A 72,089-nucleotide genomic window follows, 5' to 3' on the forward strand; every position below is an offset into this window, starting at 1 on the left:
AACGGAGATATTAACTGTTAAACTGCCGTCGGAAGTGATATTTATATATAAAAATGGCACCTGATATTCTCACTTTAAACCTGAATATCTCTGGATCCATAGCACCTAGAAACAAAATTCAAGATTCATTTGAAAGAAGAGATTCTCCCCTTTCTCCCTGGGGGCCCTGGGCAATTGCCACCTTTGCCTACCCATAGCGCCGGCCCTGGCTGTCTGCCATTAAAATGGAGAAAGCAGATAAGCACTTCAAATCTGCTTCTGAGTATTACTGCTACAAAAACTGGTGTCACGTGTGTAGTGTTTGTTGCCCAGTACGATCTTATTGAGGCCTTTTTTTACAAAATCCATATTTAGTATGAGCCCCAATAATTTTTTACATTTCCTCACTCCTTGTGGAGGTCCATCTTTGTGCATAAGAGGATGTCGGGTTTTGGGACAGGGGCTGACAAGCATGTAAATCAGAATGAATTACCAGGCATAGCTGGTAGGGTGCCAAAAAGATCAAGGTCCTGGTCCTGCTGCCCCCCCCCCTTCCTTTCTTAAGAGGAGGTGGTGGAGGTGGCATTAGTAAAATGCTAGTGATATTGATTTTGCTCTTTAGTGTGGATGTGAGAGCTCATTTGTGACTATTTTGACCTCATGGAAGTAGAGCATTCAAAGGTATTTTATGGAGACATCACCTGAGCTGTCTAGTCTACAGAGTTTACCAAGGTTAAGTGAACATGGTGCTGAACTTACTGCAGCACAAACATCAGAAACCAGATAAAAATCCCCACTACTGTGCATTGCAAATGTTAATTATGCATCACAAATATTTGGACAGGGCTGAGACTCAATCTTCTGAAGAAGAGCTGTATACAGGAGTGGGGCGAAATCCCCGCTGCAATGGGTGCAAACTTAGGAACCAACTCACTTCTCTAATTGCAAATAAAGGTTTCTATATGAAATATTAAGTTCTGGTTTTATTTTTATAATTTGTAGATCACATCACTGAGGGTCTGACCACCAAGAGCCCTAGAGATCATGAGAATAGGGGTTTCTTCTACCAATGACTGAAAGGAACAAAGGTTTCACCGGCATGATGTCCTTCACTCATTTCTAGAGACAGCTGGAGATCGCCGAGTGCTTCTCTGTACATAGGATGTAAGTTGTTTTTGTGGGCAAACCCATTTAACCTTTTTTCATCCAAAGGTCAAGTCACTATCACGATTAAGTAGGAAATATCCTTCAATGCAATTCACAGACTAAGACCCCTTTTAATAGTCTATTAGTGGGTGTCTGTTACATGTTCTCATTCATACGCTGACAACGCTATTGAGCATGCTCAATGGTCACCTTTATTCACCATATTTTACATTTTTTGAGTTATAACAGAATGTTTTTTACACTATTTTTTAAATGATTTCTTCTACATTGAATTGCACTTATTACCTTTGTAAGTTCTGATAAAGCTACCTGCAGTTCAGAAAGAGCAACCTATAACAATATCACTTCTAGTATTAAGTCTAGATAGAAAGGCATCTTGGTGACACCAAGACACACGCATGATCCGTCTATACAACATGCATCCCCCCAGTAAGGCTCATCCCCAAGAGCAGCAGATGATCGGGACGAAAGAAACAAAGGACAACATAAGAACAAATAAAGAGAAAAAAGCAACCCGGCTTTTACAAAACAATCACTTGCATGGTCTGAAAGGAACCTAAGAGCACTTTGCTGTATGGATAAATTGATGCTCAGTCCTATCTCGCTTCCTGTTTTTCGGCTGTATAGAGGTACTGAAGTGGTGGTGGTCAGAGAAAGGAAAAATGAAAACGTCGGGAGGGGGGCAAAGACGGAGCGAGCTTGGAGAAGTATTCTGCTAAGCAAGTCCTTGTTCCTCTGCAGCCAGCTATTAGTCAGTTCAATAGAAAAGACAGCAAGCGAGCCTTGCAGTCATTGAGTGCCAATTAATGTCTAAAATGCAGAATGGAATGGAGAGTATTATGCAAGCAGAAGGGAAAAAACAATGTGAGTGCCCTTTACCTTGTTGTGACCTTTTAGGTCGTGCGTAAGTAATTTGGATATGTCTGTATCAAAAACAAAGAAAGCAAGGTCATGTAGCCAGGATTCAGATGTACCTACACAATGCTCGACAGTAACCCTTGTAACCATCAGAAACGGAACATTCATTGTTTCACATGCATATGCATGTATATTCTGGGTGTGGGGTGTGAAAATATGTTTTGTGCCTCTTTATTCAAGTATAAGAAAAACAGAATTTCTCTACATATCCTTTTCTGATTCATAGGAAGAGGTCAGGTAATGAAAATGAAATCCGGCATCTGGGGGACATTCGTGTGACTCTATTTTACTGTTAAATATTTATCTATATGTTTTGAGGCTCTCCCTCAGGGTACATTTACACTAATTAGTGCTTTTTGTGGCAACAGCTCAGTTTGGTGATATGCTCACTGTACCGCACCCAGCGCCATAGGCACTACGGGGACAAATATCTGGCTGAATATACGTCCCCACACGGGCCGTGTGAATAGAGCCTTAGGAAGAATATCTGAAGAGGATCCCACTATAACAATATCAGATAAACCACATTAACTCCTTCACGACTGCCATACGGCTATATAAGTCCTCTTTGCAGATGCCCCATGCAGGATGGCCGAAAAATGATAAAAAAATAGCTTATTTATTCACATTTGGAGTCAATTGATGGCACATTTTATAAAGAAAAAAAAAATATAATTAATAAAAATCAAGTTAAAGTTACATTTCATGAGTAAAAATTGTTACTATATGTAAAGCTTTTCCAAAGATATCTTCATTTAACCCATTACCATAGCCATAGCCGCATAGTGCAGCAAAGACTTAGCGGTAACACCCTCGATCAGTACTAGAACCGTTCGCGGGTGTTATCCCCGCGATCACCGCCGGCAAAGCTGATGTCATCGGGGAATGGCGATCCGTTGCTATGACAGCCTCGGGCATTCAGGCACCAATGACCATCAGTCACGAAGGGGAAATTAGAACAACATGTGGTAATACATCTACAATAGTTATCAGCCAACAGCTATGCCTTGCTACCACACATTATTCATGAATGTTTATCTGAGCCTTCATGTGCTTTCAAAAGGGAGCAGGGAATGAGTCGCTGTCTCACAGTTCAAGTGCCAATTTATCTCAAGCATTTTTCATGTGCTATCCTTTTTTGATGTAAGGGTCTCGGGACCAAAGTTGTCGGTTGTGTTAGGAGTTACACTGTGTCTAGCCATTATCAGACATGTAATCCTATTTTTTGCAATCACTGAATCAGGTTATTTGTGCTAGATCGCATATATCAAGGGTTAGAGACAGTTTCTTCTACAACTGGAACAACAAGTCTATGATTTATAGAATATTGCATATTTACAACACCACAAACTCATTAAATAGAGAAGCCAAGAAGACTGCTCACCCTTGTAGGAGGTGTCAGGATAATGTAGAGAATCTCCATAGGTAATCACTTCAACAATGTAGCCGGGATTGCTCTCCAGTTCAGTACTGACTAGGGTAAAGATCTGTGCCATCATAGTTTCACAACATTTAAGAGCATTTGGAATGAAAGCCCACTCTGCAGTGACTAAACCTCCCAGTAGCAGAAAGACTCAAAATGCTTGACTCACCTTTTACCATGTGTGGACAGGGAAGTGCTCCACAGTTCATCTTAGTGATGAAAGAGTGTTTATTTGGATCTGATGGGAAACCTTATGCTCTTTGACAAACTGGGGAAAGAAAGAACCCAAGGTGTGTAAAGAAGTCAGTGAACGGTGGTAGAGGAAGTGTCATGGTTTGTGGAATGTTTTCTGCTGCAGGACAGTTAAGGCTGCCTTATAGGCTTGCGGAGACATAAAGCCATTGATGCTCCACTAGGGAAGGGATTGGCCTAATTAAAAGGGATGTGCCCTTAATTGAACCCATAGTCTAGCATATATATACACTCACTGGCCACTTTTTTGGGTACACCATGCAAGTAACGGGTTGGACCCCCTTTTGCCTTCAGAACTGCCTCATTTCTTCGTGGCATAGATTCACCAAGGTGCTGGATGCATTCCTCAGAGATTTTGGTACATATTGACATGATGGCATCACACAGTTGCCGCAGATTTGTCGGCTGCACATCCATGATGCGAATCTCCCGTTCCACCACATCCCAAAGATGCTCTATTGGATTGAGATCTGGTGACTGTGGAGGCCATTTGAGTACAGTGAACTCATTGTCATGTTCAAGAACCAGTCTGAGATGATTCCAGCTTTATGACATGGCGCATTATCCTGCTGAAAGTAGCCATCAGATGTTGGGTACATTGTGGTCATAAAGGGATGGACATGGTCAGCAACAATAGGGGGACAAAGAGTGCCAAGAAAATATTCCCCACACCATGACACCACCACCACCAGCCTGAACCGTTGATACAAGGCAGGATGGATCCATGCTTTCATGTTGTTGACGCCAAATTCTGACCCTACCATCCGAATGTCGCAGCAGAAATCGAGACTCATCAGACCAGGCAACGTTTTTCCAATCTTCTACTGTCCAATTTCGATGAGCTTGTGCAAATTGTAGCCTCAGTTTCCTGTTCTTAGCTGAAAGGAGTGGCACCCGGTGTGGTGCTGCTGTAGTCCATCTGCCTCAAAGTTTGACGTACTGTGCTTTCAAAGATGCTCTTCTGCCTACCTTGGTTGTAACGGGTGGCGATTTGAGTCACTGTTGCCTTTCTATCAGCTCGAACCAGTCTGCCCATTCTCCTTTGACCTCTGGCATCAACAAGGCATTTCCGCCCACAGAACTGCCACTCACTGGATGTTTTTTCTTTTTCGGACCATTCTCTGTAAACCCTAGAGATGGTTGTGCGTGAAAATCCCAGTAGATCAGCAGTTTCTGAAATACTCAGACCAGCCCTTCTGGCACCAACAAAAATGCACTGAGTTGCCGCCATGTGATTTGCTGATTAGAAATTAAGTGTTAACGAGCAGTTAGACAGGTGTACCTAATAAAGTGGCCGGTGAGTGTATATATATATATATATATATATATATATATATATATATATATTTCCAATTTTTTTTGACTTGCCATGTATATAGGTGAAATGTAAATCCAAGTATGTTCAAAATGTAAAATACAGAAATTAATTTTGACAACAAAATTATTGTTAGCAGAACAATGAACCGACAAGGGTACAATGTACAGTGATAGAGAAAAGCACCATGTAACTAAAATTCCATTTGTCTTTCTAAACAGTTTATATACATAAAGCTTTGGATTTCCTTCTCTGTATTTCTTTCCCTTATGATTGTCATCTTATATTTGGATATAATCAAATATTTTAGCTAATGTACCATAAAATGTGGAAGAAATTTTTCAAAGAAAAAAATAATAATGGGTTATTATAGTCTCGAAATACACAGGCTTTTCTCAATGCTGTAAAAACAAATGATACATAAAAAGCATACAATGCCATGATTATGTTGCATGTGAACATATGGTATGTGCATAACGCATTGAAGGAAAGCAGTGCAGGTGTTACAGTTACTGTATCTGGGGAGGCTGTGGAGATAAGAAGCATGATGAATATATTTGCTGTTCAAATAACAAAAATCAAAGCTGAGACTATAAAAATAGTTTCCTATGATGCAAATAAATAGTACTGTACTTTCCCTAACACATCATTGATAGAATCTACTGTCAACTTAACAGGAGTTACCTAATAAAAATATATCACTAGATATTTATAGAGCACCATTAATTCCCTAAGGCTGTATATATGATAAGGGGTTCACATATATTCCATAAAAACAAGTGCAAATAAGTAAAAAAAAAAGACTCAAAATTACAGTGAACTGGCAAAAATGGAAGGATGACAGTAATGAGAGGTCACAATCTATATAGGAGGATAGATGAAGATACTAGTTGAGGGAACATGCGTTAAAAGTTGGGTTATTGTGTATTGCGGGTTTGATGGGTTTTCATGGTTACATTTGCAGGTTTGGAAGGCGGGAGGCAGTCTGACATGCTTCGGTGGAGAGTTCCAGCTCGGTAGAGGTCATGAGACAGTTGTGAGAAGAGTGGATTGTAGGAGAGCAAAGTAGAATGTCTTCTGAGAATCAGAGATAATATGTGGGATGGTATTGTTTGAGGATGTCAGAAATATATAGACAGTACAGGTTCTGGTGGATGGCTTAGTAAGTCATGGTTATTATATTAATCTGAATTTGTTGTTAACAACGAAAAGACTGGTGAAGGGGAGAGACAAACAAGAAACGAGATGTTGAGTTTTAGGCGACCACAGAACATGTTGTTCCAAGAATGAATGTTGCAGTAGTCCAAGAAGGAGATGATGAGGGCATGGACTTGCTAATCTGCCTTATAGGGGTTGACGAAGGATTGAATGGGGGTATGTTATTTAAGGAGAAGGCAGCAGGTTGTAGTGAGGGCCTAAGATCGGGAAGAGTCAAAGGTTACTCCAAGACAGCTGACTTTTAGAACTGAAAAGACTGTGGAGTTTTTATTTGTGATAGTGGTAGGGTTGAAGGAAAAAAAACCCAGACTTAAATATTTATATAATTTTATTAAATCTCATAAAAATTGTAGAAACAGATATCTGGATAAAACAAATACACAATATTGGAGAGACGCACAGAAAACATCAGGGTGACACTGGCGGGAAATGTAGTAGAACAGTTGTGTCAGAGCTAACCAACTATTTCATAACGTATCAAAAAGCATCATAGCTTCAGAAGTCATCAGTAGCTTCAAGTACAATGGTAATTAAACCAAGTCCTGTATTGTAAAATACACAACTAAAATGCATAGTGCATTATACCCGTGTCCACAGACCACCGGCGCCTCCCCGGATGACTAACACCCCAACAAGCGTTTCAGCACACTGCCCTCTCCACAATGGGGACATGGTAGTCCAGTTCTAGTAATCTATTGGGCGCCCCACAATCATAAATGCTTTTCGTGTGATAACCCCATTGATTTTGATTCTCCAGTAATTATCAATGAATTGAATCATGAAAGCGTTATCTCGTGTGATGAAAGCCAGGTATACCAGGGATCAACCATTATTGTTGTATATCTGACCCACATATATCGACCAATTTACATTATTGTCGTAGACTGCAGCTAATAGACATGTCGAGCAAAGGGGATAATAAAATGGGTATAAAATCCATCATCCATTTAAAAATCACGTAAATGGTTGCATTCCCAATATCCTTATTCATGAAAATTATAGAACATTCCCACTAGAATATTGATAACCACATAATTAGGATTTTGCTTAGTAGGAGGTAAACATCTTTTTGAATGTACCTTGTGTAGTACAAAAATGTAGGGAGGCTGATGCACCTGATTCCAGCACTGTGCTCCAAAATGAGAAGTTCTCATGGTATTGGCACTTATTTGATCTTTAAAAAAGACTGTATCAAATTAGTCAGGTTAAAATTTTGGACCTAGTAAAAAATTCTTAAACAACCATTTCATGGTCTTAATAATACTAATAATACTATAAATCTTTGCCTTTATTTTCTGATACAGAGCTCCAAATGTCTTACTTCTGTGCACCCAGGCATAGGGTTAAATGATAGAATTATGGACCTACAACATTTTAAAAATGTATAGTTTCTGCAAAAACTGAAGCAGAAACACATTTAAAGGACACAACCGTTACAGATACTTGTCAGGATGTCATTTAGTAAGCTTATCTCTATCACACTTTAATAATTTTGAATAATTACAAATTTTTATTACAATTTCTTTGATTTCACCATCATAGAACATGTGACCTTAACAAGGGTGGTTTCACATTGGCATTTTTTTTTTCTCACTGAACCCATTTTGGCTTAAGGACACGTACAGAAGGGTTTTCTCTTCCTGGCTTCAGTGATTTGTCATTGATGTCTTACTGATCCTTTCTTTTCATTGGGCTTTTTCATATTTCATTTTTTTTTCCACTGATCCAATGTTGTCAATGAACACAAACAGAACAGGTTCTAAACTGATCACTGATCGGTGAAAAAACTGAAGTGTGCCAAAAGCCCATTGAAAATAATGGTTCAGTAAGACAACAGTGAGAAATCACTGAAACTAGGAAAACCAATCTGTATGTGTCCATAAGACAAAATGAGTTCAGGGAGAAATGGCTGATGTGAAACAAATGCCAATGCGATTCTACCTTGACTGGAAATGATTGGATCCTTTTTGTTATTTATAAGAAATTATCATTATGAGCATTTGTTAATATGATTAAATACATTGGTGTTTCCAACATCTTACTATGATGACGATGGTGGACACCTTAGACTGTTGTCAATTTTCCTAAATTTATTTTGTCCAGTGTAATGCATTGGTAATTGTAAGTAAAAAGAACATAAATAGTATATTCAGCATCCGAATAAAAGTATAAAAATCTCTATCTGTACATAAATCCATTACTTGCAGGGATCAGGTCTAACTACTGTATCACTACAGGAGACATCATTATGGACGCAGCAAATGTAATCCTATTATAGCTACTTTAGATAGGATATTGAGTTATTTTAACTTGCTTCTATTTTCTCATTTAACAATATAAAACTTTTATTTACTTATGTATTTCTTATCCTCACCAGTGATTTTATATGTGATTATTTGATCGCTTATCGTCAGTATTGGTATATTATTATATTATTATATTATCAAAAGGGAAACTGGCAGCAGTAATTGGCCTAATAAACCACAACCAGTTTGTTGTGAACCTGCTTAACACCTTCCAGATAATGTTACTGCGCCACTACTACTACTACTACTTTGAAGGGAGATGTAAATTGGCCATATAACGTAAAGGAGGCAGAGATTTTAGCACTGAAGTCAAGCTCCCCCAGCTTCAGGATGCCCCACTTTACTGCATCCATGAACATCACTGAATGACTCTTCTGAGGTATAGTGCGTGATGTCTATCACAGTGGGGAGAGCTTGACTTCAGTGCTAAACTCTCTCCTCCATGACATTGTACAACCAGGTTACGTCATTTTCTGGATGATGCCACCAAACTAGACCGTGAAAGAATCATGATCTGGAAGGTGTTAAGCTGCAAGTGAGGATGACCAGATTCACACTAGCACATTACTGGTGTATTGCAGTGGATAAGTTGGATCATTAAAGGGAACCTGTCAGCAGAAACTGGCTTAAGGTCAACAGTTGTGGTATAATTCAGAAAAAATTACTTTGAAGTGAGATTTAAAATGGTTGTATAAAGCTAGGGAAGTGGAATGTTTAGCACTGAAGTCAAGCTCTTCCTGGGTCAGAATGCTATGTTTACTGTAATTGATGGTCTGCTGTCCACAGACATCACTAAAGACCTCTCCAGAAGTCTCATGCATGATGTTACTCACAGCAGATGGGGTGATCTGGGGCAAGGAGAGCTTGACTTCAGTAGTAAATTTTATATTTATATCTCACTTTAAAGTTGATTTTCTAGATGTTGCCACCATAATGGCACAGAAGAGAAACATGATCTGGAAGATATTACTCTTTTTGACAACCTACTGATTATGGTTTATTAAGTTCCCCTTAAATCAATATACAGGAAACTGGGGAGAGGCATTAAAAAGATACACTGCCCCATTCCATTTATGGAGTAAAAACAGGAAATAAACTGGCAAATGAGTAAGGGAAGAATTCAGATAAGGATTGTGAATATTGTCCCACTTTTTGAATATATCCCCATTTTTGACCACATACATGACCATTTGACCATCACATGACCAGGTAGCGCACAAGTAATTGATACAGATATTATAGTGAAAATCTGTATAATTTTTTAATATCAATATCAATTATTTTCTGAAAATTGACAACTCTTTTAATAGAGTTACCTAATGATGATATATTCCGAAAGAGGGAGAATGGTGGAATGAGTGGCATGTGACCAGACATAATGTAAGGGTCTCCATAGACAGAAGGCGAAATAGGCCATAAATGTCTGTAATGTTTCTGATTGTGTGCAATGGACGGTGGTATGACACATAGAGGGTCAAAAGCCATCATGACTGGAAGACAACTGGGGAAAGCTGCATGTGATTTCCCCCTGTGGATTCTCCCAGATCTGTGGGGAAGCAAAACCTCAAGTAACCTTTCCTACAATTTGGTTCGATTCGCCAAGGAGATATATCTGTAGTAAAGGATAACACCTATTGACACCTACAACATCATCGGATTGGCTAATACAGTAGTGGAGGTGGTCTAGGGATGGGCACTTCCTTTCTGTATCTGTACACTTACTTTGTCATTGCCCCTTAGTTAGTTTACCCTTTATTTATATATTCCCCGCATTGTACCCTTAAGATCCAGTAAATATTGTTAATTTAATAAAAACTGGCACCCCGAAATGTAGCATATTCTACATAAAATATTTATAATCTTTTTCTGAATTTTTCTTGTATTCAGTCGCCAGTCCAGTTCCTGTTTTCCTTCTTAATTGGAATAATGGAATAGGGGAATATATCTTTTTAATGCTGTCTCAACCTAGTTTCCTGTATATGGGTTGAAAGGAAACCTGTCAGCAGAAATTGACATAGTCCTGTGATGTCACACAGGTGCATGTCTTGTTAATATCACAGAGAGTATTTAGAGCTATGTAGTGTAACAAGCCGTTTACCTGTGAGACCTCATGTGACCAGGGATTGGTGTCTACACAGGAAATAAACAATGAAGTCTTCTGTTGAATGACAACGAGCAAGATGTAGAAAACAGTGAGAAGTTGATTCAGAAAGTGTATTGGAAAATCTTAGAATTTTTCATTAAACAAACAATATCAATTATTTATAAAATAATTAATAAAATCCAATAATGTGATATATGAGTCATTTCATAGGTGATGAAAATTTTTTTGTAAAAAGTTCCAATTCCTATTTTATCCAATGGGCTTTATCACTACATATCAGAGGTTTCTTGGTAAAGATTAAAGGGACCTGTCTGATTGTTAATAAAATTCTGAAGCCTGGCTGGGGAGGGATTTTTAAATAAAAACAAACCTGTACCAGGCCCTCCCATCCCTATTTCCAGTCCTGTGGGGTGGGCTGGAAGCCAAACAAGGGCATGGACCAACGAGACGCCAGCATGGCACACCTGGAGCGACGAGTACAAGTTTGCTTTTTTTAAAATCCCTCCCCACCCTGGTGCCTGAATTAAAAAAAAAAAATCGGACAACCCCTTTAATCTTTACCAAGAAACCTCTGATATATATTGATAAAGCCCATTGGGGGAAACAGGAATTGGAACTTTTTACTAAAACTTTTTCATCACCTATGAAATGACTCATATATCACATTATTGGATTTTATTTGCACGCCAGTCATATTCCTTTTTATGATCTGTAAGGGTTTCCACTTGTGGCCTAATAGCAACTCTTGAAATCCCTACAAGCTTAACAACAGTGAGCGCCTCATACATAAACAAAAAAAAAAAAAAAATCCTACTGCATTGATGCCTATAATGAGGCCTTGAGTGAGTTAAATCCAAAGTGGTTACCATGGCAGCCCATCTCTTTCTCTCTTAAAGAGGAAAAGCACCATTAGGTAATTATTAATAACAGTGCATTGGTCTAAGCCAAAGCTCCCGATGGCTGATAGATGCAGCTGAGAACATGTACCAATGGTTCCTTATGTCAGGCAGCTTTTATCTACACAGAATATAATTCAGGGTCACAACGGGTGAAAAAAAAATGTGTTTATTTTACGAATGCGACAAAAATAAACGCATGGACAAAAGTTCCATACGTTATTATAGACTCATTTGTGCACATAAAAGCTTTAGCTTTACAGTATTTGAGGGTTTTTTTTTTCTTATTTTTCTTAAATTCACAACCAACAATTTACCGAAAAACCTTCTCCACCATGATTTGCTTTTTTCTTTTTTTTTTTCAGTGGTGCACACTTACTCAACTGCTTTCGCTTTTATCTGCAATTCTGGGCGACCTTTATGAAGGACCTTAATCTACAATCACAATATAATAGTACTTAGAGGTAAAATATCAAGGCAAAAAAGCAAGTCCCATAAAAAGGTTAGCAATCTCGGCGTCCTTTATTCCGTCCTCTTCCAGGAGCATACAAAGTATATGCCATACAGTTTCAATTGTGTGGATTTAGGACCACGTGCTTAACTATAGCTCTTGGCTGCAGAAAAACCCCAAGCGATTACCTAGGTATTTGTCAGTTTTTTACTCCTCTTAGGTGCCGTCGCTTAAAGGATCTTCCATTGATTTTCACTGTGTACCTATATACCATATTTTTCTACCATATATTTTTTTACCAGAAAAAGGGACTAAGGGTCATCCTACTGAACAGAGGAAGAACACACTTATAAGTGGAGAATCATATGTGAGGTAAAAGAACTAATTTTAGTTATATTACTCGAGTATAAGCCTAGTTTTTTAGTACAAAAAAATTGTGATGAAAACCCAAACTCAGCTTATACTCAAGTAAAAAAAATATAGGTTTTACCAGGCTTTAGTGGTAAAATTAGGGGCCCCGGCTAATACTTGGGTCGTCTTATACTCAAGTATATATGGTACCTTACATACTAGTAAGAAGTTGAATAAAAATATTGTAGTTAAGATTTTAAAATCTAAACAAGTCTATTATTAAAAGTGTATACAGTATATATATGGAACACTAAAATAACACATAACACATAACACATCCTACCTCTGAATGAATGAAATATTCTCATTGAACACTAAGTTGAATGTGCTGACAACGAAATCACAAAAGAATCATTAATGGAAATCAAATTTATTAACCAATGGAGGTCTGGATTTGGAGTCACGCCCAAAATTAAAGTGGAAATTCACACTACAGGCGGATTCAACTTTGATGTAATGTCTGTAAAACAAGACAAAACAAGGCTCAGTATTGTGTGTGGCCTCCATGTGCCCGTATGACCTCCCTACAATGCCTCGGTATGCTACAAATGAGGTTGCGGATGGTCTCTTGAGGATTTGCACCCAGACAGACTGGAATAAAGCATCCGCCAACTCCTGGACATGATCTCCCAGATGTGCGCAATTGGAATTGGGTCTGGGGAACGAGCGAGTCAGTCAATAGCTTTATTGCTTTCATCTTGCAGGAAATGCTGATACACTCCAGCTACATGAGGTCTAGCATTGTCCTGCATTAGGAGGAACCCATGGCCAACCCCACCAGTATATAGTCTCGCAAGGGGTCTGAGGATCTCATCTTGGTACCTAATGGCAGTCAGGCTACCTCTGGGCTGTGCGGCCCTCGAAAGATATGCCACCCCACACTATTACTGACCCACCGCTGGTCATGCTGAAGGATGTTGAAGGCAGCAAATCACTGTACACGTTGTCTCCATGTCTGTCACATGTGCTCAGTGTGAACCTGCTTTCATCTGTGAAGAGCACAGGGCTCTATTGGGGAATTTGCCAATCCTGGTGTTCTCAGGCAAATGCCCAGCATCATGCACGGTGTTGGGCTGTGAGCACAACTCCCATCTGTGGACGTTGGGCCCTCATATCATCCTCATGGAGACGGTTTCGTACCGTTTGTTCAGACACATGGACATTAGGGGCCTACTGGAGGTAATTTTGCAGGGCTCTGGCAGTGTTCCTCCTTGCACAAAGGCGGAGGTAGTGGCCCTGCTGCTGGGTTGTTTTCCTCCTACAGCACCCTCCACGTCTTTTTGGTAACCCCTCCAGTCCGTAACAGACACAGCAAACCTTCTGGCCATTGATGTGCCATCCTGGATGAGCTGCACTACCTGAGCCATTGTAGGGAGGCACATGGAGGTTGTATATTATACTGAGCCACATTTTGTCTTTGGATTCTACATCAATGTTGGATGTAGTGTATTTTTCCACTTTAATTTTGTTGGACCAAATCCAGGCCTCTGTTGGTTAATACATTTGATTTCCATTGATGATTGTTTTATGATTTTGTCAGTACATTCAACTTTGTATAGAACAAAGGATTCAATGAGAATATTTCATTCATTCAGATGTAGGATGTGTTATTTGAGGTTTTCCTCAATATGTGTGTGTGTGTGTATATATATATATATATAGTTCCAATATTATAGATTTAGTACCAGTACAATTTTTTTGTTTTATAGAATCTTATCTTTTGCAACTATATAAATATATATATAAACACACACACACGTTTTAAATACACTATTTAAATAGAAACATACACAGTCAGTCCCCAGGTTACGTACAAGATAGGTTCTTTAGGTTTGTCCTTAAGTTGAATTTGTATGTAAGTCGGAGCTGTATATTTTAAAATTGTAGCTCCAGACAAATTTTGGTCTCTGTGACAACTGAATTTTAAAATTGTTGGATTGTCATAAGAACCAGGATGAACAATAAAGCTTAATTGCAGACACCAGTGATAACTGTTATAGCTACTAAGGATAAAGTACTGGAGGTTACCAACATCAAGAGGTCCATTTGTAACTAGGGGTCATGTGTAAGTTGGGTGTTCTTAAGTAGGGGACCGGCTATATAGAGATAAGCGGACCCGAACTTTAGGTTCGGTGTCCTCAGTTCTGTTGCTCTGCCTAACCCAGAAATGTTGCTTATCTGTGCCCCCCTGGCTAATCACAACCATGCAAAAATTGCTTGGGTCCATTTATCTGTACACATTTCCCCTTTTAGGTCATTTAGGATTACCGAGAGTTATTTTTGCAAATTTCCAGAATAATGAGAGAGAGATTATTTTGTGACTTGCTGCAAAGCCAAATATTTTGATATATTTCATTATTATTTGGTACCATTTCCCTTAAACTGTATGGTTAAATGTTTTGCTTCTTACACAAGTCTCTCACAATAGCTGGTAGGAATTCCATTCCTCCTGCCTGGTAGGACAGATGTAACTGAGCCATGTTTGTAGTCGCTTTGCTCGCACCTGCCTTTTCAGCTTTTCCCATAAATTTTCAATGAGATTAAGATCCGGGTTTTGTGATGGCCACTCCAAAACCTTGGGACACATTTACTTACAAGGTCACTTGTCTATCTATAATGCAGCCTGCAGCGACTCACTAAGATCGTGCGCCTGTAATCAGGAATGTGTCACTTCCCCACCCAGGTACGACAGAGTTCACCATCTTTAACATAGGGCGTGCAACACAATTTGAAAGTTAAATACGGCGCTCGGTCCGAATCAGTTGTACCTTCTGGCGGCATGCCCAATTTGTATCGCATGGAAGCCAGTGCAGCTGTGCCACAAAAGGGTCGCGTGCACCACAATCTCAGCGCAGAGACTTCTTAAATACCTTAAATACAGTGTGTGACTGTTGTTATCCTTAAGCCACTTTGTAACCAGTCTGGTATGCTTCGGGTCATTGTCCATTCGGAAGACCCATTTGCGCCCAAGCTTTAACTTCCAATTTTTTTGTCTTTTGCAGAAAAAAAATTAAATAAAAATGCCTTACAAAATTTTCTCATTATTCTGGCATTTGGATAATATAAATAATTTGAGAATCCAAACTGACCTAAAGCAGGAAGGGTTTATTCAGATTTCATGATCAAACACATGCATATATGTCTTTTTATGTGGTGTATGTAAAATCCAGCAAACAAGTTTTTCTCAGTTATGTCTTCAAGACATAGGTTTGAGGTTTCAGAATTGAGGATTTCCTTATTATTGCATAGATTATTACATTAGTTTAGATATATCCACTTCTTTCTCTATGGGAAATTCTGAAGACATGATTTATGGTTCTGATAAATCAGATTTAGAAACCAGTGGCCCACATTTATTAAAAGAAACTTAGAGGACCTGTCACCCATAAAGTTGGCACTAGGAGTTGTTACTAAAGTAAGCAGCTCCTAGTGCTTAGACAAACGCCGCAGTGTTAGAATGATAGCGTTATTGGAAACCTGCAATACAATGTATAGGTCCACATTAAAAAAAAAAAAAGAAAAACAAATTATAGCCTGTACAACTTGACAATGCAGATCTGCTCTGGATGGCGCTCTTCTATGCCCGGCCGTGCGCCCATACAGCAGGTTATCACCACATATAGGGTATCGGTGCACTCGGGAGAAATTTGGTATCCACCTTTGTGGAGCCTTTTCTCATTTAATCCATTGCGAATGTTACATTTTCTGCCCAAAATGAATGTATTGTTCAAAAATATTACAATGTGTAGACTGCACCTCCATTTTGACACCTAAAGGGTTAACTAACTTCTTAAAGGTGGTTTTTCATACATTGAGGGGTGCAGTTTCCATAATGGGGTAATTTTCGAGTCTAACTATTATTTGGGCATCTCACAGTCAATTAAAAGTTGAGCAGGTCCATCTAAATATGGGGTTTGGATTTTTTTTTTCCGAAATATTTTGAAAAATGGCCCCCAAATTCTAAGCCTCAAAACATTGTGGAAAAATAATATGTGGAATCTTAAAAAAACAATGCCAACATAATGCAGACATTTAGGAATTATAAGTTATAAATTAATTTGGGTGCTATCTGATTCAAAAGTAGAGAATTTAGAACTTTGAAAATAAAGAATTTTGCTAAATTTTTGCAAAAATTTCCATTTGTTAAAACACAAAAGATATCATACAAATTTTTATATTTGAAGTACAATATGTCACGATAAGACAATCTAAAGTGGCTGTTTTCTTCCAAACACCTCTTTAAGTACATTGCGCCAGATGTATCAGAGTTAAACCCCTCCAGCTCTTTGTTGCACCTAAATTATCACAAGCTACAACCATCTGTGATGAGTTGAGTTCATGCCTCTTATTAATCACTTACCTTAGGCGCAATCTTAGATTCCAGGCACTTACATATGATGCTCTAACAAACTCCACTCTGCTTCTCTCCTGCACCCCAACATGAAAATTACACTCACAGCAGAGCCCAGGTGTGTGACAAACTGCACCAAAGCTCCTCCTCAAAGCTCCTCCTGCTTTTGCAGAATATTTGTAAACAGAAGCTCAGGACTATAAACAGAGGCTGCATGTAGTGTAAACACTGGCTGAGTTCTGCTGCTGTACTATACAGGCATACACTACTTTGTGAGCTCAGTGCTTGCTTCTCAGTCTACTCCACCTTCGGGCTGGTGTGTTTTTGAGCCAAAATTGCGTCTTATTGATAAATTTGCTAATGAATCATTAGTAGGTACAGCAAAACATCTTCAAATCCAACGTAAATAGAGAATAGCGCTCGGCACCATCCAAATTCTAGCGAGCAAGACGCAATCCAATAACGGGGCAATGACAATCACTGTAAAAGGATAAGCGGCACTCACCGTTGCTGTGAAAAATGTTGTCTTTATTTCGGGTGCATGTACAGGGAGGAGCGGGACCTGACTCCCGCTCCTCCCTGTACATGCACCCGAAATAAAGACAACATTTTTCACAGCAACGGTGAGTGCCGCTTATCCTTTCTCTTTCGGACAGCAAAACATCTAGTCTGATAGGAAAAAAAGAGGAACACATGGTTATTTTTTATGCAGGACTAGTTTGGTGCTCAGTCGCTAAACTGGTTCAAAAACTCTGCTACGATGTGAAAAGTAAAAAACAAAAACAAAAAAAATATATACATCCACCCCAATCTACATGATAAGGGAAACGTATCAAGATGCAGCACATAAAAATTAGCTAAATGCTCCCCCCATTGGTGTATACTGCAATGAGTCCTGCTCTTCGTTATTTGCACCCATTAGGTTTTGGTACATAATTTGTCCCAATGACTCCTTAAAAAAAAAACAACAACAACAAAAAATGCTAACTCCTTCTCGTCGCAGTGATTTATTTTGTTAATTTTTTGCATCCGTGTACAGAGCTGTGTGAGGGTTAATTTTCTCCCCTGGGAATAATCTTTTTCATATTTTGATAGATCGGCATTTTTGGAGGCGGAGATACATAACATGTTTGCGATTTTTACTGTTTATTTAGTTTTATATCAGTTCTAGGGAAAGGGGGGTGATTTGAATTTTTTAAATATGTTTTGTAATTTTTAAAAACTTTTGTTTCATATATTCTTTAGACACTCTAAGGTACGTTAACCCTAGATGGTCTGATCATTCCTATAGTTACTACAGTATATACTATACTGTTTTGCATTACATGGTGTTTTTTTTTTCACAGCATTCATTATAATGTGCCACTGGTACATTGTAATGAATCTGCAGATGCCACACAACGTCGGGTCTTGCAAAGACCTGAGGCTGTCATGGCAACCGATCACCACTCCCCGATGAGGTCACAGGGAGCGACAATCACAAAAAGATGGCAATTCCCACGCGTTGCAGTCTTTTAAATGCTGCCGGAGTTGGGTGTTAGCGTTGGCTGTAATATGTGTGTGCTAAGACATGCCCTTAGCCCGAGCCCTATCCTTCTTCATAGCAAAGTATAATATTCACCTTACTGGCCCCACTCTCCCTCTGTTAAAGTATAAAAAAAAGAACAGCTACCACCTACCTTGCCAGGGACAGTGGAGCACAGCCCAAAATCCAGGACTGTCCCACCAGATCTGTGAGGGTCGGGAGGTATGTTTTTGTTTGGTATTAAATACTGTCCACTTTAAAGCCTGTAAATATCCTAAGAAATAGAGCTGTTTCTAGGCCCACTGTGGGGAGAGGGGATTGTATAGTATAATAATTATAGTGTCACTTATACTACAATATAACTAGTATTATACATATAGCCAAAAAGATGTGTAAATTATGTTATTTCATCCTTGAATGTAGACAAGAAATCATGTTACCATTTAGATGTAAAATATGTAAACATTACTAATACAGGCGGTCCCCTACTTAAGAACACCTGACTTACAGATGACCCCTAGTTACAAACGGACCTCTGGATTTTGGTAATTTAGTGTACTTTAGTCCTAGGCTACAATAAACAGTTATCACAGGTGTCTGTAATTAAGATTTATTGCTTATCCTGGTTCTTATGACAATCCAACATTTTTAAAATTCAATTGTCACAGAGACCAAAAAAAATTTGACTGGGGTTACAATAATAAAGTATATGGTTCCGACTTACATACAAACTCAACTTAAGAACAAACCCACAGACCCTATCTTGTATGTAACCCGGGGACTGCCTGTAGTATAAAAAAAAACCTCCATAATCCTTTATGCATAAGAAATGATGTGGTTACATCATGTGATTACAAAAAATAAAAGTAATGCCAAAAATTTGTGGAGCTAGAATTTTGAGGAAAAACAAAAAAGAAAATATGGTACACAAAAATGAAAAATAAAATCCCTATTTGACATCCTGCAGCAGTTGACAGAAAGAATTTCTTATGTGGGAAAACAGAATTGAGCAGATGTAGATGTACAGTGATTGGTACTTATGTTCTTAAGAAAGGGTAAAAGCCCACAGACTGACAAAAAGAAAAACAAAAGCTGGCAAAAAATATTCAAATGGTTCTTAAAAACGAGGGTCTAGTATGAAAAAAAACAATCAGCACAATGCTATAAAAAGCTATGCAAATTTCCTCCAAAAATGTCCATTTTAAACTCACTGAAAAGGTTTTTTTCCCTGAACGCAAGAGCTAATTTTCATATTTTTTTTTTATGATGTTTTTTTTTTCGGTTTCCGGTCTACAATGGCTTTTCTGCAGTATGTTGCCAGGGAATAATCCATTGTTTGTTAAAAAAAAAAAAAAAAAAAAAAAAAAAAAAAAGCAATTTTCTCTGTGTTGATTTTTATTACTTGTAATTTTTTGGGGAGGGAGAGAATACAAATTCTCATGCAATTTTCAAGGACAGTGGAAATAAAAAAAAAAAATGCGCGGCACAAAGGGCGAACTCAAAACATTTTCCTGACATTTTATTACAGCTGAGGAAGAAAAAAAAAAAAAAAAAGAAACATTTGGAGAAAATTTTTCTTCTTTGAATCCTCGTTAACCATTTGTTTAAAAGGTGCTTTAATAAAAATAAAGCAGTCTCTATATACAACAACAACAACAGATGACATCATGGCAGGCTGTCAGGAGAACCCTATGGAACGAATTGCTGTTTCCTCTTTATAGAATGTCCTGGAGGAATCACCGCAGGGAATGTTTCATCTTTCCCACTGCGATCTTGTTTACAACCTGCGCGCTTTGCGTGGACGGCAACCATTGTGAGGGATGGGGGTGTTGTCTGTAATGGATATCACGTCCAGTCCTCCCATGGTTAACCCTTTGATTGCATGCTGTGGGCAAAAATATAATAATGAAAAAAATTAAATTTCACAATATCACAGCTATACAAAGCAGAAGCTATGAAGCAATCATATGATATGCTAAAACACATATGTACACATGCAGTAATGACTATTTGGTTTAGTTGATCATCTCGTCTATGGCTATATGCCAAGTCCTGTATTTCTGTATAGAATAAAAGAAAATATTTTATATACATACACACACACAAAAAAAAAAAAAAAAAGCATCAGACTCCATGGCTTCCTACTTCAAGGGGGTTGTCCGGTGGATGAAAAACATGGATTCTTTCTATGCCCATAAAATGCTTTGGTAGTCTTGTATGAGAAACAGATTTTACATAAATAGGGAGCTGAGTAGCAAAGGAAATGCATCAAAAAGAGAAATTTTTTTTTACTGGCTTTATCCTCAGGGTTTGCTTATTGGCTGCCTGTAACCATGCATGGTGCTCATTAATGGAAGCAGAAAGCTTTACGCATTATATTGAAATCCATTATTAAAAAAAAACAAAAAACAAAACAAAAACAATACACCCTTTAACTTCTTTTTCCATTGCGGGAATACTTTTATTTGTATTATTTTTTTTGTTATACTTGCTACATACATTCACATAATAAAACACTATTACATGCTTTTTGTTATAACAAATGGTTTCTTATTTACTGTAATGAATTCTGCTTATTAAGTGTTCTTTGATACCCTGCTGCTCCCCCTTAAGTGATGATGTCCAATCACATGGACTGGTTATAGCTGCCAATTACTTAAAGAGAACCTTTCATAAGGATTTCACATTTTGCTGAATGACAGGTTCCCATAGTTAACACTACTGGTTCCACTCATTTTTAAAAGGGAATAGAAGTATACCTGGCTCCCTGCCAGCAAACTGCACCAAGTCATGCATCATCATCATTATCTGCTCACTACACTAACAACTCCACTCCCTCCCTCACTGAGAACCTAAGCTTCAAGCAAATCTCTGTCAGCTCAGGTCTGCGTGAGGGAAGGAGGAAGTAGAGTTGATAGAACAGTGTGCAGATGACGATGATAAGATGATGACTCAATGCAGTTTGCTGGCAGGTAGCCAGGTATAATTTTATATACTTTTAAAAAAGTGAATGAACCAACTAATGTAAATCATAAAAGCAGATAGGGAATTAGAATTAAAAAGTATTTGGGGACCTGTCATTAACTGGTCATGTGAAATCCTGACGACAGGTTTACTTTAACCCCTTAAGGACGCAGGTTTTTTCGGCTCATTTCTCGCTCTCCAACTTCAAAAATCCATAACTTTTTCATTTTTACGTGTACAGACCTGTGTGAGGGCTTATTTTGTGCGTAACAAATTTTATTTTCCCGTGATGTTATTTATTTTAACATGCCGTGTACTGCGAAGCTGAAAAAAAATTCCAAATGTGGAAAAATTGAAAAAAAACCGCACGTGCGTCACGTTCTTGTGGGCTCAGTTTTTACGACTTTCCCTCTTCGCTCCAAATAACACGCCTACTTTATTCTTTGGTTCGGTGCGATCGCGGTGATACGGTTTTATTGTGTTTTAATACATTTTCAAAAATTAAACGAATGTGTACAAAAAAGAAAAAATTTTTTTTGCCATCTTCTGACGCTAATAACTTTTTCATACTTTGGCGCACGGAGATGTGTGAGGGGTCATTTTTTGCGAAATGAGGCGACGTTTTCATTGCTACCATTTTGAGGTCTGTGCGACATTTTGATCATTTTTTATTTAATTTTTTATGTTATGTAAAAAGGTGTAAAAGTCGCATTTCGGACATTTGGGCGCCATTTCCCGCCTCGGAGGTCACCGCCGCCCGTAACCGGTTTTATGTTTTGATAGATCGGGCATTTTGGGACGCGGCGATACCTAATAGGTTTGTGATTTTTACTGTTTATTATGTTTTATATCCGTTCTAGGGAAAGGGGGGTGATTTGAACTTTTAATATTTTATTAATTTTTTTTATTTTTTAAACTTTTTTTTCACTATTTTTTAGACCATCTAGGGTACATTAACCCTAGATGGTCAGATCGCTCCTACCATATATTGCAATACTACAGTATTGCAATATATGGCATTTTTGCAGGTCATACATTACAATGAGCCACTGGCTCATTGTAACGAACCTGCATAAGCCATGTAGCCTCGTGTCAAAAGAAGACCCGAGGCTACCATGGTAACCGATCGCCGCCCCCCCCCCCCGATGACGTTCGGGGGCGCGCCGCCGTCTTTTAAACGCCACCGGCGACTCTGCCGGCGGCGTTGAGAGGGTTAATAGCCACGATTGGTGCAAGCACCGACCGCGGTTATTAGCGGTGGGGGTTTTGTGCAAAATGCAAAAACCCCCACCTTTGTATGAAGAGGACTCAGCCCGTGAGCCCTCTTCATACATCCCTTATGCGTTATCCCTAGCGTTAAGGGGTTAAAAGGTCTTGGTTACAATCAGGAATAGTCTGCCACACTCACAAGCCCCTATGTGTGGAAGTGCAGAGTGGCAGGGGACCAATGAGGGATATATAGCAGGGTTTTTTAGGTTAGAAAGAGAATTGAGCACTTATAAATATTTTTTTTTTATTTCTAATGGGAAAACCCTTTCATCTGCAAATGAGTTGATGCAGCCAATGTTTATAGATATTTTCAGGGGGAAAAAAGGTAATGCAAATAATTGGCAATAATTTAAAGGGAACCCGTCACCATATTTTTCACAAATACCACTAGTGACAAGTTCCCTTGTAGCCCTATTAACGGACACACTTCTTTAGCTAAAAATGGTTTTCCTCCAATCCCCATAAAATCTAATTTATAACCTTCCCTGGCATTTAGGGATATCTATAGTGAGTTAGGGAAGTGGGGGTTGTGGCTTAATCCAGAAGCTCCTCCCCATGCCTTCTCAGCACTCAACAATAATGTCATGTGACCACGGTGAAATCATCTAAGCTCCTTCAGCCTCCTAAAAATGGCAAGCAATACCCCATGCATATATCTGATCACATGAAATCACAAGTTTGCTAATGTTAGGAGGACCTTCAAAGGACCTTTGATGAAGTCAACCTGGTCACATGACATTACTTGTTGAATGCGGATAAAACATGGGGAGGAGTAGCTGGATTAAGCCCGAGGAGGCGACGTCCCCCCCCCCCCCCCCCGACTTGCTATCAATATCTCTGGATACCAAGCAAGATTATAAATTAGATTTTATCAAGATCCAAGGTAAACTATTTTTAGCTAAAAGGAGCGTGTTAATTAGTTAATAGGGCTCTATGGGAACCTGTCACTAGCTAGAAAAATGTGGTGACAGGTTCCTTTTAAAACAATAAATAGCTACCTGTCTATTGGTGGCACTTTGACGATTTGAGGCCATGCAGACGTCTTCATGTGACATCTACTAGTCCATTGCTGGAAGAATAAATAGCCATTGAACTTAACCTTACTATAGTGAGTGTCAGAAGGCACTTGATGTACAGACTTTAGAGGTAAAGTACATGCTTTGAAAGGTTATGTGTAGGTTTGACATCACATTTGGTCCCAATAGAGATGTCAAATTAGATTGGCTGCCACGTACAGTATTGTGCATTATAATCATCAAAATCACTTCAATTTTAGATATTTGTTTTGTACCTATGTTCAGACCAGCAAAAACACCTTATAAATTAGTTTGTAAATTGTGGTTATTTTTTTTTTTTTGTAAACTATGGGAAGGACAGAAATAAAGATAATAAGATGCTAGGGCTAATGTGCTGAGGATATTAGATGCTAATTGTTTTATGCATTTTATATAAACTAGAAAGTGCAATTTCATATTATTTGCCACAGATTTTAATACATAAAATCTTCTGTAAAATAACATAAATTGATAAAATTCTACATTCTCATGCAGGCTGTCGGCCCTATGCAATGCTCTAGACTTGTGCCATAGAATCTATACTGTATCAGTCCCTTCAATATGGACTTAAAGACGATAAAACAGTGTATCTGATGTCCACTTACCACTCGCCCAGGTCCCATGCCTTTTACAACCACTCTCACATGTGCAACTCCTTTATCAACAGCTTTCTAAAAGAAGAAGAAGAAAAAAAAAAAAAGGAGATGAATAACCATTAGAACGGTTACGAAGTCCAATACACCAGCACCGACGCTAAACAAACGTCTCTATAGGAAGAGATGTAGACAATCTAGCCGAGAGAAAACAAGAACAGGAAAACACAAAAAAAGGTAAAATGTGAAGAACAATTCACCTTTGTGCAAGGAGGAAACACCCATACTGATTTACCCAGCAATAAACAATTAGACAACAAATACAAAGTGGCAAACGGGGAGAAAATTGGTAAGGGAAAAAAAACATGGCTTATGAATTAAACCGCAGGGGTCCCAGCTTGAAGAGATGGAACAGTCAGCGACTAATCTATACGCCGAAAATGCTTTTTAACAGAACACCTACTGACCATCAAGCTGCAAGACGCATTGTGTGGAAATGGCTGCGAGCTGGTGGAGAGGCCCTTCCGCTTCTAAATAGCACATCTTCTATTTGTCTGTGCCTAGAAGGTTACAAGCCTCACCCCTCACCCCATCTCCCAGGCGCCATTAAAATAAACAGTCAGGGGTTTTCCTGTAATGTAATGCAGATTTCTCTGGAGGACGTGAATGGCGGTCAGATGGGATGTAGAGACATGAACACCTGCTGTAGCCCAGACATCTTAGTAGACTGACTAGATGTCAGCTCCCGTGGAGATAAAAGACTATGGGAGGTATTAGAAAGCAGAACTGTCAGCCTCTTCACACTTCTATACTTGGACGAGCCATTTTCGGACCCAGTCATGATCATAGTGACAAGGGCCTTAATAGACCTCTGACATTACAGAACTATCGAAAGGTTTCTGTAAGGTCTGGATACGATTTGGCTCTGACATGCTGTCCAGTGTTTGGGGCAGAGATCCTTTACATATAAAGAAAGCATAGCAGAACTATTAATAGATGTATATTGGTAAATTACCTAATACCCTGCCCCCCCCTGACTTATACACATGGGTGGGGTGCTGGATTAAGCCTGAGGAGGCCACGCCCCCTGACTCACTATCCCCATCCTTGGATACCAGGCAAGATTATAAATTAGATTGTTTGTGAAGTCAAACTGGTCTAGTTGCCCATGGAAACCAATCAGATCCCAGCTTTAATATTATAAACAGCTGTGGGGAAATGAAAGCTGAGCTCTGATTGGTTGCCATGGGCAACTAGTATAGTTCTGCTCTAAGAGACTTATGTTATATATAATGGGGGAGATTTATCATAAAGGGAAAAGGGGCCAACCCCTTTAAATACTTTTTTATACAAGTTTTAACTTTTTTTCTTCTCATTTCCATCATGAGACCTAGTACATTATCTGCACAATCTTATTGACTAGAAGTGGAATAGTATAGAGACACATTCATGGAATAGCAACCTATTTCCTATGCACAAGTTAGGGGTCTCATCAATCACAACAACGGGGTCCTGTGTATATCTAGAGGTGCACATGCCTGATCTCTTTCCATTTAAAATCTATGAGACTATGAGAAACGGAAATAGCAAAGTGCTGTACTCCTCTTTCTCAGTCAGTCCTATACAGATGGATTAGATTCTTAGAAAGTTCCTTTAATAGCCCCACAAGGTCATCCCTGTAAGAGCTTTGTGAAGTGACAAATCTAGAGTTGAGGTCTACGTTGGCACACAGATAGCACGCACAGCGCAGGCACGCACAGCGCAGGCACGCACAGCGCAGGCACGCACAGCGCAGGCACGCGCTTATTTCTTGCAGATTATTCTCGTCTCTTATATCTCTGGATGTGGAGCGGCGGCTGATTAATAGTGTTGGAATACGTTCTGAGGCAGTACCATGGGCGACATGAAATAATCATTTCAGTAACAATGCGCATGCAGGTCATGAAGGCCTTTTATGTAAGAGTGCACAGAAAACTCAGATGGGTTTATCATTTCACAGGCTTGTCCTAATTAGTTTTATTTTGTGAAGTGAAACATTGTGACCTGTCTGTACGGCTAATCACGCTGGGAAATCTCGCTGGGAAGAAAGAAAGCAGCAGCGAAGGAGTACTAGGATCTGGGGCCTTACAACCCTGGGAGGGGGCTGCCACCTAGTGGTTGTTAAAGGACTGGCGCGTCGTCTCCAAAATCACAAAGAAGAAGAATCCCATAATAGACGTTGCTATAGAACATCTTAACCACCACCCTCATTTTTTTATCCCTAGGATAATAGATTTCACAAGAAAAGAGGAGGACCTATATATTTTAAAAGAATATATAAATATATAATAAATAGGTTACAAATATTGAAATAAAAAAAAAAATCTCTCTATCCTCCTATGGTTTATCTGTATACTCACACATACACAGTAAATCATTTTATATACTTACAGTGGCTGCTGAGATCCCCGCCGTCTGAGCCGCTACAGAAGAGCTCTTCTTGGCGTTTCTAAAGCCCTCCGTCCCGCAGGACGTGCGGGTGATGAACTTATTGTCAGGGTGTGTGACCTGGATGTGTGTACTGTAACAAACACAAAGCCTGTAACACATGGATAACACCACAAACCCTATAACTGGAAAACATCTTTAATAAATTACAGTTTTACCCTTTGTGTTGGCAGCTGCAACAAAATATGGAACCAGTTTTATGGTCTTTATTTGGTCTCATTCTCAAAAGGCTGATATGAACCAATTTGGAGGGAGACATTGTTTTTTTAGCTTCCTACTACAGGATCTGAGCTATAAAAACGTTCATCAATAGTCCTACAGGGATTGCTCACTTATCACCTCTCTCTACTCTACCCAAGGAATGCAGAGATTTGGAAGCAAATATATCCTCCAACATTCAGAGGAAAGAAGATAAAACAAAATTGGCACAATATTTTTTGTCTTCCAGACAGATTGAAAAACTTGGATGTTGGCTGTGTGTGAGTCGCTGAAGAGAAAGCGACTCCCTCATTCCCCCCTCCCTCATGCTGTATGGTCGGATGTGGAGGACACTTATGAGTATGCCAGACTCCGCACTGTGGGAGAGGCAGATTGGACTCGCATAGGGTGATTGGGAACAGAATTTGGAAATTTATAGGCGTTGAGGGGGAACAATTAAAGGATGGTTGCACTGCTTTCTTATACTAGTTTTTAAAAATATGTTTATTTAGGGGAGATAAAATGTACTGACAGGTTAGTGTATACTCATTTTGTGGGGTTTTATATACTGTCAATTAAAGACATTAATGCCCCATAGTATTTCATTAAAGGTAGGAGCTGTTATTTACTATCCTGGCAACACTGGGTACCACAGCAGGATGCATGCTGAACCGCTGCTCTATTCCTTAGTGTGTACAGGACCCCTATTCTCATTATTGGTGGGGTCCCAGCAGCATGACCCTCCACTAACCAAACTTGTTACCCCTGATCCTGTGGATAGGAGAAAACAATTAAAGTTTCTACAACCTTAAAGTAGGCAGTTCCTGTGTATTCAATGAAGTCAGATGCTTCAAGCTCCGGGCCCTAAGTTAATGATGAGCCAAACTGCTGATCACAAACTATTTTTCCTCAGGCAAATAATTCCCCCATTTTATTGAATACCTCCATTTCCATGCTCTGTACAGGACTTCAGCTGTAAGGTGTCTAATGAAGCGTTTACTGATAATCCTAGTTCCCATGAAAGTACAAAACTTTTAAAATCGAATTGTCACAGGTACAAACAAAAAAATTGGAGTTAATTATAAAATGTAAATATTCCAATTTACACACAAATAAGTAAAAAGCTACAGCACCTATCGTGTACGTAACCCGTGGTCTGCCTGTATATACAGGGGGCGCACAGCCTGCAAAATACTGTGAGCCAGCAACAGATTGCTCACAATAACTTATCCAATTCCTGTGTCATCAGGGGTTAATAACTCAGAGGTGGAGTTATAATATAGACTCAATATTTACAAAAAAAAAAAAAAAAAAAGCCCAAAAAGAAGACCTCATTTAAACCATTTGTCAATTTGTTAAAACTTGACTTTTATTTATCTTGATTAAAAACAAAAAATGAATTTACATCCGTCAAATCTACAGCCTTGGTGAATTTGTGTTAAGTCAATATTATTGCTGGTGGCCAAGAGATGTAGAATATTCAATTTTTTTATGGATTGTTCCTGTGAGATCTTGATAAGTGTAATTTGCAGACTTCAGCTGATTGTTATAACACGTTTCACTCCTTTCCAGTCCTAAATACAGGCGGTCCCCTACTTAAGAACACCTGACTTACAGACGACCCCTAGCTACAAACGGACCTCTGGATGTTGGTAATGTTGTTACTGTACTTTATCCTTAGACTAAAATAAACAGCTGTAACAGTTATCACAAGCACCTGTAATGAAGCATTTTTATTAATCCTGGTTCTTTTGACAACCCAACAATTTTAAAATCCAATTGTCACAGAGACCAAAAATTTTTTTTGTCTTGGGGTTACAATTGTAAAATATACAGTTTCGACTTACATACAAATTCAACTTAAGAACAAACCTACAGTACCTATCTTGTACGTTACCCAGGGACTGCTTGTATAGTAAAGAGAAGGTACCAAATTTAGACACTAGGGGTCAGCATAGTTTCTCATACGGGATAAGTGGTGTCTATATCCCAATTACCAATCTCTAACTTTTATTGTTACAACAAAGTTTTTGTGAACAATCCACAAACAATCGCAGAGGGAACCATGATTGTTTGTTGACAGAAACTTGGTTGTAACAATAAAGTAACAGATTAGTAATTGGGATATTGACACCACTTATGAGAAACATTACCGACACCTAGTGTCTAAACTTGGTACCTTCTCTTCACTAAAATACTTAGATGGAAAAGGAGTGAAACACTTGGGGCTCATGTATCATAGTTTTTCTCCTGCCACTTTTTCAAGTTTCCTGAAGTTGGCCTACTTAATCATTGCAATATATCTTACGTTTTTTCATTTGTGATACATGTGATAAGTTGACTGTTTAGTCTGACTTTTGCTACGTTTTGTGGTGTGTGACTTTAGTCCCAAATAGTAGTTTACCAATAGTAAGTCTGGGTGTAGCATACTGTTTTGCAACTTATTAGGTGCAAGAATGGGACGATTTCGGAGCCCAAAAGTTGCACAAGTAGAATAAACATCTGGGCTAAAAAGATAAACATGGCAACTGCATTACATCCTGGAGGCAGCTAACTTTAGTGCACTGCCTGATTCTGTGGCTAAAAAGTCGCAAACCGCGAAAAGTCGGACAAAAAAAAAAAAAAAAAAAAAGCGCAATAGGGGTGATACATGTCCCCCGCTGTGTTATAACAATCAGTTGAAGTCTGCAAATTACATTTATCAAGATCTCACAGGAAGATTATTAAAAAAAAGTGGATATTCTTGGCCACCAGCAATAAAATAGACGTTACACACAAATTCACACAGGCTCATAGACGCCCCATACAGGATCCTAAATACTGAATATGTGGCACCATCCCTGTATGTAGAGCAATACCTCCGGATCTTTGCATTTCAGTAGATGATTTGAGAATGAAAAACAGTGTTTTCCTCGGGCAGGTGCCATTGTTTTGTCATACACTTCAATTAAACACTTAGTTATTCCAGCAGACAAAACCTACTGTGTAGCACGCGGGGAGGCTGCCCGTTTCCTATTGCTCTCCAGCGGGGCGAGCAGGATTACAGAGCAGAACAAGGCAAGACGGATGTATTACAGAGACGTGCAATTCTAACAGTATTGATTTCTCTTCATTAGGTCCCTCTCACTCAACCTGCCGCTCAGATCGCTGGTCCTGAAGGATGAATCCAAGGGTGCAGCTTGAGATGGCAGCCATGTATGTAAAACACCACCCTCTCCCATCACCCCAACAACATGATGGATATGGTGATATCCCCCCCCCCCCCTTAAAAAAATTCTAAAGCCTCAATACTGGGTATCAGCCATAGCAGTGACTAGTAAGCAGAAATCATGCCTTTTACACAAAAATGCCTGATAAGAACAAGTTCTAGGTAATTACTGCCAAGTATGAGATACATTTATTCATTCAGTGTGAAAAGATCAGAAGTTTAGGTGTATAAAAACATGTGATAATGAATCGTTTCCCACAAAACTGTATAGCAATTTTTATTTGCTTCTCCTGCTCTATAACATGGTGATAGAATACAATGTACAATGTGCTCAGCTCCTCCTGCTCTGCAACGCTGTGATAGCATACAATGTAGAAAAGTGCTCAGCTTCTCCTGCTCTATAACATAGTGATAGCATACAATGTAGAAAAGTGCTCAGCTCCTCATGCTCTATAACATGCTGATAGCATACCATGTACAACCTGCTCAGCTCCTCCTGTTCTATAACATGGTGACAGCAGACAATGTACAACCTGCTCAGCTCCTCCTGCTCTATAACATGGGGATAGCAAACCATGTACAATCTGCTCAGCTTCTCCTGCTCTATAACATAGTGATAGCATACAATGTAGAAAAGTGCTCAGCTCCTCATGCTCTATAACATGCTGATAGCATACCATGTACAGCCTGCTCAGCTCCTCCTGTTCTATAACATGGTGACAGCAGACAATGTACAACCTGCTCAGCTCCTCCTGCTCTATAACATGGGGATAGCAAACCATGTACAATCTGCTCAGCTCCTCCTGATCTATAACATGGTGATGGCATACAATGTACAATCTGCTCAGCTCCTCCTGCTCTATAACATGGGGATAGCAAACCATGTACAATCTGCTCAGCTCCTCCTGATCTATAACATGGTGATGGCATACAATGTACAAAGTGCTCAGCTCCTCCTGCTCTGCAATGCTGTGATAGCATACCATGTATAATCTGCTCAGCTCCTCCTGCTCTATAACATGATGATTACTTATAGCATACTATGTACAATCTGCTAATCTATGACTGTACTAAAACATGCATTCTGGGAAGGATATTCTTTCAAAGAAGGAATATGAATAACATGTATGTACTGAGGCAGTATGTTCCTGTTGATTTCAATAGGCCAAATAAAGTAACCTTTGTAAGACTGTCACACCTTATCACAATTACTTTATTTGACCTTTCAAAAGCAACAGAAATTTCTGTGACTGCCTACTTCTTTTCTTAGGCGACATTCATTGGCTTACATATAGACTGTGGTGGTAAACACAATGTGTTATTAGGACATATTACTTACTTGTTATATGTGGCTTTAATATGGACAATTGGAACTTCTTCAAACTTCAGTCCTTTCCAGCGTAATGAACTTTGCTCCCCAGGCATAGGTGGAAACAGGCTGCGGGACCATCATAAGAAATCTTTATACATTTCCATAAATATTAATAGTCTTCAGAAATTGTACTCCAAGTACTTCAACAACAATCTCTAAAATCATATTTTTATTTCTGACTATGCATACATATATAAAAATAAAATTCTTTGTGATCTATGAAAAACATGCAAAACTTTCCCTTCTGAAAATGATTTCTGTTTAGAAATACAATTTTATGTTACATTCATACCTTGTTGTTCTATAGACTCAGAGACCTCCCAGCGCATAGGCTGAGCATCTAGACATATACTGGCAGGGGCATCCTTTTATATGCTGTATACTGCGTAAAACCATTATGGAGGGTTGCCTCCCGTCATCCCACTGAGAGAGGTTTACACAGAGGCCATTGGGGATGGATGCAAAGTATTGAGACCACCTCTGACCTGTGCTGAGTGTATGATCAAGGTGGCCCCTCCATATAAAGGACAGCACAGACATCACAGGGGGAAACACCCTGAACATTTGCTTTTAGGGGTGAGTGGGAGGAACAGGACAACTTATCCTCCATTGTAAGGACATGTGGGGAACTCTGGATGTATCCTAACAACGCAGAACTAAAACAAGGTCTGAACGTAGTCTTATATTTCTCTCTTTTTCTAGGCCAAAAATTGGTATATAAGTGATGATCCTGCAGCAGGGATAAAGCAATCCCATTGTTCAATTTGAATAAGGCCTAAAATAAGTTGCCTAAATACCAACCCACAAGCTACTAGTGTGCTCATTTGTCATCTGTATGTAGAGAAAAATATGCTAAAAAGCTTCAATAAAAACGTATGCATTTAAAAAAAAAAAAAAGAAAAACCCTTACCCACAAGGGCGATGATGTATCTGATCGATATCGGAGGTGTTGATCTGACCACTCCGACATGGTCTCATCAAAAGAGGAAGGCTATCCTGTGCCGCTATCCCAATCTCAGAGTTACAGAAGAGTACAGTCCCATATTATTTAAATGGAGTGACAGCAATCACAGCCATTGTTTCTTTCAAATGGGGCATAGGAACCCAACCCCTCCAACCTGCTAGTGAGAAACTACCCCTCTAATTACTAATCCCTACTTTATGAACTGACAACATAAAATATATTCTTCTATCATCTGTGCGGCATCCACTGACAATGAAGGAGCCGCAGTCTGGGTTTAGGACTACAAACCTGTTAAAGTTTTCTCATCCACAGTGCAGGGAACTGTACAGCAGAAAACTTTCATTAGATATATACAAGTATGAAATGGTTGTCTTTTTTTTTTTTTTTATAGTTGCCACATACAGAAATATAACAGGGCGTTCTGGAGCACTAAATCACAGGTCCACAACAACCTCTGGTTGGCTTAGTGTTCCAAATCATTTTGGAAGCTTCTCATTAATACCCAAGAGATCTACTGTATGAAGAGGACTCTAGGGCAGATTTATTGCCTTCACCCCTTAACGTTTTTTTCCCCCGCTGATCTTTGGCTGTGAAGGGATGGGCAGTGTTCATCAGGGGTATTAAGCAAGCCATTAATAGAAACCTTACTATAGACATTAAAGGGAATCAGTCAAAGCTATTTAGGACTCAAAATCAGTCCTCATGGACCACTAACTTAGTATTCCTCTTAGCCCTATATAAACGCCTTCTGGCATCAAAATCCAGCATGATAAACCAGGGACACTTACTCATAGATCCAGGCACCGTGACTGTGGCCTCTGTCCTTCTAAAAATCAACTAATAAAATTATGCCTGAAAAGCTCTGGAGGCATTACCAGAGCCCTTCCACACTGTAGCTTCACAGGCTGTTACACTGTCTCCCCCTGCTCCCTTGGCACTTCCCCACTCCCTCTTCCTGATGAAGTTTTGGGACACAATGGGACGAGGAAGTGCTCCCACACAGTGTAATAGGCTTTTTAAAAGTTCATTTTAGAAGGAAGGAGGACATGGATTACAAATATAAGAACATCAACACATTGTCTATAAGTAAGAGCCCCTGGTTCATCATGTGGTGATTTCAAAGGTAAATAAATAAAAATTGTCTTCAAGGCCATCCCTATGGTGTATGCTGTGGTATCCAACTCACCCCACTTCTTTTGAGCTTTGGTCACTGCTGGGATTGCCAGTAGAAGTTGGAGTCATCTGTGCACTCACACACAGAGGCCGAAACCAAGGGGATTTTATTGCTCTAGATGGAAATGTAAAAACATTAAAAAAAAGTTAGAAGGACTGACATCTTCCCCTCCATGCCATCTAGATAGGAAGCTAAATCTGTGCATTTATTTCTATTGTTCCGCTTTATTATAGAAGTGAGTGAGTAGAAATAGGAGGAAAACGACAGAATGGTTTTCTCTTCCTGGATCCAGCGATTTTTCACTGATGCCTTGATGACCCATTGTTTTCAATGGGCTTTTTCGCACATCAGTTTTTTTTCCAGTGATCAGTTTAGAATCTGTTCTGTATGTGTTCACTAACATTGGATCAGTGGAAAACAACTGAAGTGTGAAAAAGCCATTGAAAAGACTGGGTCAGTAAGAAATCAGAGACAAATCACTGAAGCCAGGATGAGAAAACCAATCTGTATGTGTCCATAGGACAAAATGGGTTCAGTGAGAAATCACTGATGTTAAAAAAACCACCAATGAGGGCGCTTTCACACGATGTGTTGCGTTGCGTTTTTTAATGCAAATTCAAAAGGCTTCAGCCTTGATCACATGCTGAGGTTACATTGTGTTTCCACTGCATCTGCTAAAGTGCAATGTAACCTCAGCATGTGATAAAGGCCGAAGCCTTTTGAATGCGTCAAAAATGCGTCAAAAAACGCGACACAACATATTCGTTATATTATTAAAAAAAGCTTCTATTTCTCAATAGGCCTATATGTACAGCTGCATTGGGGGATCTCTCAGGAGCCTATGTTAAACATTAGATCAGCGTTCACCTTAACACAAACCCAAAGAATGATCTTGTAGAACATGGGCTCCATCAAGATCCAATTGTGTCCATCATATTGTGGGAATAGCCCTCATTTACATTTTATTAACATTTTGTTAATGTTCCTAAACGAACAGAAAATCCAATGGAGGTGTGAACAGAGCCCTAAGAGGGTTGTCCACTTTCAGCAAATGATTGATATTGTTTGTGCGATGAAAAGTTATAAAATTTTTCAATATGATTTCTGTATCAATTCCTCACAGATTTCGAGATCTCTGCTTGCTGTTATTTTATAGGAAGATTTTATGTTTACTTCCAGTGGACAGAAATCAAACCATTATATGAAGTCACTGGCCCAAGCACTGCCACTGCCATTCCCAAGTCACTGCCACACTGTGGCAGTGCTAGGGAATGAAAATGTATTCAGAAATAGGGGAAGATGAATCATATGCTCCCCCCCCCCCCCATATGGCGTGAAGGTGACCTAGTCGCTGCACTGCGAAAGAATTTGTGATTCTTTCATTGCTTCTACGTAGACGCAGTGATAAATCTTCCCCATAGTGTGCCGGGTGTCTGGCCCAGAGTCTATAATGATGGGAGGTTTGTGTTCTGTGGTCCATATTTATCATGGTATTTGTACTTTTGTCTGGCACATTTCATATTATCTCCTGTGGCTAGAGAAGAGTAGACCCGATGTTCTGGTTCAGCCGAGCCAACAAGATGATCACCATATTCGGCAAACTTACACCCCTAACAACTAGCCATGGTTATGATAAGGCAGGGGCCTGGAACGTCAGATCCGCTCGTCTCTACCTGTGGGACACATTTATCTGCCTATTTGTTTCAAACATTGTAACAGTGTGTGGATTGTGGAAACCGGAGAGACCAGAGGTTAATAGCTGGATTTCACATGACTGAATTCAGACTTTTACAATATATCCATGGATTTATTCTGGGGTGTTCTGTACATTTTTTTGGGTTCCAATCTAGTAGGCGAAGGTCAGGTCATATATTTAAAGGGACTCAGATTTTACTCCACTGAGCCCCCACAGAGTAAGAAATATATTTTCTAAAATGTCCACTTTAACGTTAAAACTCAGCTATTTACCAATTACTTATTGTGGTCATAAGCAAATGAGCTGAGAAGAGTCACTTTTAGAGGCTACAAGGGGAGTCTCGCCCCATATCTAGGCCTCTATATAAGCTAGATCCATAGTTCTATTGTCAATGTTAAGATGAAAATGTTTCTTTTATGAAAATGAAATTAATAATATAAAATTGGGGCAGCAGGTAGTACATAGCTGGAATGTGAGTGGCTTCAGTATCTCACAGATCCACAATGGATGACATGAAAGATGAGATTCTTATCTTTACAATGACACCAGAAACATGTTTGTAGGTACTACAGAACCAAATACAGGGTAATACGAAGTGACACTCCCCCTGTAGCCTCCTCTCAGGTAACATAGGACTCTGCTTATGCTTGTAGTTCCTCTAACAGGTCACACGCAACACGCTGGATATTACACAAGGGGAGTACAATATGTACAGCCAATCAGATTGCAGCTCTCATCTTGTTGGTAGAGATATAGAATGAAAGGAATGCTGTTATTGGCAGCTGTATTAAACTGCTTCACACTAAGCGGATGTGAAGCCCATCACATGCGCGGTCCCTGGCACCTCCACTCACCCGCACACCTGCTGCCATACCCCCGGGAGCAGCCCGGGCACTGCCCTCCTTACTATGGCCAAGTTCATGTCTCCCGGTCTAGCATCACGCTGCAGCAAGGAACAGAAACAGCAAGGTCACGGGTTATACCATCTCACAGCATGGGGAAGGGAGGACGTACTACCTGGAGGATTATACAGGCTACTTTACCCTCACAAGAAAATTTCCGTAATTCCCTACTGATAGAATTAATTAGAATTCATACGATCCTCTTTATTTTCCTTATAATTATTGACCAAATGTAAGTCTATAGAGAACGTGAAAGTTGAACTTCCCCCTAAGTGTAACATGAGCGGCGCCAACCTTAGGACTAAACCATTACTACCCCGAACCACAGGGGAGTACGTAGACGTAAGAATTTTTAGAATGTGATAAAGTTGTAAGGAAAATAATACACTTATCGATTTTTTACTGAAAGTTTATAATGAAACACTTTATAAACTACACCTCATAAAGTAAAGCTGAATGTTATCATACAAATCACATCATATCCCCCCATAGAGTCTGGTCAGGAGCTGCCGGCGAGCTCTCGTCACGTGCTCACAATATGGCGGCGCCTATGAGGAGGCTGGTGACCGGGGCGCTGTCATGCAGGGCGCTGGGGTGGCGGGCCGCGGTGGCCGGCTGCAGGGGGTTGTCCTCGGCCTCTCCATGGAGGCTGCACGGGGCTGTGTGTCTGAGGAGGCCGGCAGCGCTGTCCCAGAGCAAGACGCACGTCCAGCAGGAGGTGGACGAGCTGCTCAAGCAGGTAGAGCGGTGTGCAGGCTAGTGCTCTCTGTTATCAGCCGCTGTGCAGGTCTGTCAGTCCTCAGGCGTGACATCAGGACCGACCTCTGTCACAGTAATGGATGCATCTTACACCCGTTACCGGCACTGCTCATGTATTCAGTAGGGTCCCTGGAGCAGCACTGGTGTCATTGGGGAGTGGTGCTCCCAGCTTAAAGGGGCTCTCCAGCCACATCAAGTGTTCCCCTAGTCACCTGATGGAGGATAAGTCCTGATTGCTGGGGTCCTAGAGGTGGAAACTCCATGGATCGCGCAGACTGTGTCTTTTGTAATTCAGTTAAATGGAGCAGCATATCTGACGCTTGCGCTGCCGCTCCATTCACTGTCTATGGCAATGAAGGAGACGGCTGAGTACTGCGACCAGTTATCTCCATCATTGCAATCAAGAGGAATAGCGATCAGTTTACCCCATCATCATTTCATTATGGGGGAGATCAGGTGTGCACAAACCATGGCGACAGGTCACATGCAGCATGTCAAGCCATAAGTTAATAATTTCCTAGAGGAACTATTATAGTGACACTATTGTATGTCTGACTAGGTTTCCTCGGATTCTCACTTCTTCCATTGTCATTTCATCTCTTCTTACCAACATTTGGAAATTTCCATGTCCTATTTGTAGTAAAGTCAGTATAACCCAGACATTGACAGGGAGGTATTGAGAAATGTGCATTCATTCACTTTGTCTCGTGTAGCTCTATATATATATATATAATTATATTTCAGATTGACCTGGAGAAAAGTTTTTATTCGGATCATGAGCTTCAGCTTATAAAAGATGCCGACCGCCTGCGGAGGAAGCAGTCTGACATCTATGACTCTGATGATGACGATGAGGGGCAGGAAATAGTGATGGCACAAGACCTCGAAGATACATGGGAACAAAAATGGAAGCAAATGAATCTTGCTTCACGGGTGACAGGTAAGTACTCTAAGCTGAACTGTGGTGTAGTGGATTGGCTGAAATATAATTATAAAACGTTCATAATCAAGTCCTTTGTTTTCATAGAAAATGAGACTCTGGCAGCAGCAATATACAAAATTTTGTACAAAATCCCACACTGGGCTTGGCAGAGTATGCATGTTTATGATGCAGTGAAGAGAAATAGCAGTCAGTTTATAGAGTATTTATAATTAGTGACGTTTTATGAATAATCACTCTACTTGCCTTATTACAGAAGCAGATGAAAAGAAGGATCATACGTCGCTGAACAGGAGACTAGAGAACAATCTGGTGCTGCTGGTGAAGGAAAAGATAGGGAATGAGGACATTTGGATGTTCCCTCAGATGGAGTGGATGGCCGGAGAAACGATGAGGCAGACGGCAGAACGTGCGCTTTCTAACTTGTCCGGTAAGGCTTTATTTTCGCCTCTGTGGATCTACGATATCCTTTCCTAGTGGTTGTTCCATTATTGAAGGAAATCAAGATCCAGCATGATAAACTAGGGACACTAACTCATAGATCTAGGCAGTGTGACTGTGGTGATCTTCTTATATTTGCAATCTATCTCCTCCTTCCTTCTAAAATCAACTTTTAGAATTGGGTTAATGATCCAGAGGGGCTCTAGGACTGTTATCAGAGACCCTCCATGCTGTAGTTTCACAGCATGGAGGGTCTCTGATAACAGTCCTAGAGCCCCTCTGGCTCATTAACCTGTGAAGCTACAGCACAGAGGAGCTCTTCAGCATAATTTTATAAGTTGATTTTAGAAGGAATGAGGTCATGGATAAGAAATATAAGAAGATTACCACAGTTGCAGTGCCTGGATCTATGAGTAAGTGTCACTGGTTTATCCGTGCTTGATTTCCTTTAAATAGGATTTCAAGGTTAAATTTCTTGAAACAGCTCTGTTCTCGGTGTATTGGTCAAGCTGAGGTACTACAATTTAACTATCCAAATGAATGGCAACCTTGTCTGACCACTACATATTTACAGGCTGATCTATGGTGGTGCTAACACTTTATTAACACAATTTACCCAATAATGTTGTCAGGATATGAAGCTTCCAAAATACAGCAGCCTTTTAGCTATTACCCTGCTATGATCTACACCAAAATATAACTTTTGCTAATGTTTAAAAATGAAAGGTGAAAAAAATAACTGTTTTACCAGTTGACTCTGTGCTTTCGGATCACTGCTGCTACACATGTAACATTCAGGAGGTTTCCCTTTGAGAGAGCTGCCGAATCACACTTCATAGCTTCTGACCTGTTTCACCGGACCCCTGGCTTCATCAGGAGGATAAGGGGCAGGGGATTTTCTTATGGTCTTTTATTCTTTCCACAGAAACTCGCATTGAGGCTCTTTTCTTAGGAAACGCTCCTTGTGGCTTTTACAAGTACAAGTTCCCCAAGACGATGCGCGGTGAGGATACGATCGGAGCCAAGGTGTTCTTCTTCAAAGCTCTGCTCAAGAATAAATCTTTACTAACAAATAAGAAAAAAGGAGACTATGTTTGGGTCAGCAAAGATGAATTAAAGGACTATTTAAAACCAGCTTATCTATCAGAAGTGAATAAGTTTGTAATAGATGTATAATATATGCTATTATGTAAATATGTGCTAATAAAACGTTTTGTACGACTATAGCAAATAGACTCTTGTCTTGTCAGAGAAGTTGTTCTTACAGTAACAAAGCCCTGTCTCCTCTGGTGATTAAACCTTGTTTTCTGCAGAAGGAGAGAGCACCCCCTTGTTTTAGGTATAGACCATTTACCGGGCCCAGTAGACATCCATACAGACCTGCATGCTGTTGCTTGATGTAATGGCATATTACAAGGACTACACATCCAAGAACTGATAAGGTCTGTCGTCAGGGTGGCCAGTGTCTCCACCTTCACCCAGCAGGAAGATCAGCAAAAACAAACCGCTATCCCACTATTCAACATGTGAACAAGGTTTAGGAATACACAAATATGTGGTAAATCATTTTTACCAAGTAAAGAGGGTTGAATCTTCTTTCTTAAATCGGTTGTTAACTTTTTGGAAAAATTCTCCTGTGGGCTTTACATTGCATGCTTGAGTGTTGAGGTCATGAATGCACCCACCTACAGCATACAAAGGGGTTCTACACCCAGACCCATCTATAATGCAGGAAGGAGTTGCCACCAGATCTTGCAAACTGTGTGTAATGGGAAGATTGATTAGTGTTCAGTTGAACTGGTGGAATAGGTTAGTAGTGAATCTGGTGGGCTGCAGCGTCTCCCTTGACCAGCAGTGGGACACTGGCGGTGTAAGGAACAATAGAAAAGTTGGTGCAAAAAACACAGGTATAAAGGTGCGCGCTGCCCCTAGAGCTAAAATGTAACAGTAATGTCCAAGATGTGTGCTTCATTTTTATGGACGACGCGTTTTGAGGACGAATTGTCCCCTTCCTCAGGTCCAAAAGCAACATACACTAAAAAACATCAGACAAAATAAAAAGGTATCATAAATAAATGGGTACAAAGAAAGGTATAAAATTGTGGTGGCGAATAGAAAAGTGAAACCAAATCAGAAATACATATGGGATATATTAAAAATCACTCCAATATATACAAATTAACTTAGACAAAATGCATAAATAATGGAACAGATAAATAAAGAACCTGAATATATGCAATATTTGACGATACATGAAATTGGACCAATACTGGATACAACGAGTATACAGTCAGAATGCATAAATATTGGAACAGATAAATAAAGGACCTGAAACTTACCGCTGGTGGGGTGTGAGTCTTGCTGCACGCCAGAGTATAACAGACATGTACCATAAGTTTTACTGATGGTAGACAAGTCCTTGTTGCATACTGTGGTAATATAGAGTTAAAAAAATTAGAATACCTTGCTGGAGTGCCTCATATTTTAATTTATCCACTCCCCTTGTTGACCCCCAACTAGGAAGCTAGGGCAATGGGGGAGTGAATAAATTAAAATACAATCTTCTTCCGGTGACATAGCCGGAGTGTCCCAGGCTACTTAGAATCTATAACTCTGTATTGCTGCAATTGCTGCAAAGTTCTAATAAAAGAAGTCCTGGGGAACGAACTTCTTAGTAGGACACGTCAACCATCAGTAAAAATGATGGCAGATGTCCTTAAAATCTAATATGAGCTCCTCTATTTATGAAGTCAATGCCATTTATAGGTACAAGTTTACATTCCATAACAATAGCAAAAAATCATAGGTTAGGGGCTAGGTGCTTTTTCCCTGGTCGGTATGGTTTACAGATTATGCCCTTAAATTTGTAACCAATCTATTGCTTTGTTGTCCTTTTGTATCTACAATTGGGGGACAAAACTAGTGGAACTTTTTCCTTATAGGGTTTTTTTGCCCATAGTTTAATATTATAGGGCTTATCATAATCTTATTTATTCAGCATTTAGTAATATTGGGGGTATAATATATTTACACAGGGGTATAATGCAACCTTGTTTGTTGCTTCCTTATTGCCTATATTATTTTAATGCTACATTTTAACCTCTTTGAATAATAGAGAGTATTTAGAAAAGGTTCCTCCTTTTTTGAAATTACTGTGCTTTTGATGTTGCATTTTTAGAGGGGATGGTATGTTTTGCCCAACACACATACCTAATTGTTTTGGTGCATTATCTTTATATAGCAGTGTTGGCGAACCTATGGCACGGGTGCCATAGGCAGCACTCCGAGCCATTTCTGTAGGCACCCAGGTCATCGTCCCAGCACACCAGACAGTACTCAAAGAATTTTACTGCAGTTCCAAGCAACTTGGAAGCAAAGAAGCTGCTTTCAGTGATATTTTAAAGTGACTTACTTGGCTACTTGGGAATGCAGGAAGAGGGAGAACGTGTAGACAGGGCCTAATTAATCTTTGGAGGACCTCTTGATGGCCCCATGATTCTCTTTGTACAGAGGGACACTGGAAAGAAGCTACAATGATGCAAAGTTTCCCTCCTTCTTTCTACTGTGTTGGTGTCCTCAGGAGGCCAGTATGATTGAACATTGTTGAAGAACAGGCAGCAATAAGTTACTGCTTTAAATTTTGGTTGGCACCTCGCGATAAATGAGGGTTTGGGGTTGCAGTTTGGGCACTCGGTCGCTAAAAGGTTCACCATCACTGCTATACAGTTTGTTTATCCGCCTTACTTCCTCAATTTTATAAATGCTAAGTTTTCTATGAAATATACTGTCAGATACTTGAGCTTGAACTCATCAATAATTTTACTGCCTTCATTTAATAACTGAGAGTATTCAGATTACAAAGTGAAGCTGATGCAAGCTGCGAGCAACTACCATCATTTACTTGTAGTTTGCATTATGGCAGAGCCAGTGAATAGCGGCAAGCGGAGCCATGGAGAACTCCTAACACTCTGTTGTGTGATACATCTAGTGTTAGACATCACTGCTTTCTTTATTTCTCTAAGTAATGCTTTAGTGTTTCCAACATGCGCCTACTGTTATCAGCAAAAGTTATTCACCTACAGTATCCAAATCATTTCTGTCTATGAGGTTGAAAATCCCCGGCAGAAAAATCCCATTAATGTTAATGCAGAACATCTGGCTCCCGCTACAATTTCATAGATCGGTGCATTAAGGCTATGGGAATTTATCAAAATCAGGTCTAGCAATAGAATGAGTTTCAACATAAATTTTTGTTTCACAGCGTCGGTAATGAACAAGTGTATGTCAAGTATGTCTATGCCGGCACATAAAATTGTCTGATGAATATCCAAGCACTTGTCTCGCCTGATGCAGAACGCCCAGGCTCTTTATGCGAATCTGCTAATGCTGCAGGTTAACCTGGACTTTTAAGCACTATTATTGGGGCGTAACTAGGGGAGGCAGGACCCCATTAGCAGACTTCTAAATGGGACCCCCACCCCCTCAGAAAATATACTGAACTCATACATTATACACTTATGTGCGCACATATATATATACACCCTCATATATATATGAGGGCGGTCCAATAAGTACCTGTGTTTGACGACAGAGGGCGTTCCTGAGGGAAGTTGGTGTTATCATCTTGTGCTGCCATCAAATGACGGCAAAACAAATTGCAGACTGATTGATTGTTTAGTTTGGATTTGGCAGCCATTTGAGTAAAACGTGTTTCGTGATTTACGCAAAGATGGAAAAAGAGCAGTATCGTTCGATAATTCGCTTTTTGTTTTTGGATGGGAAAAAATGCGAGGAGATAAAAGCAAAGTTGGATGCAGTTTATGGGGACACTTCGCCATCTATGACCACAGTTAGATATTGGTTCAACAAATTTAAACGTGGGCGAACATCGTTTTTGATGAGGAGCAATCAGGACGCCCGGCAGACGTGGTTACAGGGGAAACCATTCAAAAAATCCACGACATGATACTTGCTGACCGACGAACGAAAGTGAGCAAAGTAGCAGAGGCCGTAGGTGTGTCGACCGAAATGGCAATTAATATTTTACATTATAAGTTGCCGATGAAAATATTGTTGGCCCTATGGGTGCCGCGATTACTCATGGCGGATGCGACGGATGCGGCTGTTAACTTCGAAGCAGTGTTTGGCGCAATTTAAGTGAGATCCGAAGGAGTTTTTGCGTCAAGTTGTCACTGTTGATGAAACCTGGATTCATCATTACACACCAGAAACTAAACAACAGCCAAAACAATGTATTTCTCCCAGTGAATCTGCTCCAAAAAAGGCGAAGACGGTCCCATCGGCCGGAAAGGTATGGTGACGATTTTTTGGGTTCCAACGGCGTCATCCTCATGGATTTTTTAGAAAAAGGAAGAATGATCACTGGACAATACTACAGCGAGTTATTGGACCACTTCGACAAAAAATTGAGACACGGCCACATTTGGGGAAAAAGAAGGTCCTGTTTTAACACGATAACACATTCATCCAGAGTTGTCGCGGCCAAACTGCAAGAATTGTGTTATGAATTGCTGCTGCACCCCCCGTATTCACCCGATTTGGCTCCGTGCAACTTTTTTCTTGTTCCCTAACATGAAGAAATGGCTTGCGGGAAAAAGTCATCGCCGAGACAGAGGCTATTTTGGAGAGTTCTACAAATCCTATTTTTTTGAGGGATTAGGGACGTTGGGAGAAGTGTATCTTTCTAAAAGGAGACTATGTTGAATATATATATATATAATATATTTTTTTTAATGGTAACTTCATTTCTAACTTATTGAACCGCCCTTGTATATATACACAGAGCTGTCTCAGTAGCTGCTGACCACGTGGGGAATTAGAGATGAGAATTAGAGATGAGAGATCCCTAGTCCTGTTGTTCTGCTGTCCCATTGATCTCCCCCGACATTTCTTATCTGAGCTGACAATTCATGCTGTGCACAGTGGATGTTATGTATATTACACTGACCAATGTGCAGCATAATATGTTAATACCGTATTTTTTGGACCATTTAGCGCACCGGATTATAAAGCGCACCATCAATAAATGCCTGCTAAAATGTCTAGGTTCATATATAAGGCGCACCAGATTATAAAGATGAATGACTAGCAGGTGGCAGACCTGTGCACAGTTCAAGGCAGCTGTTGTCTGCAATTTATATATAAGGCGCACTGGATGATAAGGTGCACTTTTGATTTCTGAGAAAATCAAAGGATTTTTTGTGCTCCTTATAGTCTGAAAAATACGGTAATGGTGCACATCCTCCATTCTTTAGTGTTTCAGGTCGGATGCTGGGGCCCCCTGACACAGTGGGCCCCTCAGTTGCTATGGCTGCTACCACTGCAGTTACACCCCTTACTGTTATCATAGCCACAGGGTGCCAAAAGAAAAACAAAGAAAACTAACAAACCTATTCAACCTATTATATGGTGCACAATTTACACATTGTACTTTTCCATAAATGAATGGATAAATCCCCCTTTACAGCTCTGAATGATAAAACTAGGAAACAAGTGCTGATCTTGGGTGTTAAACTTTTAAGTTCCAAATTCAATTATGTCATTGGAGGATCAGCCAAAAACTTGTTACGGGGCCCAATTACGTCTAGTTATAGCCCACAATACAAATATATTAAATTGTGAAATGCAATAAACTTCTATATCATACTTCCCAACATTTATATAGATGAAATATTGACATATAAATTGGAAATCCTCTCAGGCCAACCCAAACCTTTGGGCCTGGTTCTGTGAGCTCTGATGATATGGATATGTCTAAGTTTGCTGAGATTATTTTTTGCATTTGCAGGCAGTTTGCCATTATGCTGTATACATTTGAGGTCATGGTATATGTATATTACTACACAGTTGCTGAACTGGCTTGTTTTCTGGCTTTGTATAGGGTTGTATAAATAAGATAAGAACCTCTCCGTGGAGATCTCTCGATTCCATTGTGTTTCTCATCCGCCTGTGATATAGCTGTTCCACATTGTTCCTGTATAGAGTGGCTCCCGTGAATTATTGTGTGCGGGTATCATTATATCCTAGTAGTGACTCGCTGCATAATGTTTTCTCATGTAAAAAGAAAACATCACCCTCTTCCTTGTCGGCCTTAACAATAAGTGGCTCCATCCCCAGACAGGTCTAAAGACACATTCAATTTGTCTGGGCTTTGTTCCCTGGAACAGCAGACATTGTATACAGGAATTTAAACAGATTGCATCTAATAGTATTGCCACATTGTAAATGGGAACGCTTTCTGTATGCCAGGATGGGTTATAAAGAAAACTATATGGGAGCTGTTGTATTACATTATTCTACAGTCTGGTAGCATTGTGATCATGGCTGACGGAGATTTACAAAGATCGCTGGAACACACAGGCAGTGCAAGAAGGAAAGCTTCCATTCACTAATAGCAATAATACATTACAGACAATATCTTTCTGCAACTATTTAATGTGTTCTCTGCCCATTTCTTCTATCACTATTATAAGAAAATCATAGGCTTTTACAAACCATTGGCACTGCATTCAAAAGAGAACACATTCAGAAAATAACATACAGGTCGTCCACGACTTAAAACCTCCCAACTTACAGACGACCCCTAGTTCCAAACAGACCACTCTGCCCACTGTGACCTCTGTGACCTCCCAACTTTTATAGGAGCGAAAGAGGGACAAAAGATGTTTTTTTGCTCCACTTCTTACTCCACCCCTACACAGTATAATTTTTGTTGATATCCCGGCAGCTACCTCCCATTGAGCAGGACAATAGGGCAGAGCCTAAAAATCGTGATTGTCCCGCTGGATGGGACGGTGAAGCTCTCGAATGCTGGTAATTAATTTACTAAACTTAAGCCCCAGGCTACATTGTAAACTGTTAGGCCTCATGCACATGACCATTATGGGGACTGTGATCTGGCCGCAAAATTTGTGAGGTCTTTTGCACCTGGTCATGGTGTGTTGAGCACACAGTGTATCACTGGACTGGGACCGAGTTGGGAAGGAGGGGGAGCAACATTCAAAATATGAGACTTGTCCTATATTTTTCAGCTCAGCTTTCTATGGAGAGGGGAGGGGTGAGGAGCGCTTCTCCCAGCTGTGTGCTGTAACCTGGGAATGCACATAACCCATAGCATGAGGCTTAAAAGTTATCAAAGGTATCTGCAATGAAGCTTTATTGTTAATCCTTGTTCTCATAACAACCCAAATTTTGAAAATCCAATTGTCACAAGGACAAAAAATTTTTCAATGTAGTTATACTTACAAAATACACCTACATACAAATTTGACTTAAGAAAAAAAACTTTATTTAAGGACTCCTTTAGGAAGAATGGTCGGGAGATCGGCATTAATGTGTTTATCCTAGCAATTCTCAGGTCCAAAAGAAAAAACTTATTTTGGCATAAAAGATCGTAAATCTACCCATTCACAGGGGGTTTGGGCGGTAGTCCAGTGCCCAAGCCTTTTAGGGGCCCCAAGGTTACCTAAACTTTACAAAGTTACACAGAGACTTACCTGTTCTGCAACCAAAGTAGAGAGCAAAGTAGAAAGTTGCTTCTCACAGAAAAGAAAGTGGCCTTTACCTGCTTTGTGCATTTCCATATGAAGGGGGAAGCAGATTGTTCAGATCTAGTATCTCGCATAATGTCTGCTTATAGCTGCTTTATCCATATGTGCAACCGCCAAGGAGGGAATATTCATACCCTTAGTGCTTTACCTCTGGGAGCACTTCATAATACATGTACGTTATAATGCCGTTAAGGATATATGAAGAGGGCTCACAGGCTGAGCCCTCTTCATACATGGTGGGTTACCTTTTACCTGCCACCGGCAAAGCACCATTTTGGATTGCCATTGGATCCGTTCCCATGGTGGCCTGGAGTCTGTATGAGACTCCAAGACCTGTCAGGCAGGAACTATAGCAGTGTATATAATAGCACACTGTTATATATCCTTAGCAGATTCTCCATATCTAGCAATACTGTAGTAAAGCAGTATATGGTAGGAATGGTCAGACCCCAAGGGTCCTTTAAAGAGGACCTTCCACCACATCCCTTAGCATACCATTCTGCAGGGGCTGCAACACATATTCTGGGGCACTTTGAATTTTCTTTCTAGCCCTAACGGTTGTGGAGATATCAGTCCCAGTATCTGACCAAATGGCTTCTGCCAGAGAGAAGGAGCTGGGGCTGGAGCTGGAGGCATGTGTTATGCTAATCTTCTCTCATACTGTCCAATCTCTCTATGCACATTGACATTCTATGTTCATACATTGTGTTAACATTCTGCTAATATTCGGTTAACATTGCATTTACACAGTGTTAAAAAAAAATGCAATGTTACAAATTGTGATGCGTCCCGGATGAAAACACGACGGAAACATGAGAGCAGTGTACATGCAAACACATTGCAAACATACATGCCATGTAAACGCCATATAAATGTAAACAAAAACATAATGTAAATACAAATGCCACGTAGACCATGTAAACATCATGTTTGCATTAATGTAATTTAGATACTTTTACATTACATTTACATCATGTTAACAAATTTACATTTACATTGCATTTGTGGTAACATCGCATTTGCTTTCACAACTCGTTTTCCATGTAAATGGAATGTATTTGCAATGTGAACGCAATTTTGTAACATTATGATAATGTCAACACAGTGTAAACACAATGGGGCAGATTTACTTACCCGGTCCATTCGCGATCCAGCAGCGCGTTCTGTGCGGTGGATTCGGGTCTTCCGGCGATTCACTAAGGCAGTTCCTCCGACGTCCACCAGATGTCACTGCTGCGCTGAAGTTCCCCGAGGCCCGCCGGAATGCACCATCCTATACCTGGTGAAGGTAAGCGCGTGTCCCGCAACACTTTTTTTTAAAAAATGCGGCGGTTTCTCCGAATCTGTCGGGTTATCGTTCGGCCACGCCCCCATTTCCGTCGCGTGCATGCCGGCGCCGATGCGCCACAATCCGATCGTGTGTACCAAAAACCCGGGGCAATACAGGGAAAATCGGCGCAAATCAGAAATATTCGGGTAACACGTCAGGAAAACGCGAATCGGGCCCTTAGTAAATGACCCCCACTGTCAACAGATTAGCGGAATGTGTGTGAACTACTGTTCATAGCAGCTTCTCTGACATTCTCTGATTGGACAGTAAGAGAGAAGATTAGCATAACACACGCCTCCAGCCCCAGCTCCTCCTCTCTGACCAAACACAGATTACAATGGTCAGTTACTCGGACTGATATCTCTGCAACTGTAAGGAGTAAAAATAAAATTCTAAGTGTCCCAGAATCTGTGAGCAACACCTACTAAATGGTGTACAAATCTTCAGTGGGTTGGTGAAAGATCCTCTTTAACTAAAAAAGGTAAAAAAAAAATTCTAATCACCCTGCTTTCTCTATAACAAATATAAAAATAAATAATTAAAATCATAAACATGTTACATATTGCCACGTCCCAAAAGTCCTTTTCTATCAAAATATAAAAACAGTCGCTGGATTTTTAAGGAAGAGGAGTGAATAATGGAAAAGCAAAAAAAAAAACGGAAATGGTCCTTAAGGGGTTAATCCCACTGGATTCCAGCCATACATAATCTTACAAGTGACAAGTGTATAATGTTTGATCCCTTTTATTGACATAAACTCCATATGAGATTGTGTAATGAAATACAATATGTAAATCCACACAAAATTGTATATGCATGAATTTCATAGTACGTGTGTAGTACGTTTTGCTGCAGATTTGCATCCGTTTTTCTGTATGCCGTTTTAGTGCCATAAATAGTGCCATACAAATTCATCAGTGTACGGTGACCACTAAGAAACGTGTCCTGCATAAATAGCTAAAAATCACAGGTGTAACAATCCATGTTATTCCATCAGACAAACAACACAATGCGCAACTGATTCGCTCCATGAAACTGGAGTCAGTCATGAGCAGGGGAACCCTCCATTACTATTCCTGGCACAATGGAATAGATAAAAAATTGCTGCCTAAGTCTGTATGCTGCCTTAGTCTGTATGCCGTGGAACGAAGAATTTGGACTATTATTGGGCAGTGAAATACTGTTTATTTTTGTATGATGAATAATAAAGAAGATGGGATTTTTTTAACTAAGTGATTGTGCCAATGGTATTGAAATAGATATAGATAGTTATAATCAAGATCTTGTATATCTATACATCATAGCTGGTGTTCCCCTGTAGACATTGCACAGGACCATAGCACTAGAGATATCAGAGCATGCACACTGCCCTAAAACATCATAGTAAATCAGGAATATTTGGTATACATAATATTACAAGCTTTCCAAATCCTCTTTGATCCAGAGCTTTGGTCAATTGGTATGTTTGTGGGTTATTTGAACCCCGATTAGAGGGTCTTTGTACTATATGTACTGATAAACTGCATTTAACCAGTATTTCACCAATTGATCTTTATACCTGTAACTATATATTCACTACAATTAGTCTAGAATGGTCTTTTTAAGTTAGTAGCCTTGTAGCAACTCGCTGCTCCTTTATTTTTCCTTAGATCCTGGCAGTATAAATTGTGGAATACTACTGTATAAAAAAGGCAGATTTATAATATTGCTTGTGTTTAAATACTATTATATAATTTTTACTTTTATATACAGACACAATCCATACTGTACAAACTGGAAATAAAATTGGATTTACACAGTAATTCCATTGCACTACAGGCAGTCCCCAGGTTACATACAAGATAGGTTCTGTGGGTTTGTTCTTGAGTTGAATTTGTATGTAAGGCGGAACTGTATATTTTAATAATTGTAACGCCAGCAAATTTTTTTTTGGTCTCTGTGACAATTGGATTTTAAAAATGTTGGGTTGTCATAACAACCAGGATTAACAATAAAGCTTCATTGCAGACACCTATGATAACTGTTATAGCTGTTTATTGTATCCTAGGGCTAAAGTACAGTAAATTACCAACATCCAAAGGTCCGTCCAGGGCCGATTCTAGCATATTTGCTGCCTGAGGCGAATATTAAAATGCTGCCCCCCCCCACTCCCTGTTAAGTAAATCCTTAAACTTTACTAACAATTAACAACCCTACAGACAGCTCCCTGACACTGTGTGACTGACTACAGTATCTGAGAGGCATTAGTGGCATCTAGTACCTTATAGATGACAAGCTCTTCCATCAGGAGGACTTTATTCCGGGTTCTCCAATCCATGATGTATCACTGCTGAGTTCACGGTCGGATATCTTCAGCTCCGTGCAGCATCTCCACCCGGCGTCCCTAAAAATACCACAGTCACTTACAGTATGAAGTCTCCTGGATAACAACACTGTGCTCCTAAATAATATATACCCCTCACAACACAACTGACCGCACACTACCCCACATATAGCACATCCCTCATTATATAGGGATAAAATCTTGCCCCACATATACAGTCCCCTCCCAGCTTAGTAAAATACTGTATCCCATATACAGCCCCTGCAGCTAAGTAATATACTGTACCCCATATACAGCCCCCCAGCTTAGTAATATACTGTACCCCGTATACAGCCCCCCCAGCTTAGTAATATACTGTATCCCATATACAGCCCCCCAGCTTAGTAATATACTGTATCCCATATACAGCCCCCCCCCAGCTTAGTAATATACTGTATCCCATATACAGCCCCCCAGCTTAGTAATATACTGTATCCCATATACAGCCCCCCAGCTTAGTAATATACTGTATCCCATATACAGCCTCCCAGCTTAGTAATATACTGTACCCCATATACAGCCCCCCCCAGCTTAGTAATATACTGTATCCCATATACAGCCCCCCCCAGCTTAGTAATATACTGTATCCCATATACAGCCCCCCCCCAGCTTAGTAATATACTGTATCCCATATACAGCCCCTCAGCTTAGTAATATACTGTACCCCATATACAGCCTCCCAGCTTAGTAATATACTGTACCCCATATACAGCCCCCCCCAGCTTAGTAATATACTGTATCCCATATACAGCCCCCCCCAGCTTAGTAATATACTGTACCCCATATACAGCCCCCCCAGCTTAGTAATATACTGTACCCCATATACAGCCCCCTCCCAGCTTAGTAATATACTGTACCCCATATACAGCCCCCCAGCTTAGTAATATACTGTATCCCATATACAGCCCCCCAGCTTAGTAATATACTGTATCCCATATACAGCCCCCCCCAGCTTAGTAATATACTGTATCCCATATACCTCCCCCCAGCTTAGTGATATACTGTATCCCATATACAGCCCCCCCAGCTTAGTAATATACTGTACCCGATATACAGCCCCCCCCAGCTTAGTAATATACTGTACCCGATATACAGCCCCCCCCAGCTTAGTAATATACTGTATCCCATATACAACCCCCCAGCTTAGTAATATACTGTACCCGATATACAGCCCCCCAGCTTAGTAATATACTGTATCCCATATACAGCCCCTGCAGCTTAGTAATTTACTGTACCCGATATACAGCCCCCCCAGCTTAGTAATATACTGTATCCCATATACAGCCCCCCAGCTTAGTAATATACTGTATCCCATATACAGCCCCCCAGCTTAGTAATATACTGTATCCCATATACAGCCCCCCAGCTTAGTAATATACTGTATCCCATATACAGCCCCACAGCTTAGTAATATACTGTATCCCATATACAGCCCCCAGCTTAGTAATATACTGTATCCCATATACAGCCTCCCAGCTTAGTAATATACTGTATCCCATATACAGCCTCCCAGCTTAGTAATATACTGTACCCCATATACAGCCTCCCAGCTGAGTAATATACTGTACCCGATATACAGCGCCCCCAGCTTAGTAATATACTGTACCCCATATACAGCCTCCCAGCTTAGTAATATACTGTACCCCATATACAGCCTCCCAGCTTAGTAATATACTGTATCCCATATACATCCCCTGCAGCTTAGTAATATACTGTACCCGATATACAGCCCCCCCAGCTTAGTAATATACTGTATCCCATATACCTCCCCCCAGCTTAGTAATATACTGTATCCCATATACAACCCCCCAGCTTAGTAATATACTGTACCCGATATACAGCCCCCCCCAGCTTAGTAATATACTGTATCCCATATACAGCCCCCCAGCTTAGTAATATACTATACTCCATATACAGCCCCTCCCAGCTTAGTAATATACTGTATCCCATATACAGCCCCTGCAGCTTAGTAATATACTGTACCCGATATACAGCCCCCCCCAGCTTAGTAATATACTGTATCCCATATACCTCCCCCCAGCTTAGTGATATAGTGATATATAATATATACAGCACCCCCCAGTACAAAATGATTCTGGCCCCATATAATATATACTGAATCCCCCCCAGTATAAAATAATTATAGCCCCAAATAATATCTATAGCATCCCCCCCAGTATAAAATAATTATAGCCCCAAATAATATCTATAGCATCCCCCCCAGTATAAAATAATTATAGCCCCAAATAATATCTATAGCATCCCCCCCAGTATAAAATAATTATAGCCCCAAATAATATATATAGCCCCCCCCCCAGTATAAAATAATTATAGCCCCAAATAATATATATAGCATCCCCCCCAGTATAAAATAATTATAGCCCCAAATCTCCAAATAAAATATACAGAACCCCCCCCCCACCCCTAGTATAAAATAATTCTGGCCCCATATAATATCTATAGCATCCCCCCAGTATAAAACAATCATAGCCCCAAATAATATATTTATATATATATATAGCATTCCCCCCAGTATAAAATAATTACGGTATAGCCCCAAATAATATAAATATATATTGCATCCCCCCAGTATAAAATAATTATAGCCCCAAATAAAATACATAGCATTCCATGATCCCCCCCCCCAGTTTAAAATAATTCTGGCCCCATATGATATATATAGCGCCCCCCCCCCGCAGTATTAATTATTAGCCACAATTAATTAAATACATGAAAAATAATAAAATCATACTCACCTGCAGGCAGCTGCTCCCTCGGCGCGGCTCCGGTGTTCACGCGGCTCTCCTGTGAGCCGCGGCTCCGCACAGTGACACAGGCGCGTGACGTCATGACGCCTGTATCACTGCTTAGAACGGAGCGACCCAGCTGCTCCGCATATAAATCGCGCCTGTGTCTTAAAGAGACAGGCGCGATTTATTTAGCTGGTGGGCGATTCGGGCGTTAATGGACGCCCGAATCGCCCACTTTAGAGCGGCAAATTTCGCCGCCCTTTGCAGGGACCCGCATTCTGCCGCCTGAAGCGAGATTTTCATCTCGCCTCATGGCAGATGCGGCCCTGGGTCCGTCTGTAAGTCGGGTGTTCTTAAGTAGGGGACCGCCTGTATTGTGCTTGTATTCATCCTCAATTAAAGCTCCCATTATATGCCTGCTACTAGAAAAGGTTGACATACGATTAGTTCAATGCAGATTTCTTTACTATGCTTGACATATGAAAGGATCTCTTAGCTCAGGTGATATGTTTGCTGTAGAAAATGGACTAATTTTAGTGGAGACCATGAGAATAAATAGCTACATACAACTATCATGTGCATATAGATAACAGACCTGTGTGGTGAAAGAATTTGAAGTTTATGTTATTAGTTTTGAGGATGAGTGTGTGGGCTGAGATGCCATGAATACATAGTGAGGGAACACTCCAGGCAAAGCTGACGTACCGTGTCATGTCTAGGACTGGACCTGAGGGCTTATTCCCTTTGGTGTTCTATCAATCCCTACATCATGCACTGCCCCCTCCGGCCATGCACTGGGGAGAACACAGAGGGATGGCTTTACCTGGTGTGTTCTTCCAAGGCTTTGTGTCATGACTGTATTTAAATTCAACAATGGCGCCAATTCATATTCATCTCCAACAATAAAGTAGCATAAATGTCGCTTCCCACTGTGTATAGTGATGAGAAATAAATCTGCATATAGCGTAGTAGGAATATAGTATAACAACCGATATTTGCCATTTCATGTATGGGCCACTAGATGGCGCACAATGATCTCAGACCAGGCTGCTGGCTTATAGTATACATGAGCAGTGAGGTTAGTAGATTTTTACTCAATTACTTGTCTCATACTTTTCTGTACAATACATTGTAGTTAGATAATAAATCCTTATTTCTATAGTGAAATCATATTGTGCTGCTTGTTACAGAACATGGGGTACATATACAAATCATGCAAGACATTACATGGTATTAAAGGGGTTGTCCAGGGGTTGTTGTGTTTTCCACTTCTGCCTGCCTGCTTCACACTGAAACTCATGCTGAAGCAAGCACGTATCCTATGTACAGGGAACAACCTAGACCTGGCAATTATCAATTTGTATGCCCCTAACAGGAGGTAGGAGCACTTCGTACAGGTGTTGTGAGCGGTCTCCAAGGTCCAGAAAGGCTCCTTATTATAGTGTGGGGATTTACATGCTACTCCAGAACCCAGGGGCGTATCTGCTATGAGACGGGATGAAGTTCCCACCTCAGGCGGTAGAAAACGGACCCCTGATGGGGGCAGCAGATTGCCCAAAGCATAGTACCCTAAAAATAATTTGCAAATGTGTTTTATAATACTTCAGTGACACTTCCGTCAGCGCCACTCTGTTGCTCTATATGACTAAACCCTGCATGATGTCATAGAGAGTGAAGGAGCGCCTCTGCAATCAAGATGCTGCGTGGCTGCCAGGTGAAGAGGAGACTCTAGCAGAGGTGAGTATTACTTTTATTATTTTATTATTATTAATATTGGGCCAGATGTATCACTGTTCTGCGTTCAAATCTCGTTGTTGTGCCTTAATTCTGTTGCGCCAGAATTATCACAAGCTACAACCATTAGTGATGAGTTGAGTTGCTGCCTCTTATTATTCATTTTACTTTAGGCACAGTTTAGGCGCAGTATAGATGCAATGCTAGATTCTGGCACTTACATGTGATCCTCTTACAAGCTCCTCTCTGCTTCTCTCCCTCACCCCAGCATGAGAATAACCCTCACAGCAGAGCCCAGGTATATGACGCCCTGCACCCAGTGATCTCCTCAGCAGGGGCTTTTCCTGGATGGGATCCCCCAGTGCTGATCTCCTGCTGCCCCCCTGTAATTCTGCACAGTATTCTCCTCAGGCACCAGTGTGGTCATCCTGCTACACACGGACACTTCTCTGTACTGTCTGCAAAATCCTACACTACGTACTGCCTCTGTTTCCAGTCCATGACCTTTTCTATTTACAAACAATCTTCAAAAGCAGCAGCTCAGAGCAGGATAGTGGAGGAGTTTGCAGACAGTACTGAGAAGTGTCCCTGTGTACCAGCATATCCACACGGGTGTCTGAGGAGGATACTGGCCAGAGTTACAGGAGGGCAGCAGGAGATCAGCTCTGGAGGATCCCGTGGAGAGCTCTGCTGTGATGCGGGAGAGAAGCAGAGAGGAGCTTGTAAGAGGATCACATGTAAGTGCCTGAATCTAATATTAAGTGATTAATAAGATGCAGGAAATCAACTCACACATATATCACATATGATATATATATTTTACTAAGGAGATTACATATTTCCCTACTATTATATATAGTATTTATATATATATTAATACTATAGGAGGCTACAATATACAGTGTACTATAATTTGATCAGGGGACTTCTGGATATTTTATATGAATATACAGTACATAAACAAATGCATAAATTATTTTATTTATATTATATTTATTTTATAATTATGAATAAATATTATTTAGGAGCAGAGTGACTGTTGTATTTATCTGGGTGCAGTGTGGAAATGTTTTGCAAATGTTTTGAAAACATCAGGTGTCAAATGCAATGGTGATAAACCACGGCCGGGAGAAGTCACAATAAAGTTCTCTTCCTGATGGAGAAGATCGTCACTTGTTAGGTACTATATGTAATGTCTATACCACTGAATGATACTAGTGTATACGTATCTGCATTATGTATAGTGTCATTTATCCAGTAGGGGGCTGTGTGGGTATACTATCAACAAGTTCTGATAAGTTTGTAGATGAGCTTTGGTCTGTGAATTCAGTGGACCGAATATAGCAGGGGATCAGGGTATAGAGAGCTGGTGGGAAGGGAAGGGGGGGGGGGATAGCATTAAATTTCGCCTCAGGTAGCAAAAAGGCTAGAATCGTCCCTGCCTGAACCTGCCATAGACACTACCTCCTCTAACTCACCAACCCTGGGATTTGGAAAAGATCCTTATTCGATATTTTTCTCGTAATTTCTCATCTAGACACCAGAACTTCTCAAGGATTGACCTGTTTCTCTCAGACAAGCAACTGCTAGATAGAATTGAGCAAGTGACAATAGGGACCACACGCCGATCACTCTCAGCCTTTCTGAACAGTCCCCCCAAACATAGCGACTATATATGGCACCTAAATACCTCCCTAATAGCCCACAAAACCCATTCTTGGACTATTAAAGAATAAATTGATACTTCAGTCACCGCCTCCTCTGACCGCCCCCTCATAAGTAAGCCGCACCACTGTAAGCTTAGTGGATTATTTCCTAGCTTATGTTCCGCTAAACCCTTGAGATTTAACAATGCTCTAACTGGGGGAGGGCTAGGGAGCCGCTTACTTTAGTTAGTCCTGCTAGAGGGTTTTATTCGCCTGACAAGTCCTCTTTAATTCTACCAAAGAACTCGACAACTTCACATTGTGGTCTGCCCACAAGGTCTACGTTAGGGGGTTAATATCAAACCAAGGTGGACTGGTTAAAAGAAATAGAGATTGCCAAATTGATTTTACCACCTGCCAGATACAATTCCTAGAACTGCTCCTCCCTGTTAGTTACTGAGCTGAGGAATGAAAGGCGTAACCTTCGAGAGCTCCAGCTCTTTAAATATGAACACAATCTCAAAAAGGCTAAGCTGAACTTTTACTCCCAACATTATAAAGCGGGACGCAATTTCGTTTCTAGAGTGCAAAAAATAGCACAAAGGAGCATAATCCTACACATCTTTCACCCCACTTCCGGAAAGCAAATCCCATCCCCTAACGGGATCGCTAATGCCTTCCAAGCATACTATAGCAAACTGTACATCTCTACCTCACAGCCCTCACAGTCTCAAATTGATGAGTTTCTGAACTCTATATCCCTCCCTCCACTCATGCCAGAACAGCCCTGGGACCTTAACTCCCCGTAGAATTTCCAGAAATTTTTAAAGCCATTCAATGGCTTTCTAAAAATAAAGCCACAGGTCCCGATGAATACTCCAACATGTACAGGCAGTCCCCGGGTTACATACAAGATAGGGTCTGTAGGTTTGTTCTTAAGTTGAATTTATATGTAAGTCGCAACTGTATATTTTATCATTGTAATCCAAGCCAGAACTTTTTTGGTCTCTGTGACAATTGGATTTTAAAAATGTTGGGTTGTCATAAGAACCAGGATTAACACTAATGCTCCACAGTAGAAACTGTGATAACAGTTACAGCTGATCATTGTAGCCCAGGACTAAAGAACAATAAATTACCAATTTCCAGAGATCCGTTTGTAACTAGGGGTCCTATGTAAGTCGAGTGTTCTTCTAGGGGACCGCCTGTATTACCAAAAGTACACTCAGGGAATGCAAAGGTAAGTTGAAGTAATAAGTCTGTTTGATATCAATTTAATACAACTTCAACTTACCTTCACATTCTGGTATTCTTTAGTTTAGTTTATCCAACATATATACTGAACGACAGGGGCGTCGTTAGGTCAAAAGATCCGGGGCACGAGCCCCGGATCTTTTGACTGGTGCCCCGAATGTTGTCACCTGGTTCTCTCTACTTTCAGCTCTATTTGCATCCTCTGGAGGGTGGAGCAAGTGTAGGGCTACTACTAAGTGTGGGGAGTATTACTAAATATGGGGGCTTTTAGTAGTGGGGTTATAAGTGGCTGTTTGGCTATTAGTGTGTGGGGGGGGTAATAGTGAGGGGGCTATTTGTTAGCATAGAAGGGCTATTGCTAAGTGTGGGGGGCTACTAGTGAGTTTGTGAGGTTATTACAAAGTGTATAGGGAGTTATGAGTGAGTATGTGGGGCACTTACTGTGTGGGGTTCTATTACTGAGTGTAGGTGGCATTGTTACATGTCAGGCCACATTTAGGGATCATTATTAGGTGGGTGGCACAATGTGGCTTTAGTAAGTGTAAGGGCCACAAGATAATGGTGTGGTGGCATACAGAGTGGGGCCATAATTGTGGCTTAATTGTAAAATGTGCGGCTTAGAAAGGTGGATTTTATAATGTGTTACACTGGGGGGCATTACTAGTATTTTTAGGACTTTGTGTGCGGCTGTATTACATTATTTGGTTGAAGAGTTTTAGGGGTAGAAGAATGATAACACTGTTAGGGGACAAAAATTTAGGGACAATAGAAAAGTGTAGAACATAAGATGTGGTAATCTCCATAGGCACAGCGCATGGCTGCATAAAGAGAAATGATGATGGGCGGCTTAATGGAGAACATGAAGAACAACTACTGCTCTGGATATAATAGGTAGCATTTCTACTGTGTTTTCTGTAAGTGCAGTTTTTTCAGGTGGAAGCATATAGGGTGGGGGGGTACGAAAGGGGACGCAACTGAGAATTTGGTACGTATGCATTGGGGCCCGTGCCCCAGATCTTTTGTGACCCTAGCAATGCCACTGCTGAACGATATTGAGTCCCTTTCATCTGACTCCCGCATCATTGTCTTGCAAAACACCCTTTTTTTTACATGTCCCCTCATGCGATAAGTAGCCTATGCAGTTAGGGACAATCCTGTGACCTCAGGATGCATCGGATTGGGATCTCCGCTCCGCACAGCTTGAAACCACAAGACAATAATTACAACCATCTCCTCAATTTCCATCTTAAGGTTAGGAATTGATGATCACACATGATCTTCATCGCGTACTTCCAGGTTCCCGTTAAAGGAATTAATTTAATGCTGCATTGTTTAAAGTGTTTTATGCCTGATAAAAGCTCCGGTCCGGAGCTGAAACACGTCGCAGATCCACTTGACGTGCGAGTGAGTTTCAAAGCGGCGTTCTGCTATTTAAAGGAAACCTACCACTTGAAGTGGTAGGTGTAAGAAGGAAATACTGAGCACCAGCTCAGGCTGAGCTGGTGCCGGGGGCTTATTTTTGTTAATGTTTTAAACCGCTGTATCGCGGTTTAAAACACTTTTTAAACTTCATAGCTGAAGCTGCTTCGGTGCACGGAGGTACGCGTTCGGCGAATGCGCGGGGCTCTCCTTCTCTTCTTATGTAGCCTCGCGCATGGTCGCGCGCTTGGTGCGCCGAAGTAGCAACGGCTATAAAGTTTAAAAAGTGTTTTAAAACGCGGTTTGAAACACTAACAAAGATAAGCTCCGGCACCAGCTCACCCTTCCTTCAAGTGGTAGGTTTCCTTTAAGTTTCTTGGGTCTCTACTTTCCCTGTAAACATGTCTCCGGGTTCCTGGTCCTTCCATGTGAGCGTATACACTGAGAATCAGCAGCTTTTCTCCTTATCTTTTATAATCCCGATATTATCATCAACCAGGTGAGAGTCTATACATCACAATACCATTTTCTTTATGGGCATAACTATATCACACGAGGATTGCACTTCTCTGTCTCCCCATATACTTCTACTATCCTGTCCATTAGGGTGCTCCAGTTTATCCCCTGAGCCCCCTATCCCGGGTCTTTTCGAAGGTACGCTCAGCAGTTGGCCCCTTATCTCTTAAAAATATTTTATCATGCAGTATCCATTGGATTCTTTTCTCCATATATGCTCTTTGCATTGATTGTGCCCATACCAAAACCCGGTATGCCCACCTTTGACACCTCTAACTTCGCCCAATTTTCTTACTCAACTGGGAAATAAAGCTCTACGCAAAAATCCTGAATTTAAAATTATTAAGCATATCCCATATCTTATCAAAGATGACCAGACAGGATAAAACAGCTGCAAAAAGTGGCAAATTCTTGAACAACACAGGCCTAATTTAATCTGTAATTAAAAAAAAAATACAATTTCAAATTGGTAAACCCTAACTGCTGCTGATTATGAGGGCCACTTTATGTTTCTATTCTGCTCATTTCATATATAATACTTGGCTGTACATAGTCCACGAGAGCTAGAGGCATCCACTACACAGGCTTTCAGCAGTGGTTGACAAATTCTTTATTGTCTGTAAGGCCTCTTCTATCATGAATATATTTCCTACTCCACTATTGTGTCCCTTATCTCCCCCTCATATTGTGGCCTTTCATCCCTTCATACAGTGGCCCCTCATTTCCTCCTCCTCCTCATATTGTGGTCCCTAACTTTCCCCACATTGTCTCTCCCTCTCATCTCCCCCATATATTGTGGCCACTCCCATCTCTCCCTCATATTGTGGCCACTATTATCTCTCCCTACTATTGTAGCCCCTCATCTCTTTCTCATATTGTGGTCCCTCATCTCGCCCTCATATTGTGGCCTCTGTCATCTTCCCCTAATATTGTGGTCTTTGCAATCTCCCCCTCATATTATGGTCCCTCTTTTATTGTGTGCCCCTTCTGCCCCTCCTCAAATTATGGCCCCTCTCATTTCCTCCTTATTAGAGATGAGCGAACATACTCGTCCGAGCTTGATGCTCGTTCGAGCATTAGCGTACTCGAAACTGCTCGTTGCTCGGACGAATACTTCGCCCGCTCGAGAAAATGGCAGCTCCCGCCGTTTTGCTTTTTGGCGGCCAGAAACAGAGCCAATCACAAGCCAGGAGACTCTGCACTCCACCCAGCATGACGTGGTACCCTTACACGTCGATAGCAGTGGTTGGCTGGCCAGATCAGGTGACCCTGGGATAGACTAGCCGCTGCCCGCGCTGCTCGGATCATTCTGTGTCTGGATGCCGCTAGGGAGAGAGCTGCTGCTGGTCAGGGACAGCGTTAGGGTGCTAGTAGATTACTGTTAGGCAGGAGTGATTCAACATTAACCCAACAGCCCTTCTTAGGGCTACAATAACGTTATACTTTTTTTTTTTTTGTTTGCTTGTGGCTGGGCTTGCTGGCACTAGTAGTGCAGCTAGTACCATATTGTGAGGAATTTGCAGGGGGACTTGCTACCGTTGTGTTTAGCTCTTAGTGACACACATATCCACCTCAAACACCAAAGTGGGAAAATTTATTAGGGGTTGGATTTCAATTAGGCACAGTCTGTCATTTCCTTTTTATTTTACGTTTATTTTTTCATAACTCAGCGTCATCTCATCAGTGTGCTTTCATACTTGGCTAGAAAATAGCCAAAGGAGAATCCAAACGGCTTACTTACGCCTACAATAGCGTTATATATATTTTATTTCTGGTTGATCTGCTGGTGGCTGTCCTTGCTGCAGTGCATATACTAGCCAATTGTGAGGAATTTGGAGTGAGACTTGCGACCGCTGTGTTTAGCGCTTAGTGAGGCACATATCCATCGCAAAGACCGAAGTGGGAAAATTTATTAGGGGTTGGATTTCAATTAGGCACAGTCTGCCATTTCCTTTTTATTTTACGTTTATTTTTTCATAACTCAGCGTCATCTCATCAGTGTGCTTTCATACTTGGCTAGAAAATAGCCAAAGGAGAATCCAAACGGCTTACTTACGCCTACAATAGCGTTATATATATTTTATTTCTGGTTGATCTGCTGGTGGCTGTCCTTGCTGCAGTGCATATACTAGCCAATTGTGAGGAATTTGGAGTGAGACTTGCGACCGCTGTGTTTAGCGCTTAGTGACGCACATATCCATCGCAAAGACCGAAGTGGGAAAATTTATTAGGGGTTGGATTTCAATTAGGCACAGTCTGCCATTTCCTTTTTATTTTACGTTTATTTTTTCATAACTCAGCGTCATCTCATCAGTGTGCTTTCATACTTGGCTAGAAAATAGCCATAGCAATAGGATAGCATTGTTTGGTTTTAAAAACTAAAAAACACAAAAAAAAACTAAAAAACACAAAAAACACAAAAAAAAGTTAAAAAAAAAATTAAAGTTATATAACTTTCATTTTCAAAATGTTTAACCCGAGGGCTAGGGGTAGAGGACGAGGACGAGGGCGGGGACGTGGGCGTCCATCTACTGCAGGGGTCAGAGGCCGTGGTCCTGGGTGGGGTGAGACACCACCTGCTGATGAGGGAGCAGGGGAACGTCGCAGAGCTACACTCCCTAGGTTCATCATGTCTGAAGTTACTGGGACTCGTGGTAGAGCACTGTTGAGGCCAGAACAGTGCGAACAGGTGATGTCGTGGATTGCCGACAATGCTTCGAGCAATTTGTCCACCAGTCAGTCTTCCACGCAGTCCACCCATGTCACCGAAATCGGCACTCCTCCAGCTCCTGCACCTCAGCCTCCTCCCCCCCAGTCTGCCCCCTCCCAGGAAAATTTGGCATTTGAACCGGCATACTCTGAGGAACTGTTTTCTGGACCCTTCCCACAGTCACAAACCACTTGTCCGGTTGCTGCTGAGCAATTTTCCGATGCCCAGGTTTTCCACCAGTCGCAGTCTGTGGGTGATGATGACCTTCTTGACGTAGTGGAAGAAGTGTGTAAAGAGGTGTCCGACGATGAGGAGACACGGTTGTCAGACAGTGGTGAAGTTGTTGTCAGGGCAGGAAGTCCGAGGGGGGAGCAGACTGAGGGATCGGAGGATGATGAGGTGACAGACCCAAGCTGGGTTGAGAGGCCGGGTGAACACAGTGCTTCTGAGACGGAGGAGAGTCCTATAGCAGAACAGGTTGGAAGAGGCAGTGGTGGGGCCAGACGGAGAGGCAGGGCCAGAGCAGGTGCATCAGCGCCAAATGTGTCACGTAGTGAAGCTCCCGTGGCGAGGGCTCCCGCGGCGAGGGCTAGATTTTCAGAAGTCTGGAGGTTCTTTAAGGAAACACCGGATGACCGACGGACTGTGGTGTGCAACCTTTGCCAAACCAGGATCAGCAGGGGTTCCACCACTACTAGCTTAACTACCACCAGTATGCGCAGGCATATGAATGCTAAACACCCGAATCAGTGGCACCAAGCCCGTTCACCTCCGGCCGTGCACACCACTGCTCCTTCCCCTGTGTCAGCTGATAGTCAGCCCCCTGCCCAGGACCCTGGCACAAAAACCCCATCGTCGCCTCCACGATCCTCCACAGCATCCACCAGCGTTCAGCTCTCCATACCCCAGACGCTGGAGAGGAAAAGAAAATATAGTGCAACCCACCCGCACGCCCAAGCCCTTAATGTCCACATCTCCAGATTGCTTAGCCTGGAGATGCTGCCCTATAGGCTAGTAGAGACCGAGGCCTTTCGCAACCTCATGGCGGCGGCCGCCCCTCGGTATTCGGTCCCCAGCCGCCACTACTTTTCCCGATGTGCCGTCCCAGCCCTGCACCAGCACGTGTCAGACAACATCATCCGTGCCCTGACCAACGCCGTTTCTGACAAGGTCCACCTGACCACGGACACGTGGACGAGTGCTGCCGGGCAGGGCCACTATATATCGCTGACGGCACATTGGGTTAACTTGGTGGAGGCTGGGACCGAGTCTGACCCTGGGGCTGGTCATATACTGCCGACGCAGAGGATTGCGGGGCCTACCTCGGTCCAGGTCTCAAAGGCCTACTATGCCTCCTCCTCCTCCCACCCCTCCTCCACCTCCTCCTCCGAACTACCATCCGTGGGCATGGCGCCATCAGTCGCTAGCTCTAGGCACAGCAGCAGTGCCGTCGCTAAGCGACAGCAGGCGGTGCTCAAACTGCTGAGCCTAGGCGATAAAAGGCACACCGCCCAAGAGCTATTACAGGGCATTCCACATCAAAGTTGTTAACTTTGTCGCCACCCTGCTGTGTTATCCACAAAATATACTGGCAAACTTTTATGATTAACCGATATTATTTCAGCGCTTCTTGCGCATCTGTTTACATTCCCCTCACCCGCCATATCCCAAAGTTATAAGAACGCTACTACACTTGATCTTATACAAAAGGTTCTTAGAAGTGCTGTTTGGGGAGTAGCCTAGAGACAGGGGCTTGGATTGGCGAAAGCTCGCCTGGCAGCGGAGCGCCAGCTCCATGCCAAGATCCAACTAACATAGTTTTAACTGCAGCACCTTTAATCTACTACTAGTTCACTGCCTCCATACATGGTCCCCTTATCAAACGAGCTGTGTCAGGCAGAATTTTGGGTTGTTTTCATGGCTTCCACATCAAACTTGTTAACTTTGTCACCACCCTGCTGTGTAATCCCCAAAATATACTGGCAAACTTTTATCATTTACCGATATTATTTCAGCGCTTCTTGCGCATCTGTTTACATTCCCCTCACCCGCCATATCCCAAACTTATAAGAACGCTACTACACTTGATCTTATACAAAAGGTTCTTAGAAGTGCTGTTTGGGGAGTAGCCTAGAGACAGGGGCTTGGATTGGCGAAAGCTCGCCTGGCAGTGGAGCGCCAGCTCCATGCCAAGATCCAACTAACATAGTTTTAACTGCAGCACCTTTAATCTACTACTAGTTCACTGCCTCCATACATGGTCCCCTTATCAAACGAGCTGTGTCAGGCAGAATTTTGGGTTGTTTTCATGGCTTCCACATCAAACTTGTTAACTTTGTCACCACCCTGCTGTGTAATCCCCAAAATATACTGGCAAACTTTTATCATTTACCGATATTATTTCAGCGCTTCTTGCGCATCTGTTTACATTCCCCTCACCCGCCATATCCCAAACTTATAAGAACGCTACTACACTTGATCTTATACAAAAGGTTCTTAGAAGTGCTGTTTGGGGAGTAGCCTAGAGACAGGGGCTTGGATTGGCGAAAGCTCGCCTGGCAGCGGAGCGCCAGCTCCATGCCAAGATCCAACTAACATAGTTTTAACTGCAGCACCTTTAATCTACTACTAGTTCATTGCCTCCATACATGTTCCCCTTATCAAACGAGCTGTGTCAGGCAGAATTTTGGGTTGTTTTCATGGCTTCCATGTTAACTTTGTCGCCACCCTGCTGTGTAATCCACAAAATATACTGGCAAACTTTTATCATGTACCGATATTATTTGAGCGCTTCTTGCTCACCTCCTTTGGTTCCTCTCTGCCACCCATTGGTTTGAAGCCTGAGTCCATTTAGGGTATGTCTCTCTAGCCTGCTGCCGCTGCCTCTGCATGCCGTCCCCTATAGTGTCAGGGTCAATTATTGGATGTTTTAGATGCTATCTAGCTTCATTCTGTCACTCTGTCATGGCCATGCTGTTGCCCATAATTTTGGCATAATGGTGCGATTAAGCAGCCTCAGAGGCATCCATGCATGCTGCCCCTGCTGTTTCCTGTCCATTTCCGTGGTGTTTCCATCCTTTTCTGAGGTTCCCAGGTGTTTGGCCAAGCTTCCCTGTGCAGAGCCTTGGTCCCCTTGAAAAATGCTCGAGTCTCCCATTGACTTCAATGGGGCTCGTTATTCGAGACGAGCACTCGAGCATCGGGAAAAGTTCGTCTCGAATAACGAGTACCCGAGCATTTTAGTGCTCGCTCATCTCTACTCCTTATATTACAGTCATTCTCTTATAGTGGACCCCTCTCATCTCCCCCTCTTACTGTGGGCCCCCTCTTGTCCCCTTCTCTTATTGTGGTCTTTTCTCATCTTTCCCCTCTTATAGTGGTTCCTCACATCCCTGCACATCTTGTGGACCTCCCTATCTTGTGGGCTCATCTCTCTCCTCATTTGAGGCCCCTCTCATTGTGGCCCCCTCTCCTCTTTGCAGTGTAATAAAAAATATGGTTGTAGGGAGCCGACAGCTTTTTGCAATTTCAATTATATAAACTTTATCTATGTCCAGAAGAAGCCGCTCGAGATGGATGGAGTCGGTAGTTGCTGGTCTCATTTCTGAATAAACTGCCACTCCTTGTATCATCACTGCCTTATTCTTGGACCGAAAAGGGCACATTTCATCTGTGAAATGTCACACCAATGAAGTGCTCACATGCACTGTTATAGCTCTATACTGATAACATTTAATATTATGTACCATATAAAACATTGCTATGCTGATAAAGATGCTTCTGAATTATATATACACATAGACATATATGTGAAACAATTATGCAAAATAAACCCACTAGAGCCGATGTTGGTGCCAGGAAAAATAAGCTACTTTTTCTCTTTAAAGAAAGACCAGGGGAGTGTAAGCCAGAGAATGTTTCTGTTTCGTTATGTGTATAGTTTCATCAGTAGGATATATGAATAGACTCCCTGTGGATACAAGCATATGCCACATTCATATTTCAAAGCAATTTGCCCATGGGGATCAATATAGAAGATTTGGCATCTCCCACTATAGCTTCATAGTCCACCATTCGTGCTCAGCAAATGTAAACTTTCCATGGAAGAAAGGGCACTTTCCGCTGCAGGCTTCTTTTAAAATCTGGGATTAATACAGTAAAATGACAAACCCAATCTTCAAAGATCTGCCGCATCTGATGATTTTATAGTCATTTGCTTGTAATGACAGTGGTTAATACATTTACTTACACATCCTGATAAAGTACAAGTCATACAATACATATTCCAGGAGCCCTGAGCAGTTATCTCATCTTGCCTATGGAATGTCTTTGTATGGTTTGACTGCATTAGTTTATTTACAGATAAAATACTAAATTATACAGGGTAAAATGTGAAAGGATTGGAGAGGTGTTGTCATTTGTGGAGGTGCCAGAGAAAGTCCTGTAAATGTTATCATGCAGGCATTTGAGGTTAAAATTTGGGGCACAGTGCAGTTCTTTGTTGAATTCTGGACTGGGCCAGTTTCACAGCTCAGAGTAGTGCTGGTCTGTGGTGTAAAGACTCCAGTGGGCCTGGAAATTAGGATCAGGGCCCAATATATCTAAACTCTCGCTACAGTCCTCCACATGCACATTATACTTAACAACACACATATATGATTTATGTATGACAGATGTGCTACCTCCGGGCATGGTCATGGTCTGACCCCTTGCGACTGTGAATGTAAAGTCCATGTTGCTAGTAACTGGTTCCTAGTACATGTATAGTACATAGTACATTTATGGTGGAGGCTTCAGAAGGCTGCCCTAGTGAAATGTTGTGTAGTGTAGTTTTCACTGTAACTGGAGCTGCGTAGTATAAAAATAGATGTTAACCACTTTGTTATTGTCTTATGATTTTATGTTGTTGGGTTAAGGTTGAATGAAGGCAGCTCACGGGTTGAGCCCTCTCCATACAGTTCAGTATTTCACAGCAGAGTGAAAACCTGAACGATTCAGAGCTGCACATGATGTGACATCACCAAGGGGGAACTGATTAGTTGATGTGACAGCCAGGAGCCTCTCCGAAACTTCCATGTCTTTCATTCAGCATTTCCTAATACTGAAGAGCAGTATATTCACAATGTATTACAATACAGCTGTATTTTGCATGAGGGTTCATAACTTTTAGAGCTAAAATACTTTCATGAGTCTGAAACGTAGTTAAGAAAAAAAATTGCTAAAATTTAAAAAAAAAAGGTATTCTTTATTTATATAGTGCACACAGATTACGCAGCGCTGCACAGAGCTTGCCAAATTGGTCCCTGTCCTCATGGGGCTCACAACCTAAACAAGCTACCAATATGTTTTTGGAGTATGGGTGGAAACCGGAGGACCCGGAGGAAACCCTTGCAAACAAAAAGAAAACATACAAACTCTTTGCAGATGTTGACCTGGGTGTGACTTCAACCCAGGACTCCAGCGCTGCAAGGCAGAAGTGCTACCCACTCAGCCAAATAGTAAAATTTTAATGACCCCTCATTCCCTAGAACACATATAAAAAATAAACAGATAAAATCTCAGTATTAAGTATCCACATATCTCAAAATGCCCAATATAAAAATAGTTATCCCATAGGGGGAGCACTGGAAAATAATGTCCAAATTTCCAGTTTTACACTTCACCAATTTGCCACCAATTAAAATTTGAATGGAAGATGATCAAAAGGTTGCATAGTTATCAAATAGGATCAATGAAAATATCAGCTTTTCCCCACTAAAAATGATACCTTGACCACCTCTGCCGGCATATATAACCATTTTTCTGAGGTCACAAAAGTATAAAAGTTTACGGGTGAAATAATATGGTGGTGCTTTGCTTGTCATTTTCGGTTGTTAGCCACATACATTCTTCGTGATTGTCTGATGATACAGAGTCAGGTACAACACCCTAAAGCAGAGGTGGCGAACCTATGGCACGGGTGCCAGAGGTGGCACTCAGAGCCCTTTCTGTGGGCACTCAGGCCACTGACCCCAAGACAGAGCTCACCAAACAGGACCAAATTCACCAAATCTTCCTGCAGACCCAGGCAATTTAAGAGATGCTGCAATCAGCACTATTTTAAAACGACACTTCATTGGCTGTTTGGAACTGCGGTAAAAGTGAGAAAGTGTTGATAGAACTGCAGTATCTTTGTAGATCATCCTACTGGAACCTACATTCTTACTGTACAGAGAGACCCTTGTGAGAAGCTACAATGATAGTCTGAATGTGCCCTCCTTCTTTCAACTGTATTAGTGGCCTCAAGGGGCCGATATGATTGATAGATTATCGAAGAGCAGGTAGAAATAAATTATTACTTAAATAAGTGGATTCTGGTTATAGTTTGGGCACTCAGTCTCTTAAAGGTTTGCCATCACTGCCCTAAAGCATGGGAAAAGTTCTACAATATATTCCCAATATAACAGTGATTAAACATATGGCGGAAACACATAAACAAAACCATGTTTCATCTCCTTAGAAATTAATTATCTGTAATAAAGTAGCAAATTTACAAGGAATAAATTAACATATTAAATGAAAAAAAAAAAGTCTAGTGCCTTTTTAGCGGCTGTCCAATCTATCCTGCTTAATCTTAACATGTAGAATAGTCTGTTATAGTCATCGACTTGTGTCTAAGAAAAATGTGGTCTTCATTATGTTTATTATACGGATAGATGATCCATTTCTTGTATGTCCCCTGAAACCAAAAGAATATAGGAAAGCCAAGGGGTGGAGTCACTAGAGTATCCTGTGACTAGCTGTTTGATCTTAACATAGACCTCTAAACCGGAAGTTAGCTTAAAAACTAGAGATGAGCGAACATGCTCGTCCGAGCTTGATGCTCGGTCGAGCATTAGGGTACTCGAAACTGCTCGTTGCTCGGACGAATACTTCGCCCGCTCGAGAAAATGGCAGCTCCCGCCGTTTTGCTTTTTGGCGGCCAGAAACAGAGCCAATCACAAGCCAGGAGACTCTGCACTCCACCCAGCATGACGTGGTACCCTTACACGTCGATAGCAGTGGTTGGCTGGCCAGATCAGGTGACCCTGGGATAGACTAGCCGCTGCCCGCGCTGCTCGGATCATTCTGTGTCTGGATGCCGCTAGGGAGAGAGCTGCTGCTGGTCAGGGAAAGCGTTAGGGTGTTCTATTAGCTTACTGTTAGGCAGGAGTGATTCTCAAAGAACCCAACAGCCCTTCTTAGGGCTACAATAACGTTCTACTTTTTTTATTTTAATTTGCATCTAGTACCATTTTGTGAGGAATTAGCAGGGGGACTTGCTACCGTTTTGTTTAGCTCTTAGTGGCACACATATCCATAGCAAAGACCGAAGTGGGAAAATTTTGTAGGGGTTGGATTTCAATTAGGCACTAACTCAGTGTCATCTCATCTGGCATAGTAGTGTGCTTTGATACTTGGCTAGAAAATAGCCATAGGAGAATACAAAGAGCTTACTTACGCCTACAGTAGCGTTCTATATATTTGATTTCTGGTTGATCTGCTGGTGGCTGTACTTTCTGCAGTGCATGTACTAGCCAATTCTGAGCAATTTGTAGTGAGACTTGCGACCGCTGTGTTCTGCGCTTAGTGACGCACATATCCATAGCAAAGACCGAAGTGGGAAAATTTAGTAGGGGTTGGATTTCAATTAGGCACTAACTCAGTGTCCTCTCATCTGGCATAGTAGTGTGCTTTGATACTTGGCTAGAAAATAGCCATAGGAGAATACAAAGAGCTTACTTACGCCTACAGTAGCGTTCTATATATTTGATTTCTGGTTGATCTGCTGGTGGCTGTACTTTCTGCAGTGCATGTACTAGCCAATTCTGAGCAATTTGTAGTGAGACTTGCGACCGCTGTGTTCTGCGCTTAGTGACGCACATATCCATAGCAAAGACCGAAGTGGGAAAATTTAGTAGGGGTTGGATTTCAATTAGGCACTAACTCAGTGTCATCTCATCTGGCATAGTAATGTGCTTTGATACTTGGCTAGAAAATAGCCATAGGAGAATACAAAGAGCTTACTTACGCCTACAGTAGCGTTCTATATATTTGATTTCTGGTTGATCTGCTGGTGGCTGTACTTTCTGCAGTGCATGTACTAGCCAATTCTGAGCAATTTGTAGTGAGACTTGCGACCGCTGTGTTCTGCGCTTAGTGACGCACATATCCATAGCAAAGACCGAAGTGGGAAAATTTAGTAGGGGTTGGATTTCAATTAGGCACTAACTCAGTGTCATCTCATTTGGCATAGTAGTGTGCTTTGATACTTGGCTAGAAAATAGCCATAGGAGAATACAAAGAGCTTACTTACGCCTACAGTAGCGTTCTATATATTTGATTTCTGGTTGATCTGCTGGTGGCTGTACTTTCTGCAGTGCATGTACTAGCCAATTCTGAGCAATTTGTAGTGAGACTTGCGACCGCTGTGTTCTGCGCTTAGTGACGCACATATCCATAGCAAAGACCGAAGTGGGAAAATTTAGTAGGGGTTGGATTTCAATTAGGCACTAACTCAGTGTCATCTCATCTGGCATAGTAGTGTGCTTTGATACTTGGCTAGAAAATAGCCATAGCAATAGGATAGCATTGTTTGGTTTTAAAAACTCAAAAAAAAACAAAAAACACAAAAAAAAAACAAAAAACACAAAAAAAAACAAAAAACACAAAAAAAAACAAAAAAAAGTTAAAAAAAAAATAAAGTTATAACTCTCATTTTAAAAATGTTTAACCCGAGGGCTAGGGGTAGAGGACGAGGGCGGGGACGTGGGCGTCCAACTACTGCAGGGGTCAGAGGCCGTGGTCCTGGGCGGGGTGAGACACCACCTGCTGATGAGGGAGCAGGGGAACGCCGCAGAGCTACACTCCCTAGGTTCATGTCTGAAGTTACTGGGACTCGTGGTAGAGCACTGTTGAGGCCAGAACAGTGCGAACAGGTGATGTCGTGGATTGCTGACAATGCTTCGAGCAATTTGTCCACCACCAGTCAGTCTTCCACGCAGTCCACCCATGTCACCGAAATCGCCACTCCTCCAGCTCCTGCACCTCAGCCTCCTCCCCCCCAGTCTGCCCCCTCCCAGGAAAATTTGGCATTTGAACCGGCATACTCTGAGGAACTGTTTTCTGGACCCTTCCCACAGTCACAAACCACTTGTCCGGTTGCTGCTGAGCAATTTTCCGATGCCCAGGTTTTCCACCAGTCACAGTCTGTGGGTGATGATGACCTTCTTGACGTAGTGGAAGTGTGTAAAGAGGTGTCCGACGATGAGGAGACACGGTTGTCAGACAGTGGGGAAGTTGTTGTCAGGGCAGGAAGTCCGAGGGGGGAGCAGACTGAGGGATCGGAGGATGATGAGGTGACAGACCCAAGCTGGGTTGAGAGGCCGGGTGAACACAGTGCTTCTGAGACGGAGGAGAGTCCTCGACCAGAACAGGTTGG

General features: G+C 41.2%; 2 protein-coding genes across 2 annotated transcripts; one reads left to right on the top strand and one right to left on the bottom strand.

Annotated features, from left to right (window-relative positions):
- Positions 1-19,663: 19,663 nt before the first annotated feature.
- On the bottom strand, positions 19,664-36,307 carry MRPS11 (mitochondrial ribosomal protein S11). The gene is made up of 6 exons (XM_072148523.1): positions 36,151-36,307; positions 33,613-33,714; positions 31,430-31,528; positions 26,628-26,757; positions 24,210-24,275; positions 19,664-20,201 (listed from the first exon to the last, which is right to left on the bottom strand). The coding sequence occupies exons 1-6, from the start codon at positions 36,216-36,218 to the stop codon at positions 20,094-20,096; spliced, it is 573 nt and encodes a 190-aa protein (XP_072004624.1). The 5' UTR covers positions 36,219-36,307; the 3' UTR covers positions 19,664-20,093.
- Positions 36,308-36,675: 368 nt separating this feature from the next.
- On the top strand, positions 36,676-39,569 carry MRPL46 (mitochondrial ribosomal protein L46). Its single transcript, XM_072148522.1, has 4 exons — positions 36,676-36,937; positions 37,702-37,897; positions 38,154-38,327; positions 39,264-39,569. The coding sequence occupies exons 1-4, from the start codon at positions 36,737-36,739 to the stop codon at positions 39,512-39,514; spliced, it is 822 nt and encodes a 273-aa protein (XP_072004623.1). The 5' UTR covers positions 36,676-36,736; the 3' UTR covers positions 39,515-39,569.
- Positions 39,570-72,089: the final 32,520 nt, after the last annotated feature.

The sequence above is a fragment of the Engystomops pustulosus genome, chromosome 4 (assembly GCF_040894005.1).
Source record: "Engystomops pustulosus chromosome 4, aEngPut4.maternal, whole genome shotgun sequence".
Lineage (NCBI taxonomy): Eukaryota > Metazoa > Chordata > Amphibia > Anura > Leptodactylidae > Engystomops > Engystomops pustulosus.

What these genes read in the sequence shown, in the direction of transcription:
- MRPL46 (XM_072148522.1), top strand. Translation starts at nt 36,737, where the DNA reads ATGGCGGCGCCTATGAGGAGGCTGGTGACCGGGGCGCTGTCATGCAGG. An exon ending in TGGACGAGCTGCTCAAGCAG is followed by an intron (nt 36,938 to 37,701) that starts GTAGAGCGGTGT and finishes ATTATATTTCAG; the next exon opens with ATTGACCTGGAGAAAAGTTT. An exon ending in TCTTGCTTCACGGGTGACAG is followed by an intron (nt 37,898 to 38,153) that starts GTAAGTACTCTA and finishes GCCTTATTACAG; the next exon opens with AAGCAGATGAAAAGAAGGAT.
- MRPS11 (XM_072148523.1), bottom strand. Translation starts at nt 36,218, where the DNA reads ATGAACTTGGCCATAGTAAGGAGGGCAGTGCCCGGGCTGCTCCCGGGG. An exon ending in ATTAAAGCCACATATAACAA is followed by an intron (nt 26,758 to 31,429) that starts GTAAGTAATATG and finishes TGTTTGTTACAG; the next exon opens with TACACACATCCAGGTCACAC. An exon ending in GCATGGGACCTGGGCGAGTG is followed by an intron (nt 20,202 to 24,209) that starts GTAAGTGGACAT and finishes TTTTGCCCACAG; the next exon opens with CATGCAATCAAAGGGTTAAC.